At 41.1% G+C, this 72,089-nt stretch overlaps 2 protein-coding genes across 4 annotated transcripts; both read right to left on the reverse strand.

Annotated features, from left to right (window-relative positions):
- Nucleotides 1–8,484: 8,484 nt before the first annotated feature.
- ADHFE1 (alcohol dehydrogenase iron containing 1) lies at nt 8,485–42,322 on the reverse strand. 3 transcript variants are annotated; one of them, XM_072951888.1, is made up of 14 exons: nt 42,250–42,322; nt 37,568–37,605; nt 35,571–35,617; nt 34,142–34,195; nt 33,810–33,964; nt 33,467–33,663; nt 31,852–31,929; nt 30,532–30,637; nt 28,443–28,595; nt 26,598–26,696; nt 23,859–23,937; nt 23,593–23,689; nt 20,873–21,030; nt 8,485–8,604 (listed from the first exon to the last, which is right to left on the reverse strand). In XM_072951888.1, the coding sequence occupies exons 1-14, from the start codon at nt 42,306–42,308 to the stop codon at nt 8,584–8,586; spliced, it is 1,341 nt and encodes a 446-aa protein (XP_072807989.1). In that variant the 5' UTR covers nt 42,309–42,322; the 3' UTR covers nt 8,485–8,583. The 3 variants fall into 3 exon arrangements, with proteins under 3 accessions (XP_072807989.1, XP_072807988.1, XP_072807990.1); XM_072951887.1 differs by lacking the exon at nt 8,485–8,604 and adding an exon at nt 12,239–13,367; XM_072951889.1 differs by lacking the exon at nt 8,485–8,604 and adding an exon at nt 15,023–15,083.
- Nucleotides 42,323–43,825: 1,503 nt separating this feature from the next.
- On the reverse strand, nt 43,826–45,369 carry RRS1 (ribosome biogenesis regulator 1 homolog). Its single transcript, XM_006204697.4, has one exon. The coding sequence runs from the start codon at nt 45,367–45,369 to the stop codon at nt 44,272–44,274; it is 1,098 nt and encodes a 365-aa protein (XP_006204759.1). The 3' UTR covers nt 43,826–44,271.
- Between the last annotated feature and the right edge of the window lie 26,720 nt (nt 45,370–72,089).

The raw sequence follows: 72,089 nt of genomic DNA on the forward strand, positions 1-72,089 counted from the left end.
TTGAATAGAGTGAACAAAGGAGGGTACTAGGAGATAAGGTCCAAGAGGTAGCAGGAGGCTACTTCGTCAAGGGCCTTACAGATGGGTACCATATAGTTTGTAATCCAAACTAGGTACTTAAAATTTTTTTTATTGATGTATAGTTGATTTACAATGTTGTGTTAGTTTCTGGTGTTCAGCATAGTGATTCAGTTATATATATATACACACAACCACATATATATAGTTCATGTTCTTTTTCATTATAGGATATTATAGGATATTGAATATAGTTCCCTGTGCTATACAGTAGGACCTTGGTGTTTATCTATTTTATGAATACTAGTTTGTATCTGCCAATCCCGAACTCCTAATTTATACCTCCCCTATTGCCTTTCTCCTTTGGGAACCAAAGGTCTTTTTTTTCCCCATAGATATGGGAATCTCTTTCTCTTCTGTAAATAAGTTCATTTGTATCATTTTTTAGATTCCACATATAAGTGATATTGTACAATATTTGGCTTTGTCTGACTTACTTCACTTAGCGTGATAATCTCTAGATCCATCTATGTTGCTGCAAATGGCATTATTTCATTATTTAATGCAAACTAGGCTACTTTTAAGACTGAAAGCAATTGCTGTTAAAATTAGGCCAGGACATTAAATATAAACTGGGATTGTCCTAAACACGCTGGATCATAGCAAGGATTTAGCCTTTACTCTGCATAGGACAGGAAGTCCCTAGTGGGCTTCAGGCACGCTGTCCCATGACCTGACTGGAGACCTTCATTCTGGTTATGCTGTGAGAAAGGCTGAAGGATGGCAAGGACAGAAGCAGGGAGAAGAGTCAGGAGCCACTGCAGTACCTTGGGGGAGAGATGATGGGGGCTTGGATCAGGGTGATGGTGAAGGTGTGGTGAGAACTGGTCAAATTCTGGGTATAATTTAAGGTAAAACCAGTCTGATTTCTGATCAGTAGGCTGTGGGTGTGAGAGAAAGAGAGGCGTGAAGGATGGCACCAGGGGAAGAGTGAAAGAGGAAGAGATTTTGCGGGGAGGTCATGTTGTGGGTCAAGTTTCCAGGAAGCCGACCCAGATAAAATTTGCATGCAGGGAGTTTGCTGGTCAGTGCTTGTAGGATTGACACCTGGGGTGGAAGTGAAGGAAGTGAGAAGGGGTAGAGGACATTGCTGAGCTGCCATGTAGACCCCACAGGGAACTCAGCCAACCCCATGAAGGAACTCTGAAGCTGGGCAGTTATCCACACCAGGGCAAGGTGGTTGGTCTGGCTTCCTGACTGACTTCCTACTCAATTGGCACTGGATGGAGGCCACCCTGGGAAGGGATGTGACCTTGGGGAAGGCAATCCTCCTTAGTGGAGGACAAGCTCTGGGGGGAACTTGGCTGTGAGCTGTCAGTCACCAACACTCAGCAGCTGGAGGAGGAGAGCCTTGGTCCTGGAGAATCAGGGTGGCGACTCTAGCATGCACTATGGATCAGGAACTAAGTTTTGGCCCTATGAAGTTTGATATTCAAGGGGAGATGTTAAGTGACTCTTGTTCCCTTTCTGCTGACACCAGGGGCCTGAACAGTCTCTCAATTCCTTCAAGGTGCCTCTCAACCCACACTCTTCACCCAGCTCACAAGGAACCACTAGAGCAGCATCACCCCCCAGAAATGTAATGCTAGCCCCATATCTAATTAAAAATGTTGTCGTAGTCACATCTATAAAGTTCAGAGACAAGTGAAATTAATGATACATTTTATTTAACCTAATAGATCTAAAATACTATATTTTAATATACAATGAATATAAAAATCATAATGAGATATCTGAGTTTTAAAGATGCTAAGTCTTCAAAATCTGGTGCTTTACAATTACAGCATATTTCAGTTTGGACTAGTCACATTTTAAGGGCTCAATAGCCACATGTGGCTAGTGGCCACCATATTGGACTGCATGGTTCTCCAACCTGCCCAATCCCTTCATTGGCTCTTGGACTATGCACTTGACATTCTCAATTTCAATATCTCTTCTACTAGAAGATTCCCAGGGGAGGTCACAGGGCCTGAACTCCATTGCAGCACTACACGGAGTAGTGGTTGCTCATTTGTCTGCCAGGCACTAAAAAGCCACGTGCCCTGTTCAGTATGGTTACCCCACTGCCCAGCATAGTATTGGGCACAGAGTAGGTATTCAGTGATTGTATCTTGAATAAACTGGAGCAACATTCTATTTGTGTATAATTTAGGGCTGGAGAGGCTGATAGGTTTCCTTCCCACCTTCTAACAATATCAGGATTAATGGAGACACACCGAGAGCTTCCTCTGCGGAATCCAGCAGAGACGAGGCATTAAGAGGATTTACTTAACAGAAGTGAACTGAACACGTCCTTTGCACAAGGTGCTGTCACTTTCCTTTGGTTGTTTCCCTTCCCATTGTTCTTTCGTTTTCCATTTCTTTGAAAATTGCCCCCAAATTGGAGCACCTAAGACAGAACATCCATGAAAAGAGGCCACAAAATACAGAAGTGAGGGCGACAGCAGGTAACTCACTGCAGTGGAAAATAAAAAGGGAGAGGGTGGGGGAACTATTTAGCTTTCCCCAGCACAGTGGGCTCCCCGCCTTAGTTAGGGCTTGGGCTGTGGGAGGTGTGGGCTCCTGGAACACCACCGTAGGTGTTGCCTGATCTTCTCCCTGTGAGATGTGCAGCTTTCCTGTTTGGTGGTGATCGCTGATTTGCTTTGTTAAATGCTTGAACTGTTGTGTCAGCATAATTTAAAATTTTTTCTTTAAGAAAAGATTAATTAGGCAAAAATGCTTATGCTAAACAAAGGAAGCTTCCATTTTCCAGTAATCTTCAAGTGTTTTTTTAACTTTACCATTTGAATAATTTAACATTTAGCGTTATGAATAATTTTAAACAAATATTAAAGTGAAGAGTGTAATATAATGAACCTCCAGGTTCCCATCACTCAGCTTTACCAATGATCGATTCATGGCCAATCTTTTGTCACCTCTACTACCCACACCCCCAATCCATTTTATTTTGAAATCCATTCCAGATATCATGTATTTCAACTGCAGATATTTAAGTGTGCATCTGAAAGTTATTGTGTTTTTTAACTTAGAAAAATTATTTTTAGCTTCCCCTCCTACCTCTGGTCTCTTGGTGAGATCAGAATTGCAAATCAGTTATCTAGGCTCAACGTTATGGTAAATTCTTAGGTATTTAAATGGCTGGCGAGTTAATAACAAGAGTAATCAGAGTTGCTATTAGCTCTTGATTTATGAAGCCACATGTTCAGCCTGTGTGACGGATGTCATTAACATCAGGCGTGGCCGGCTCCCTCGTCTGTCTCTGCCCAGCGCTCTCGGGTCCTGAACGCACTCAACAGATGGGGAATTTCATGGCCGCAAATGGAATTGTTTATCCTTTCATTGTTCCCGTGTCAGCAATCAAACTAAATCCATTACCCACCAATAAAAAGATCAGCCGGCTGCCAGTTCAGCCGTGGAAGGAGCTGAAGCTATGTTGAGATTTAGAGTTTTAGAGGGGATCAAAAAGTAATAAGAAGCCACATAAAAATTAAGACCTGAGAGAAGAGTTTGAGTCTCTTATTCTAAAGATGAAGGTTTTAAGGGATTTAAAAGGAAAGGCCTAGTAACTCAATCTTTTCTTTGACATAAAATATACTCTAGAGACACCTGATTATAAATACTGCATCACTTTTATTGTGTGTTGATGGTTTTATTATTTCATTAAAAAAATCAAAAGCACTCAGATTGGGCTTTGAAGAAGAAAGAAATGTCAGATTCATAATGGAAAATCTGCTAAGATGTTAATGGTGTTACTCCCGGCAGGAAGATTTTCTTTTGTGTGGCTAAATAGCTGTTTGTTCTTTATAAAGTTGTTCCTCATTGGCTCAGCTGGGGGTGGTTCTCTGAGCATTTATCTGTAAGAGGAGGACCCTAAGTTCTGTGGACCCCACAAGCCGCTCTCCCAACATTTTCAATGGATCAAGACTTTTAAAAATGGGTCCTAGAACACTTTTTGTTTTTTGCCAGGTTGTTTTTATATCAGAATATGTTGCACAAAAGATTTTAGTTCCAGCACTCATTGGTTACAGCTGAGGATCTGGGACTCACGAGCTTTGCATTAATTCACTTGAAAAGTTTGAGAATTTGGCCAATGAGAAATCAGATTCTGTGAGTAAGAAAAAATTAGACTGGTTGTTTGTTTCTCTCCATTCTACTAGGCAAATACTTACTAGAAATTTCCTGCTGTACATGCACACTATTTTCTAGGTGATAAGGATCTAGAGATCATTAAAACAAGATTTTTACCCTGTGTTACCAGATGAGAGGGACAAGAAAATAAATGATTGCACACAGAATAAGACATTACTACAGCTAATGTCACAGTGAATACGGAAAACTGAATGCTTTCTCCCTAAGATCAGGAACAAGGTGAGGCTGGCTGCTCTCAACACTCTTATTTAACATAGTACTGGAAGTACTGGAAGCAATGCAATAAGGCAAGAAAATGAAATAAAAGTTCAAAACTTTTGCTCTGTGAAAGACCCTGTAAGAAGATGAAAGACCATCAACAGACAGGGAGAAAATATTTGCAAACCACATATCTGACCAGAACTTATATCTAGAATATATAAAGAATTTTCAAAACCCAACAGTAAAAAAATAAACAACCCAATTGGAAAACAGGCAAAAGGCACGAACAGACATTTCACCAAAGAGGATATACAGATGGCAAATCAGTGCAAGAAAGGATGTTCAACATCGTTAGCCATTAGAGAAATGCAAATTAAAATCACAATGAGAGCTCACTACACACTCACAGAATGACTACAATAAAAAATAATGGTAACACCAAATGATGATGAGAATGTGGAGAAACTCCACATTTCTGATGGGAATGTAAAATGGTGCAGTGCCACGCCCCCCTTCCCCTTCACCAGTGAAACAGTTTGTCAATTTTTAACATAACTGAACAAGTCAAATCACATGGCACTCCTGGACACTTATTCCAGAAAAATGAAAACTTATGTTTACACAGAAACCTGTACACAATCATTCGTAGCAGCTTGCTTCCTAATAGCCCAGGATCGGAATCAACCAAAAACTGGAATCAACTCAGCCCTTTCATGAGTGGTTAAACAAACTATGGCCCATCCACACCGGGGAATCCTGCTTAGTCATAAAAAGGAACTACTGGTACATGCAACAACCTGGATGAACCTCCAGAGAATTTTGTGGAGTGGGAAAAAAGCCCACCTCAAAGGTTCCTAGCTTAAATTGTACAAAATTGTAGATATGGGGGGATAGATCAGTCCTCGGGGACTGGGGAGGGAAGGAAGTGGCTATGGCTCAAAAAAGGTAGCCCAGGGTATCCTCGTATTGGAAATGCTTGTATCTGGACTATGATGGTGGTCACATAATCTGCACGAGTGGTAACATTCCGTGGAACCAAGCACCCACCCACACACACATAAGTGCATGTAAAAATGGTGAAATCTGAATAAGGTGAATGGATTGTATCCTCATCAGTTTCCTGGTTGTGCTATTACACTGTAGTTGTTCAAGACATTACTACGAGAGGTAACTGGGTGAAGGGTATACAGGATCTCTGTGTCATTTCTTTCAACTGCATGTGAATCTATAAAGATGGCAAAATAAAAATTTAAAAGATTCAGAGAAAGAAGAAAGAAATACTAGCTTCTGTATTAAGATCTTTTTCATTATTCTGTAATTGTTATCAATCACTACTTAATCTAACTTCTTATCTGAGTGACTAATCTCCAACACAGATCTGTCTGGCACCCCAGCCCGTCCCTCCTGGGTTTTTTTTAGCACCTTACTGGCTATATTCCAAGTTCCACCTGACACCTGGCTCACCCCGTGTTGATTTCTCCGGTCCCAACTTACCACCTCTTGACTTGCTTGTGATGCTCCAGCAATACCAAACTGTTGAAAACTCTGCACACACCAGGTTTTTACTCTGTGTATTTATGCTGTTCATTCCCCCTGGGATATCTTCCCAGCTTCCTTCCTCCCATCTAACTCTGCTTTCCTTCAGAGTTCAACCCAGGAGTCATCTCCTTCATGAAACCTTCCCTGACTTGGTTTTTATCACTATACTTACTGCGTTGTTTTAAAATGATAACTTAACACCCTTTAACTTGGACCTGGTCTTGGTTTGGTGTTGCAACGTAGCAACACCATCACAGGGGAAGTCTGACATGCAGAAATAATTTTAAAACAATTTGTGTCCTTATCATCATCTCTTCCCCGTTTATCTTTCAATGCCCTGAGTGTCAGCTGCCCTTAGTCTCTCTCTCTCCTAACCTCCCCCAAGACTCTCTATGGCTTGGGGCTCTGCTAGCAAACCCTTGTTGTTAGGGTTACCATAACAAAACACCATAGACTGGAGGGGCTTAAACAACAGGAAGTTATTTCCTCATAGCTTTGGAGGCTGGAAGTCCAAGATCAAGGCCTTGGCAGGTTTGGTTTCTGCTGCGGCCTCTCTCCTTGGCCTGCAGATGGTACCTTCTCGCCGTGTCCTCATGTGGCCTTTCCTCTGTGTTGCCTGCATCTCTGGTGTTTCTTTTGTGTCCAGCTTTCCTCCTCTTATAAGGACACCGGTCAGATTGGTAACCGTGTACCTCTTTACAGGCCCTATCTCCAAATACAGTCACATGTGAGGTACCGGGGGCTGGGGTGTCAGCACATGATTTTGGGGAAACACATTTCTGTCCATCATGCTGGGTATCCAGTTTCCACCCAGACTAAGCTAGGGGTCCAAGTTAGCAAAGACAAAATTCCTTGTATGGGCCAGGATGGGGGAGAGGCCGCGAGTGCTCACTCACTCACGGCGTTTCTGCTCTCATGTAACTTTCTGTGTCTGAGCCCGCTGAGTGGGGAGGCTGGGTCTCATTTATGCTGTGGCTCCCATCTCAGTGCATGGGCCAAGCGGGCATTCAGGGAGCATCTGAGCACTGCTCCATTTCCCTCCCTCCACAAACTTAAGGGATATCCCTTTTTTTTCTGTCTGTGAGTCTGTCTTTGTTTTATAAATAGGTTCATTTGTGTCCTTTTTTTTTAGATTCCTCATAAAAGTGATACGATATTTGTCTTTCTCTGACTTACTTCACTTAGTATGATAATTTCTAGGTCCATCTATATTGCTGCAAATGGCATTATTTCATTCTTTTTATGGCTGAGTAGTATTCCATTGTGTATATATACCACAACTTCTTTATCCAGTCATCTGTTCACGGACATTTAAGTTGCTTCCAGGTCTTGGCTCTTGTAAATAGTGCTGCTGTGAGTACTGGGGTGCATGTATCTTTTTGAACTGGAGTTTTCTCCAGATACATGCCCAGGAGTGGAATTGCTGGATCATATAGTAAGTCTGTTTTTATTTTTTTGAGGACTCTCCATACTGTTTTCGATAGCGGCTGCACCAAACTACATTCCCACTGACAGTGTAGGAGGGTGCCCTTTTCTCCACACCCTCTCCAGCATTTATCACTTGTGGACTTTTTAATGATGGCCATTCTGACCGGCGTGAAGTGATACCTCATTGCAGTTTTGATTTGCATTTCTCTGGTAATCAGCGATATTGAGCTCTGTTACTTCTTAACACCCATCTGTGTGGCCACCAGTACAGCCAGCTTGACCTCCCTCTGATGTGTCAAAGGCTTACAGTAGCTTCTTTGTCTCTTCTCTTTTTTCCCTTTTTGATGAAATATAATCCTCTGTTCCACAAATGCTTATGGCATCCCTACTGTGTTCAAGGTGCTGTGTTGTACACAAGTGTATGTAGTATTTAAATGTGACTCAGGGAAGTCTCTGACAACAGAAGGCATTTGACAGGCAGTAAATTCGGTGACTGGGAATGCAGGGTCAGCAGAACCTTGGGATTGAGAGCTGGCCCTGCCACTTACCAGCTATGTGAAGTTGGGCTGTTTTTTTTCTTTTTTTTCAACCTGAGTCTTAATTTCCTCATTTGTGCAAAAATGATCATAGCAGTGCCTCTCATAGTAGGTAGTTCCTTGATAAAGAGCCTGGCACAGGCTAAGGGCTCAATAAATTACTCAATAAATAAACTACTATTATTATCTTTAGTTTATTATTGTTGCCAGCTGTGGAAGATGCCTGAGCAAATAGGCCACTGTTTCATAAGTGTTGATATTTTTGTTTATAAAGTGTTAATAGTTTGGTTAAAAAATACAGTTAAATCATCACATTTTTGTAATCAGCCCCCCCGCCCCCAAAAAACAAAAAAACCTGTCTCTGCCTGCAAAACCCAGTTCTTCTCCTCCCAAATCCATGTTCCCCTTCCTCCTCCTTTGGGAACCTACTTCGTCAAGGTACTGAGCTATGTGCTGAGCATACAGCAGTTAAATGAGACATAAAAAATGAAAGAAAAGTAGCCCGTCCTTACTCAGGTGTTCACTCAGCCTGCTGGTATTATTTTGACATCTCCTCGTTTATGTGTAGGTTGCTTTACACACATTCTTTCCTCTCATGCCATGTTTGGTACAAAGCTCACACTGGTCCCCAGTAATGTTGCCAAAGACATCACAGGACCAATGCGCACACCTGCAAAGCAGAGGAGGAGCACCTTAGACCCTTGGAAGGAATGCTGGTAGGTGGTTCCTTGGTGGTGCTTACCTCCCTCCCTGTTCCGCAGTCTTTTCACTCCTAGGCCCAGATGACTCTAGAACAGCATTATAGAAAAGGACATTTATATGTTGGTCTCTTGGTTTTTTATCTTGGCTCGCAAAACTGAGGCCCATGAATGTAAAAACACAGGCCCATAGGCTTAGAAGGGGAAAAAAAAATGTAAGTGACCAAAAAGTAGCCTTGGTGATTTACAGCTTCACTTAAGGGGTTATAATACAACACTAAAGTAAGTTTCATGATTTTGAGAACTTTAATCTGTTCATGTGAACTGTTAAGATATACTGACATAAAAGAAAAACCACAGTTGATTTTTGCAAGTCTATACAAATACTCTAGTCTGATCCAACCGTGTGAACTTTGTTTCATTTCTTGTTCTGTGCTAGTATTTATTTTGAAGAGAACTAAGATTGAAGGAAAGTGGAATCAATATTGAAAACAATAGTGAGGTATATATAATCTGACAATAAGAGCCAGGAGCCAAGAAAAGGTCCATACGTTAATGTAAAAATTCCATTTGGGGATTAATTAACCTCAGAGGTTAATTTAGAATATGAGAAAGGACAGACGCATTATTCATTTCTTCATTGCTATGGTGTTGGCAGGAGTGAAAATTTGGAAGCAGTTTTGGTGCCCTATAATAAGAATAAGTTATTAAATTCCTACTCAATAAACTATTGTGTAACCTTTTAAAATAATGGTTATGAAGATTATGTGGCAACATAGAAAATACTTAAAATGTCATGCCTCAAGGGAAAAGAGCTGAAGATTTCACCACCCAAAGGAAAAAGATGAAAAGGAAATACAGCAAATGATAACAGCTGTGTTTGGGTAATGGCATGATGATAATTTTTTTCCCTTTTCTCTCATGATTATTTTAATCAGTTTCCAATTTTATAAGTTAGAAAACCAATTAAAAGCTCTCAAATAAAAAAGCCAGTATTTAAAGCCGGAAAGAATGAAATGGAGTTACTTTAAAGTTAGCTGTCCTGCACACAGTTTCATGAGGGATTTCACATGGGACAACATTACAAACAGTTACTGCAGTTTGTAGGGTGGGGTGGGATGGGGTGGGGTACCCATTTATTCTGAGAGTTGTTGGGTGACTGGGAAGACAGTGGAATAATAGTGTGAGAAACTAGACCCTCCCACCCCCAGCTGTCAGTAATTCCACCTAGGGCTTCAGGAACCAATTGCTGCTCATTCAAAGCGTGGCTTGCCCCTGGAGACTGCCTTCCATAGGCCATTGTGACGGTGATGGTGGCGTGTGGCCTGGCCTCCTCACCAGCTCCCGGAGGACCAGGCATTGAACGGAGGAGCCTGGGCAGCTGTTTTGGCTTGGGGTTGCTGGTCATCAGAGACACGGCCGCCTGTGCTGTGTTGACCTGGAGGTGAACAGTCCCCTTTCTCGTTCCCACTCCCCGGAGGCAACAGTCCCTCATTAGGGTACAGTTTCTAATCCAAACAACCATTAATCTTTCTCAGGGTTAAAAGGCCAGGAAAGCAATTTTTTGCACTCCCTATTTGGATACTGTACTTGTCTCTATTTTATGAGAGCAGACTTGCCTCACTGACCACTAGAAAACACCCCACGGCTGTGTCCACAGCTATGCAAACAATGCCAAGCCCAGTACAGCGCTCCCTGTGCACCGGGGACACAGGAGTGCAACACAGCAGCTACTTATTGTGGCGACTGACAAAAACCCGAGAAATGTGGCCAGCTTGAAACCAATTTTGTATCAAGAAATAAAGTAGGGATGATGTATATGAAGTGAAAATGTCACCACATATGATCATTTTATGAAAGTGATATTATACAAACTTTTGAATACTATTCTTTTAATTTTTGTTTCCTTAGCAAGTAAATTAATCCATATAAATGCAGCTATGACCCCCCCTAAGAACTTTTTGATCTTTTAAGGAAATGAATAGATAAATAGAATTTGACTTAGGAAAAATGCACTCAGTGAATCATGAGTGTTTGGTTTACAGAAATGGGCATAATCTCCTATGTCACACTCTTTTAATAGCTGGTGAATCAAGGAATACATCTTTTCCATATTCTTAAATTGTAGGGACCAAAATGAAGAATATTAGGATAAGGAACACGGAGGCTTCCTAAATCTGTTTCTTCATGCCTGACCTTTAAATCCTTCCTTTACAGAGTCATCATCAGTATGAATACCAAACACTCCTGGTGAGTCACACTGAGACAGCTGGTTACTGGTAGAAATGGCATCGAACATTTAAGAGAGACAGAGAATGCATTTTCATATCTCAAATTATTTTACATTGAATTTCCTAAACTCAAAACCTCCCATTAAGGACAAGGTAGCACATAAAATCTAGTCATAGTATTTTCAAGCTAGAAGAGGCCTTGATTGAATAAAATAAGACTTAGACAGACCAAGGGACTGGAGTGGAGCCCAGGGCCCTGGACTTCTAGTCTTTTTTTTTTTTTTTTTTGTCAGAGGAGGTAATTAGGTTTACTTCTTTCTCTATTTTCAGAGGAGTACTGGGGACAGGACAACATACATGGTAAGCACGCACTCTACACTTGCGCTATACCCTCCCCACCTCCTGGACGTCTGCTCTTCTGTTGTCCTAAGGGTGCCACATCATCGTGCAGAACATATTATAAGATGTCTAGAATTTACCTGAACTTTCTTTGGGGAGGGGGTGGGGGACATATGTTTTTGCTGTGCCAAATGTATTTTTGAAACCTTCACTAACAACTTTTACTTAAGTTTCCTGAAGGATCTCAGATGGGCAGAGGGTTTAGCTGTTCTCTGCCTTTTTCACAAAGCTTCTTTCTCAGATTCTCCTAAAAAGCTGGAGGGAATTTTAGCTAGATATAGCCTGCGAGGTATGGCTGAAATTCTTTTGGAACTGTCTCGTGCTTGCCTTTTTGGGCAGTTGGCATAAAAAATTTGAACGTTCTGTAGGAACTAAAACTATACCTTCATGATACCGTTTCTAAGTAAAAAAAAAAAAAGTACACATATAATTATCTATATATATGCATACAAAGTTACTGGGAGAACATATATTTTAAAATTTGGGTTTTTTTTAACAGTGGCTATCTTTGGATGGTATAATATGAACAAATATTTTCTTGTGTTTCTCTTTGTATTACTAGTTTTTGGTACTGAACATATTTTATGTTTGTAATAGGAAACTCCAAATAAACAATATTTAAATGTTATTTTTTAAATCCCAAGGGAATGAAGATGTTTATAGAGATAAAGTGGGCCTGGGAGGGCTGAATGGCATGGTAATGCCCGACTCATCTATTAAAAAAAAACAAAACAACCACCCTGTTGTAATTACATACTTATTTGATTGACACTTTAATCCAATTTAAAATACGAATAAATCTGCAAGTACACGGAGATCCAGACTGCCAAAGCTTGAGCAGGCAAACCCCAGTGTGGTCACCATTGTGAGGAAAACTCAGCCGTGGACAGTTTCTGTAGGCGGGACATGACTGGAGGCAGACGATCAGGCTACTCAGGCTTGACTTGCGTCCTGAAGTCTGTAAACCACAACGTGGCCTGGTTTTGAATTCATTTATTCTGAGCACCAGAACCATTTTCCAAAGAGGGAATTACCATGTAGGATATTTGTGTTTTTCTCAGAAGAACAATTTATTCACCAGAGGGTCCACCTGTAATATTCTAGCCCTTTGGATTTGTTTTTGCCTTTTTAATATTAGTTACTAGTATTTTTATAAAATAAGATGAATCTGCCCTAAAACAGCAAAGTGATATCTTTCTTTTCTCTTCCCCTTTTAAAAATTAGAAAATATGTGCTTATTGTAACAAATCTAAACAATGCAGATGTTTGTAAAATAAAAAGTGAAAGTATATAATATAAAGTGAACATTTTCTTTTCATTATCTAGCCTCCAAATTGTTAATATTTTGATGTGTAACCTTTCTATGTAGATATTGACATATCTTTATATATAATTTGAAAAGTAAAAATGAGAGTACTAATATATAACTGTCCTACAACTTACTTTTTCCCTACTTAGCAGTTTATCATGGACGTATTTCTAATAGGTTTACTTCATTCTTATTAGTAGCTCAATAGAATTCCATTATTTAATACACCATGATTTACTTATCTATATACTATTAATGAATACTTAAATTCTTTCAAATTTTACATTATTAGAAACTGTGCTGCCAGAAATGTCCTTGCCATATTTCTTTACACACTTGTGCTAGTATTCATGCAGGATAAATTTCTAGACAAAGGATTGATTATTGGACATAGGATATATGCATTAACATTTTTGATGGATACTGAGTTTTTGCTCTTTTGATACATGGAACAGGGGCAGTCCACAGGTTTGGGGCAGGTTCTGTGAAGTCAAGCTGAGGGTCCCACATACTGGGCATTTGTCCAGCCTATTTTATGGAAGTAGCTGGACTTGGAGCATCAAGGAATCTTCTGCAGGATAAATTCACGTCACATTCAAACTGGTAACAGGTTAAGTTATATGTGGACATGAAAAGACACATTTCTTGCTAGATCAGCTTCTGTTTTCAGAACTACGATGGCCAATGGTAATTCCTTCCATGAAAATGAAAATTAGTACAGTTTCATTGACGCTTCAAACAGAACAGACAGATCTTCTTCTGACTGAGGGCGTGGTGCAAGCTTGGTGACCCTTTCCTGAAACAGTGAACAGAGAGTTACTCAGGGCTGTCAAGAGACAGTTCGTAAAAGCAACTAGGTGTGTAAATGGACTTGGTCATGAGAAACAGTGACTAGATAATAGTCATATTTTCAAAAATCCTATTTCTTGTTTGCTTCGTACCAAGCTGATCCTCAGCTCAGAAGTTTATCAAGTGATGCCTCTTTCCCGCAAGTTTTCAAAAGGCATTACTCTTGCCTTAGGTCCTGAGAACAGCCTTCTGCTCAAATGTACAGAACCCAGCCAAGCTCGGGAAAGACACCTCCAGCAGTGTCGGTCAGCCACCTCTGCCAGGTTCTCCGTGCACAGAGAGCAGCATGTGCTGCCAAGGAAAACATCTGGTCACCCTTGACTTCAAAGACTGTGTATTTTGTAACTTGGATTTGAGGTATATTCAAAAAGACTTTCACTAGAACATTAGCTTTCAGGCTATGGGCCACAAGTGACTCTTTTTTTTTTTTTAATATTACCTAAGGTTTTATCTCTATCTTCCCAAAAGAATTCAGTGATTTCCTGAATTTCTCTGATGATTACTGAGTGGAGTTGGCAAAGACACCAGCACATCCTACTGCTGTCTACACTCCTGTCAGTGGCTCCTTAATCCCTCTGGGACAGGGGATTAAAAGATACGAAAATGTAGTCCCAAATTTCTGGGCCTAAATGAAATTAAAAAATGCGCCAGTGTTTTGGTCCCATTTTTGTAGGTTTCTTTGTTCTTTTTTTTATGACAAGCCCCTGTGTTCAAGCATTGTGGTAGAAGAGGGAAGCTCGGGGCAGAGCCGCGCCCAGCGCCCAAGAGTGCTTGACACGCAAGATGCAGGTGCTCACCAGTTATTGGCTGGATTAATAAAAATGATGGGAGGGAGATGCTGGCATCTCAAAATTCACACGTACAAGGTAGGACTAGGACTCCCATTTTTCCTTCTCTCAGAAATGACACCCATTCACTCAGGCAAAAACCTAGGAGTCATCCTTGGTTCCTCCTTCCCTTTCCTACAAGTTCAATCCACCTGCAAAATAAATCCCAAATCTGACCACTTCTCACCTCCCGTTCCTACACCACCCGTCTTCGTCACCATCCACCCCTGCCCGACTTGAAAGGCCGCTTCGAGTTTTGTTTCCACTTTTGCTGCACTCTCGCCCCCTAGAGGTCATTCTCCCCACGGCCGCCAGAGCGAGTCTTCCCCTTCACAAACGTGGTCGTACCATCTTCGGCTTAGTGCTCTCTGAAACCTGCCCACTGCAGTTAGAACAAAACCACGTCCTCTCACCCTAGCTGGACCTGGTCCTGCTTCTCACCCAGCGCTGACTCTTCTCCCTTCGATCATGTCAGTTACACCCACCGTCCCCAGTCCCGAGAAGATGCTCATCTTCACCCGGGCCTGCCCCCATGCCTGCAGTGCTGCTCCCAGCTCTTCCCCTGGTTGCTCCACCACCGATCAGAGGCCGCCTGTGACCACCCTCACTGGAGTGCCCACCACACTGTCCCACGTGGAATCACTGTCTCATCACCCAGGTTTCCTCCATACCACTAATCACTAATCACTATCTGAAATAATTTCATTTGTACTGATTTATACATTGGATTAGCTGTCCATTGCCTGTCTTCCTCAGCAGAATGTAAACTCCACAAGGGTGGGGAGGGGCTTTATCTTCTTCACTGTATCCCAGACAATTCATGGTATAGTGTAAGACTTCAATAAGTATTTGTGGGGTAAAAGGAAGAATGAAAAGAAGGAAGGATGTATACAAAAATTAACTTTAAATGCACCTAAATGTAAAGAACTACATGTAAGAGCTAAAGCCTGAAAACTCTTAGAAGAAAATGGGAAAATATTCATGACTGCGGATTTGGCAATGATTTCTTGGATATGACACTAAAACACAGGCAACAAAAGAAAAAAACCCAGATAAATTGGACATCATCACAAGTAAAAACTTTTAAGCATCAAAGGACACTATCAAGAATCTATAAATAATTGCTACAACTAAATAACAAACAACCCAACCAATTCAACTCAAAAGTAGGTAAAGGACTTGAACAGATATTTCTTCAAAGAAGATATGTAAATAGCCAATAAGCACATGAAAAGATGCTCAATATCCTCAGTCATTAGGAAAATGCAAGTTAAAACCACGAGTTACCACTTCACACCTATTACATCGGCTGCCAAAAAAGTGGAAAATAACAAATGTTGGTGAAGATGTGGAGAAACTGGGAGCCTTGTGCATCATTGATGGGAATGTATAAAACGGTGCAGCTACTGTGGAAAATAGTTTCGCACTTCGTGAAAAAGTTAAAGATAGACTTATCCTGTGATCCAGCAATTCTGGTCCCAGGAATATACCCAAATGAATTGAAAGCAGGGGCCAAAAAGAGATACTTGGACACCAGTGTTCATAACAGCACTATTCACAATAGCCAAAGGGTGAAAACAGCCAAGTGTCCATCTGCAGATGAATGGATAAACAAAATGTGGCATACCCGCACGATGAAATGTTACTCAGCCGTATTAAGAAATGAAATTCTGACACACTGAAGACACTATGCTAAGTGAAGACATAATGGAGACACGAAGGGACAAATACTGCATGATTCCACTTACGTGAAGTACCTAGGATAGGCAAATTCATAGAGACAGAAAGTAGAATAGTGGTTACCAGAGGCTGGGAGAGGGGAGAAGAGGGACTTAATGTTTTCCATTTAGCAGCAGAGCAGAGCTTCCGTTTGGGATGATTAAAAAGTTCTGAGAAGGGATAAATTAGGAGCTTGGGATTAACATACACACTATTATATAGAAAATAGATAAATGACAAGGACCTACTGTACAGCACAGGAACTATATCCAATATCTTGTAATAACCTATCATGAAAAAGAATATATATATATACACATATATATTATAAATAACTGAATCATTTTGCTGTACACCAGAAACTAACACAACATTATAAATCAACTATCCTTCAATAAAAATAGATAAATTAGAAAAAAGTTCTGGACATGGATAGTAGTGACGGTTGCACAACATTGTAAATGTACTTAATGGCACTGAATTGGACATTTAAAAATGATTAAAATAGTGAATTTTATGTCAGGTATGTTTTACCATAATTAAAAAAAAAAGAATGAATGGACAGAGGGGAGAAGGATGAGGGGCAATGCTAAAGAGTATGGTTGAAGCCAAGGTAAAATTTCATGTCCCAGCACATCTTTTAGAGACCCTAAAGAATTCTGAAAATCCACCACAAGGCAGAGACATGTTCGTGGTGACTTATGTCTGTATACGTCTATGGCAGAGACCGGAACTGAAGTTCGGTTTTGCCATGGTCTAAGATTGCCACTTTATTCTGTTTACAGTGGGAGAGAGTCTTATCTGATGAGCTCAGAGGCCCTTAAAACAACCCTGCTTATCTTTGGGGAAGTAGTTCAGAACTCTCAGCTCAGGCCAAGCTGAGAGATTCTCTTTCACGTTTCTAACCCCCAACGATGGGTTAAACGGGGGCAGGGATGTAAAGTTTCTGTTATATCCTGGCACATACCAGCTATGCCATATGAAAGCTACCAACTCAGAACTGAGATGTGTTCCAAAATGTGCTATTTATAGACACATGAGACTGAAGGACAGCTGATTAACATGGGCACTGAAATAAATTCAGACTACTACTTTGAGCACATTCATAAAACAACATTTCAGCTGGCCTGTCTGCCAGGGGGTGGAAGTGCTCATTTTGGTAGACAGCTCTCCTCGGTAATGAAATGTTTTGATTTGAAATGTAAATGTTTCTTTCCAGAGGTTTCAGAAGTCCAGCTTGGAAGATTAATTTATTCTTGCCTGCTCCCTCTGCAGCCTGGCCACGGCAGTTGGAAGCCCCTGTACACAGGGCTGCTATTCGCCGCCACCAGTTTGGGCTGTGCTGTTTGGTGGAGAATACTGGCCTGGTTGTTCGTTCCAGAGGAAGCCGATCCCTCCTTGCTGAACATAAAAGAAGCTTTATCAAATGTCGACTACATGCAGTAACCCTACTGGCAATGTTCTCTGCAGGAACCAGTATATCCCTCTCACTACCTTAAATCCTGTCGCTACTAATAAGTGACGATTAATCTGCTGCATCGGTGAAATCCTGAAGTTGCCATAGCATTCCTATAAAATGTCCACTGCTGCCAAACACAAAACAAAACAAGGAAACCGAACACCTAAATAAAAGCCAGTTCTTCAACTGCAAAACAGGCAAGCTTATTTCTAAGATTCCTTTGAATATCCCCCTTCCCCCATACCTCTGTCTCTCTCTCTCTCTCTATATATATATGTATCCCAAATTGACTTCAATGTTGAACTAGTGCCAGTTAATGAAAATTAACTGGTCTTCTCCTAATCATGAAAACATGATCAAAGGGAGAAAAAAAAAAGGCAGCATACACATTGGGGCCGCTTTATGAGTACAGCTTGAGGAAATCCTGGCTTCCTATTTAGACATGACTTGTATTCGAAAGAGTCAATTCACCTTGCATCTTTTGTGAAACTAAGAAATTGGTTTTGTCTAATTAAGGTTCTGTTATGTGTGATTTCCCAGTATGACATGTGCACTGAGGCATTCGGAGTGATACCTAACTAACTTGCTATTTTAGTGGATGGTCTTGAATGTTAGTCTGAATTTCTTGCTGTTGGGAACAGCTTTTGAAAGTGGAAGTCTGAGCACAGTAGAATTAAAACCGTCAGCACCTACCAGTCTGTGCTGATGGCTGGAAGATCCATTGCCACCAGCAACTAAATGGCCAAGAATGTCATCCAGTTTCATCTGAAAATCATGAATACCATTCTTGGAGGCTGATCAACACAAAGCCCTGAATAGTTTTCTGGGCTAAACAAGAAGAACTTTTCAGAAAACCCCTTGAAGAATGGACACTTTTGCTGGAACAATGCTATAAGAGCCAGAGGCTACATCAAAATTGTGGTGACCACTTGGTCTCTGGTGTCCCTGGACAGGCTTTCATGACTCCTTATCATTGGCTGAGTCCTACTGAGTCTAAGGAAATTGCTCAAAAAGTGGCCATATTCAGCTATTAAGCTCAAATGGACAGAAGATTTAGGAGGAGAGGGTTACAGGTAGTGCCTATTTAAGACGTTGGCTAGCCCACGCTAGGTGCTGTAGAAAATGGATGAGCAAAACAGACAGGCTCCTGCCTTCATGGAACTTTAAATCTAGTAGGCTTAGATAAAATAACTGTGATGGTCATGTTTTTATTTAGTCCCTTGGACTTACGGGTTAGGACTATGGGTTAGAACTTTGAGACTCCCCTTTTTCTCATTCACTTGTATTTTTGAATGCAACTGAGTTCACTGGGCCTGACTCTGAGTCAGGGAAACTGGTGGGTCATGGGGAATGTTTGGTTTGTACATAGAAAAACCAGGGGGTTCAACACACACATCCGGTTGCTGTTTTTTCTTTAAAAATCTCAAGTTCTGCCAACACTGGGACCTGAATTTATGCTTGGTGGTAATAAACTGTAGCTAACAAGCTGCTCACCCAATGAGATGGGTCATGTGCTTTCCAGTTCATCACAGTCCCCACCACTCCCTGTTGCCTTAAATTACTTTATTCATTGCTAGGATCCACCTGGTAGATATGGACAGATAAGGCTGTGAAACCAATCCATACAAATATTTTCTAAAGTGAGTGGTGAGATCTTCAGCACTCAAGCACTTGTTCGCTGGAGAAGAAGCCAGTTTGAGGCTTGTGCTTAACTGGAGTGGACTGAGGGAAAAGCACTGCCATGGGTGGTGAGCAAGATGCTGTGTGAGTGGATGTTCTCGCTGTCAACTCTGCTCCAGGGTCAGGGATGGATACAGGAACTTTGGGCAGAAGTGCCTTATCCTCATATCCTCATAGTGTTTTTTTTTAATTGAAGTATAGTTGAATACAATATTGTGTTAGTTTCCAGTGTAGAGCAAAGTGATTCAGTTTTAAAGATACGTATTTTTACAGATAATTTTCCATTATAGGTTATTACAAGATATTGAATATAGTTCCCTGTGCTTTACAGTAAACCCTTATTGCTTGTCTGTTTTATGGATAGTAGTTTGTACCTGTTAATCCCATACTCCTAATTTATCCCTCCCCCTTTCTTCCCCCTTTTGTACGATAGGTTTATTTTCTGTGTCTCTGAGTCTATTGCTGGTTTATATATAGATTCATTTATATTATTTTCTTAGATTCCACTATAAGTGATATCAAGTGATAATTGTCTTTCCCTGACTTACTTCACTTTGTATGATAATCTCTAGTTCCATCCATGTTGCTGCAAATGGCATTATTTCATTCTTTTTTATGGCTGAGTAATATTCGTGTGTGTGTGTGTGTGTGTGTGTGTGTGTGTGTGTGTACACACCACATTTTCTTAACCAATCATCTGTTGATGGGCAGTTGGGTTCTTTCTGTATCTTGGCTATTGTTAATAGTGCAGCTATGAACATTGAGGTGCATGTATCTTTTTGAATTAGAGTTTTCATCTTTTCCGTATATCCTTACAATGTTTAAGTGATCCTTGCCTTTCCCATTTTGAACAGAGGACTAAGTGAGCACTCTAGGCCTAGTGAGCATGGTGTCATCTCATGACTCTGAACTCTGTGATTTATGGTGAATTACAATGAACAGGGTCAGCCCATTAGGTTCTGGAACTGTAACATAAGGGTATCGGGTCCTAAAAGGAAGAGAGGTCCAATGTCGAATAAACTCTTTTCATGAGAACCTTGAGAGGGGAAACTTTACGTCTATTATGATTCTCCCATATAAAGGATAGTTGCTCAGTTTAAATTCTTTAGGAACATATAAATAAATGAAATAGGACTCGAAGTGATAGACTTATGTAAAGATGTCTATGCATAAAACACAGTCTCCCAAATATGTTAAAAAGTGATTTTGTAATCATCTTAATTTAAAGGCAAGGGGTGGATATAGCTCAGTGGTAGAGTGCATGCTTAGCATGAACAAGGTCCTGGGTTCAATCCCCATTACCTCCATTAAAAAGGTAATAATAAAATTTAAAGGCCATGTCTATTCTTTAAAAAAATAGTAGAATGTGTAACTTTTTATAATGGAAAATAATAATAGTGGCCTTTTTGGAATAGCTTTACATAGCTTTGTAGCATTCTCTTAAAAGAGCAGAAATGGAGAAAAGGGAAATTCTGCTATACTCAAGATAAATTTAGTTGCTTCTGCCTTAAAGTTTTGTAAAGGATCCTTTTGTTACAGCGACAAAGTGTCACACATGCCACAGTGTAATGGAAGAATGTAAAGGTGAGGGGGCCTTGGCCCCTTTCCACTGGGGAAGGGGAGAGCCGCTGCCTGGTGTGGAGACCTCAGAGCTTCTGGAGGGCCCCGAGGTTTTCATCTCCTCTCCTAAGATGCCCCGCATGGACTGTCTCTCTCCCATAGCTTTGTGCTCCCTACAGGGGAGCGAGGATGAGCCGCATCTCTTACCTGGGGCAGCGTTCCTTTCACTAACGCGGGGATATCAGCCTTGGAGTAACCAATGGCAGCTAAGCCATCGTCAACATCCAGATCGAATAAGAATTTCCTCAGTGTATCTGCCAGAATGGGCCCGGCATCTGGGATCCTGGCAGTGCGGGTGTCAGCCCCTGGAAGACACAAAGCACTGACTGTCGACAGAGAGGAGGAAGCTGGCGCTGTGTGTGATTCAGTCACAAGATAGCTGAATACATAACCTCTGCCGGCTCCCTCACTGGAGGACAAGGCACCGCTGGGCCTCCACGTGGAGGCAGGCCCAGAGGTCAGCCTTGCAGGAGACAGATGGGCCAGGCCAGCCCAGAGCCCCAAGAACCTCCACAGAGAAGTCGGCTGGGGGCCTGACTTGGCTCTCACATTTCCAATGGGCTGCTCGCCCCGTGTGTGGTGGGAAGAAGAGAAACAAAGCCAGGAACAGAGGCACTGGAAGGGGACCAAGAAAGATGGCTTGTGTTTGGATGAGGAGGAATGAGCATCCGTGGGAGGAAGCACAGCTTATGTAACTTTCAAGGCTTAGAATTTGCTGACATCTAGAGGTCTCCATGTTCAGTGCCCTTCCTCACAACAACATCTTAGGAAACGAAGACAAACCCTTTGCAAACACCTTGTGAGACAAGGACCTACAGAAGTGCAAAAACGTTAACTGCCAAAAAGGAGGAAAATGAGAGAAATGTGTAGGTGTGGCCAGGGAAGGAAATATTTCCTCTCTGTAGCTATAAAACTTCTTTTTTGTACTCTGTTGCCAAAGGGCAGGTTCTTCTAATATATTTTACAGAACCTGTCAGGCAGAGTTAAGAATATGGAGACTCTCAGAAAGCAGTATTTAACATGTAGATAATAATGATATTGTGAACAAGGGAGAGGGTTGCCAAGGGTGGGCGATTTGTAAGGGCAGAATTTGGACATAATTACTAATTAATACATGAAATCATAGAGGCATCAACTTGGAGGAGCCAGGGGGCTCTGCCCTCTGGGTGGCAGTGAAAAGTTCCCAGAGGAAAGGAACTGATTCCAAACCCTTAGCACCCCTGCCTCCATCCATTCTGATGGGACACGTTCATTGCTAGGAAGTTAAACACTCTGTAAATGGACTGGCACATTTTTGACTTATTATCCAAAATGGCTCATGATCGTAGCCCAAGTCTGTATGGGTCAAAAAGAGACTGGAATGCTCAGTTCACCTCCATACCGACTTCACCATTCTGAAGTCAGTCCTAACCTTTCTGTTCTGCCACAGAGAGAACTGTGTAAGTTATCCAGGAAAAGGTGTAAGTAGAACCAGTTACAGAGGTAGCTGGGAGAGCAGCTGGGCAGAAGGTGAACCTCGCCTGACAAGAGCAGCCCGCGTTACACGGCAGCGGCTCGAATATGGGTTAAGTGGTGAGGAGACACACGGTGGGGTGTACGAGGGTTTTACGTTCCCGGGATTGCTGCCATAAGACACACTGTCAAACCCTCCAGGCCTTCCTATGAAGTGTTTTAGAGAAAAAGAGAGGATAGGAAAGAGAATACATTGGTCTAAAGCTAAGAAAAATCCAGGATTACATAGGGAATCAAAACACTGAATGGTTAAATAGGACCAGAATTTCCTATGCAAGGAGAAGGAACCGGGCATCCGTCCGGCCTGGGCTTTGTCTAACAGAGGACTTGCTTTCTCAGTGATTCTGTGGGTGGCCTGGAATGTCAGGTTTAGGTTCTCCCAGATTTCCCCCCTTACCCTACCTCTAGCCTACTGTTTGGGCTCCTGCCTATTTAAACTGTTTGTGTAGTTACACAGGACCTGGATCCCCACACAGGGCTCAGCAGCGGCCCTGGTCTGAAAGGGAAAAGGGACACAAGGTCCTCGGAAAAGTCGGCACCACGTTTCCAGCAGCACGTGCTGGGAACCCGAGCCCGGGGCTTCTTTCAGGAACACTCCCGAATGTGAGAAGTGGGGGTGCAGCGGCCCCTCGGGAAGGATGTCTGTGGTCGTTCCCACCGTCTCGCAAATAATCTCTCCAGAGGCTGCTGCTAGAAGAGCAGAACGCAGTTTTCTTTTTAGCTTTTCTCTTTCCTCCCTAAACGCAAGTAGGGGACTAGATGTTTTAAAAGTTAGTCAAATACTTAAGTTTCCTTAAAAGAGCTCCTGTATTAGAAAAATACCAATATTTTACATAGCATGGAAGTGATCCTAGATAAAATTGTATTTCTTGTAAGATTCAAAAGACACTGTGAGTATCTTATTATAGACATTATTTATTCTACAGAACAGCAAACGAATTCTTCTTTGGGGATCTTTTTATAGTTTCTAGTTTTTTAATTTCTCTATAATTGGGAATTGACTGTTACTTCCTGATTTAGATTCATTTTATTTCCTATTAACCAAAGCAAACATCACTTATAATATTTATGGTATATAAACAGTTTCACTTTCCTTGGGGATAAAAATAGTGGAAATATTATTACTATAAACTTAAGCAATATTTGGTTCCATTTCACTGTTAATAGACTCTTAGAAACATAAAATTAAAGAATTTTAGTGCTAGGTAGGAATTTGGGCAGGTCACTGACATTTTATTATTAAATTATCTCAAAGCAATATTTTTTGGAATTATCCTTTATGGTTTATCTTCAGGAGCAATCCTAGGAAATGCTCCACGTATGTGGATCACAGACTTACGAGTGATGGTTCATACCCAGTATTTCTGCTGTCTCCAGGTGCCGCTCAGGAGACATCTGTGCTGTGAATGTGAACACCGCCGGGGAGGTGAGTACCACAGAAAGGCCATGAGGCTGGAGAGAAACAAAACATGGTGACCGATAGGGCAAAGCTGGTCTTCCACCTGCGTATTCTAAATATTAAATATTTACCCTGTAGTCCAAGCAATCAAGAATTGACAAATACATGTATGGCAACTGCGAGGAGTTTAAGACTTAATTAAAGAATTTATTATGATTTTACCACCAGTGGGTGATCCACTTTATAGTCCTTGGCTTTATATTTCTTCACTAAGCCCGAAATTGGGTAAGACATTCCATGGCTAGGAAAGAAAGAAATTCCTTATGTTGACATATAGATATCAGAAATCCAAGTTAACAGCACAAAGATACTCCTACGGGAGAGCCCTTCACAGTCTCCTGACAATATTATTAACCCACAAAGTTAAACATTCTGTTTTCCTTGATTCCTATGAGGATATATTATTACTCAATTGGTATTTGGTGTATTCATGGACAAAACCTCCAAGATGTTCAAATTCAAATGCTCACAGAATTGTATGCCATTAAAAAATATTGATGCAGAAGTTGCTCCCCAAGCAGACTGGTTAACCTCATTACCTTGAAGAAATCAAGAATTCACCTTAAAGTTTCTATAATAAGCTTCAGGGTATGCATTTTCTGTCTTGCTCTGCACTGCCTTCGCAGTGTGTTCCTTCACAAACTGAAGATATCGGTGGGTGTTTTATGAGCCAAGACATACTGTAAGCTAGATCTGCCAGTGATCTGTCTTGCCAATGATTGATACGTCCTTTTAAATGCTACGTACTAATGGGAGGTGAATCATACATGATTATTCCAGCCTGCAAGGCTGTCAAGAAAAGGCACCTTGTAATTTTTTATTTGTGGGTTTTTTTTTTTGGTTTGTTTTAATGGAAAAACTCTTTATATCCTCTGAAGTTCTTAGTGAACACACAGGACAATATAACAGTTTACTAGATGACCCAGAGGATACACGCTGTGAGAAGTTAATATGTTTACAATTAATATATTGAAAATGAAGTACTTTATAATAATAAAATGGTCTGTAAGTCTATTCATGTGGGTTATTGGATGACTTTGTTTTTTATTTTCTAAAAGATTTACATTTCATAGAAAGATGAAGTATTTTGGTGGACTGTATGATTAACGTATCCAAAAAAGGTGCCTGGTGTGTGTCATCTTTCTCGAGCCAGATCAGAAGCCATTGGTTCCCTGAGTTGTTGTTGGATACTTAGGAAAGTGCTTTACCTTTTTTGGCTCCACAGTATTCAGAAAATTATTGCTCAGTGTGCTTTCTCTTCTTTTTTTTTTTTTTCAGTGTGCTTTCATGACGTGAAAGCATTCATGTAGCTTTCAAAGTACCTTCTAACGATATCCAATATTTTAGTTTGATTTATTTTAATGTTATATATATTCTTTATAGAAAAGAAAAATGATATATAATCCTATTTCCTCAAGATAAACATTATAGAGTATTTCCTTCTAGGCTTCTTATACGTATCTTTAACTGATGATCATATTGTACATTCAGTTTCAAACATTGCTTGTATTACTTAATATTCTTTATAAACATTTTCCATTCTTCTAGAACATTACTTTTAATGGACTTATTTTATTCTTTGAGTATTGCACTTCAGCTAACCACTCCCAAACTGTTGGGAATTTAGGTTGTTCTTAAATTTTTCAATTATAAATAACATTTAGGTGATATCCTTATAAGGAAATTCTTTGGTCATATCATGATTGTTTAATTAGGCTATATTCCTAGAAGTAAGATCAGTGGGTCAAGGGGTATAAACATTTTCCAAGCTCTGGGTAGATTTTGCTCAGTTGCCTATTAGAAAGGTGGTGCCCGTCTGTGCTCCTGTCAGCAGTAGAGCTTGAATGTGACCATTTCATTGTATTCGCCCTAGCAAAGACCAAGTCTTAATTCTTCGGGCTCACTAGTTTTCAGTTTTGAGGCAACACACGAATAAAGTTATGCTCAAACAGATTAATTCTGGGCTATTGACAAATATTCCAACCCCCCTCTTTTTGAGAGATTGGGAGAAAAAAATTCTGTTTGAGGTTTTAAAAATCCATGACACATGGTGAGGATGTGGAAAAATCAAAACCCTCATCCACTGTTGGTAGGAATGTACAGCTGTGCAGCCACTGTGGAAAACAGCTTGGCAGTTCCTCAAAATTTAAATATAGAGTTACCATATGACCCGGCCATTCCACTCCTAGGTATATACTCAATAGAAATGAAGACATATGTCTACACAAAAACTTATAGATGATTATTCATAGCAGCATTATTCATAATAGCCAAAAAAGTTGAAACAACCAAAATGTCCATTATCTGGTGAATGAATAAATAAAAGGTGGTATATCCATGCAATGGAATATTACTTGGCAATAAAAGGGAAGAAGTACTGATCATGCATGGATGAACCACGAAGCATTATGCTAAGCTAAAGAAATCAGACCAAAAAAAAAAAAATCACATCTTATATGATTCCATTTATGTGAAATGTCTGGAATAGGCAAATCAAAGAGACAAAATATAGATTGGTAGTTGTTTAAGACTCGAGGGTATAGGAGGATTGGTGGGTGACAGCTAAGGGGTATGGAATTTCTTTTTAGGATGATAAAATGTTCTAAATTTATTGTGGTCATGGTAGCACAACTCTGCGAATATATGAAAACCCACTGAATTGTAAATTTTAAATGGGTGAATGATATATAGTGTGTGAATAATATCTCAATAAACTGGTTACCAAAAAGGAAAAAAAATCTATGACCCAATAAACTGGATCTGAATTAGGAAAATGTTCTGGGACCAAAAGTTAAATTTCTTCTTGCTGTAGCATATTTAAATCTTACCACATGTCCCAAAATATACACATTTTAAAAATTTAAGCTTAGGTGAAGTAATAAAAATCTCAAGTTGGCTCACCACAGATGAACACCAGCATTTCCAAAGCCAATGCCAGCAAAAGCACTTGCCAAGTGCATATTAGACCTTGCTTCAAGATCATCAGGATTTCTGACAGCCCTGTGGATGACATAAATACCTAACAATAACACATCAGCACTGGCATTTCCTACTGAATAAAGAGCCGCCTTAGGGAAAGATCTGGAAAAAAAGAAATGCTACTCAACAGGAAGAAAAATTAGGCAAGTTATTCCAATGACACCTTGTCTTCTAGACAAAATCCAAAGGGAAACATATTTTCTCATCAACGGTTTGAGCAAAGGCATAATAAATATGCTGTCAGGCTGCTCATGTGATAAAAGTGCCAGGGGAAGAAAGCAGTGACCCTTGGACTGTGAAAGCTGCTCTAGAAAAGTGCCCTGAGACTCATTCTTCTTTTTCATTTGTCAATGACCTTGACTATGGCTGGGAGTGGACTTAGAGTAAACACACAGAATGCACAGGGCCCAGACTGATTCGTGGAAGTGAGTCCCTGTCGCCTGGGGCTACCTGCAGGCCAAATGAGCCGCCCAGCCATCTTTCTGAATGTGACACCTCCTCAAGCTGGACCCACTGGAGACCTCTCTTGGTATCCGTGGAAACTGCACATGTTATTTTATATTTATTACCGTGGAAGTTGGATGTTACTATAGGACGAGCTTGCTCAGTCGGACCCTAACGCCCCTTCGGAAAAGCAAATTCTCAAAGGCCCCTTTCAGATACAGCTCAGCCCTGCTGCTCACCATCCGCTTGGAAACCCTGCCCCAGGGAGGATGCCTAAGATGGCCAAGAGAGCCACTGCTCACTCGTTTCTTTGTGATTCTGCCTGGACTAAGGGTTCCTGCTATGTAATAAAAGTGCCACAGCCTTTTTCCTCTTTTCATCTGGAATAGGTAGGCGTTTGTGTCTTTTTCCAAAACCCAGCATTAGTTCCTTATTCAGCCAGATGAAATAGCAGATGATAAAGCTTCAGCCTTTCCTCTGTCCATTTTGCCCCTCACCTCCCATGGCTGCTCTGCCTTCTTTGCCCGTCTAACACACTGGCTGACCATTATCTATATCCGCTTCTACCCAGTCAAATGTTCCCTGATGGGCTCTGCGAGCCTGAGGTGGTTCCAAGCCCCTTCCCTGCAGCGCTACTACAAAGTGTGGTCCAAGCTGCCCTTCCCAGGGCAGCTTCCTGCTTCGGGCCGGCACCGTGTGCCCATCTAGCCTAACCCGCCATGTTCCTTCCCTCCCTCCCGTATGACTTCCACTCTGCATCAGTCTTAATGTCTCAGGGTTCAGCTTTCATCTCTAGTTCTGTCTTTGCTCTCTCAGGAGCCTCTTGTGGCTATGTCATGCATAAATCTTTCAAAACCTTTTAGGGACAGACAACTCTACACATTTATGTCTTAAATTTAGTTGATGTCCATTTGCTCACAGGTGGATCCCGAGTGCCTCTGCAGAGCCTGATGGGAACGGCCAACATCTGTCCCATAGTTCTCATTTCTGCCCTTGGTAGCCAAACCTCAGAGGACATCTCCCTGTGCCCTAGCTTTGGTTTTGAGGCTTTGAAGACTAAACCTTCTACCTGCATCCTTTGTAGATTAGGCGCTCTTATGTTGTCTCTCGTGGCTTTTACCTTTTCAGATCGAAGGATCCGACTTTCATCTGTCCCCACAGGGCTCCCTCCAGAGGCTGCTGGTCTCTGGTGCTTCTCTATGTACAGTGAATGATTTTGTAGGTGAACAGGCTCAGGACATTTTAGGATGTAGTGTGCCACATTTTACACAAGGGCAAAAAGTGGTTTTTCTGTTCTGTTTCTGTCCCCTCTGGGTGACGTACCTCTTCAGATACTTGGCAACGATCTGCAGCGCGTGGACTGCCCAAATGTCACTGATTGGGTTGCTGCCCTGGTAGGCCGGCCGAGTGATGGGATTTGAAGGGCAGGGGCTCCGCATGTGGTAGGGGAGGGCAGTGTAGGACTCCAGGGCATGGCTAACAAAGAATATTTAAAACACACAAGTTGAAAGCATTCTCTTCCTCCTTCCCTCCATTCAGATCACAAACTGTCTCAGAAAACTTGGACTCACTCCACTGTGGATTTGCTGTGTAACACTGCTAATCACAATACGTTCCAGGAATCCACCTCTTGTCCATGACAATCATCGCTTATTACAGAAATCAACACAGTGAAGTTGGTGTTAACAGCACTACAGCATTTTTGACCATTATGCATGAAGTTACATACGGTCCCTTTGTAGTGCCAATGCGTCTTTATGATATTGAGTTTTTAAACATTTAAGTCATGAAGAAAAGCACTGAATCTAAACAATGACTTCCTTGTAAAGCATATTTACCATTTTATACCTTGCATTGATCAAACACTGTATTACCCATCCAAAAAGGGTCACAGTTACACTAACCTCCTATAAGAGGACAGTGCAGGGATTCGCCCCCCAGCTGTAAATTCTGGCACCAGACTTTCCCACTGTGGGTCTAGGGGGGAGCCACCATCCTCCCTGTGATTCTAAGATGCGGGTAACTAATAGTCATCTTCATGGTGCTGCTGTGAAAATGAAGTTGACATATGTAACGTACTTAGCGTGGTACCAGCATTTTGTAAGACTTACTATTCACCATTATTATTAATTCTTAGTCTGAAAAAAATCTAATTACTTTTTCTTACATGCCCTAATTTCAAGGTGGGCTATTTCAAGAAGCTTCAGACTTTCCTCCACCTGCTGGCCTGCCATGAATTCTAGCTATTCAACTGCAGGAAGTGAGGATGAACACAACCATCTAGATGAACGATTTACTGGGAACACAATATAACATGAACTATTTTGTGGATGAGATACAGTTAACAGTCTTAGAAAGGAGAATTTACTCTCTTTTACATATAAGAAGCAGATAACACCTTTTGAACAAAGCATTACAACTTCAAGAATTAGTTGGTGGACGAAAGCTATGGGTTTGTGTTCTAAACAGGAAACCTGGGCAAGGCAAGAAGGAGGTGTCCACGTGGGGCATACGGGGTGGTGATGAGTTGTCTGAGGTGCAGAGGTGAAGCTCTGTCCTGCTGTGCATCTTGATTCTGGGCCCAAGAGCAGATTTGTCTTTCAGGGGCAGAGTCACCGAGCTGAACACAATGAATCTGTGTAAAACCTGGAAATCTGATGATATTGATTAACAACCAGAAATAAAACTGCTGAGGGGGACAGACACCTGAGTCTTCTATAGACTGCATCTCTTCTCCCCATTGGCAAGTCCACTGGATGCCAATTTACGATCAGAAGGACCCCAGAGCCCTAACAAGGGGAACTGCTTCTAAGGTTTAATATGTGAGTGTGTCCATCTTCAGAGCAGGCCACTGGGCCTCAGGCCAGGCTCCTCAGGCAAGGTGTTCTCTCCCGTGGTCAGTCCTTGGCGGGGCCACTGCCATCACTCTCCTTTCTTCTGAGCCCACTCCTCCGTCACTGACAGCAAAGTCTTTGGGTCTGGGAGTCATTCACTTTGCTTTGGTCTATTATATATTTATTATGCAGTGAGCCTATCCAGCTCAGGAAGGGCTGGCTCCCTCCCCTGCCCTCTTCGTGTGGCTGCAGCCCTGAGCGTTCCCTGGTGAGGGCAGTAGAGGCAGGGCTGTGGGTCTGAGACACTGCATGCCAGCTTCCACTGCTCCTCACGACATCTCTGTGGGCGCAGCTGTGGCTGGGCCGGTCCATCCTGAACAGCAGGTCTGTGGCTCACCCAGGACCTCACCTCACCTCGACAGCTTCAGCATTATCATCCGGCAACGGGGATAATGACAAACAAAGCTGGGGTTGCTGTGCAGTGCTAATCATGACCGACTAGCAAGTGCATTCAGCAGTAAGATACTGTCCATCGGCCTGGGTGCTGAAAAAGCCCTCCAGATGGCAGTGGTACCTACCAAAGCACATCGAAGCCGCTGTTGGCGACCACCCGCTCGGGCATGTGCAGGGTGTGCAGAGGATCAATCAGGCCCAGTGTGGGTTTGATGGCTCGCGAGGCAATGCCTAAGACAGGGATTTTCAACAGAGGCTAGAGGTAGGGGTACAGTTTTGTCAAAAATTAAATAACTTTAGGGTAACAAATTATCCTAAAAAAGTAAAAATATGAGATAAGATCATTCTCATGTAGGGAGGCAGCAAGGAGCAGTGGAAAGAGATCTGGAGTCAGAGACCTGGGTTTTTCAAGAACCTGGGTTCTTGCAGTTACAGGAGCCTGTCTCTTCCCAGTTCCAGGCGGAGTGATGTCACTGACTATGGCGGAGTATTTACCCCACACAAATGCTACAAATCAGGGCTTATTTACTCACTAAAGCCCAGAGATCTGGTTTACTAGCACACCAGTGGTCTGGGTCCTTGCCCTGTGACTTACTGCATGTCTCTGAGCCTGTCTGGGTTCTATGATTAGACTAGAACACAGGGCCTCCATCCCTACCAGAGCTGTTGTAAGGATCACAATGGATAACATGATGGGAAAGTCTCTAAAAAAATGTAAGGTAGAATTTAAGTGTTGGTTACTATTTTTATCATCTTTAACAATGTCAAAGGGTCAAGTAATTTAATTTAAAAAGAGAAGTTACTATGAATGTGCAGTTTGGTGTCAATTTATTGTGCTACAAAGGCCTGGAAGAAGGAGACTCAAGAGGAGGGACGTTTCTCACCACAGCTGAGAGTCAGACAAGAAGACGGAGTAAAGGTGACAAAGAAGGGAGAAAGCAGAATAGTGCTTCCTTGCCAACGGGGCTGGAGGGGTTGACTGGGAAGGGCCATGAGGGAACGTTCGGGAGCTGTGGGAATGTTCTGTATCTTGACTGGGGTGGTGGGTACATGGGTGTGTGTATCTGTCAAAACTCATCAAACCAGACTCTCAATGTGTATGCGCTTTATTGTGTAAAAACCCATTTCAATAAAATTGAGTTAAAATGTTAACAAGATGTCTGAGAAAGGGACTAACCGTTCATCATTGATATACAGTCACTGACCCAGGCAGAAAAATGGCCAATCAAGATTCATGGCATTTCAGTTTGCTTTTGTAGGTAATTCTTGAAAAGAAGTATATTGGACTGCTTTATATTTTTGTATGTATTTGGGAAAAGAAAGTGTGTCTACCCTTTCCTTAACTCTGTAACTCATTGAATTTTAAACATTCGGATTAAAGAAAAGGGGGTGGAGTTGAATGGTAAGAGAGAGAATTAAAAAAAAATTATGGACAGAGTTCTTACCAGTTTTTACTTTCAAGTGTTCATAGTCAAAAATGGCAACTCCGGTAGTTTCACTCCCCGTTCCTGAGGTAGTTGGGACTTGAACAAAAAAATATTAATTTTAACAAAGCATCTAAATAAAAGTCAGTGGAGATACTTAATCAGCCTCAGGAAATAAGGAGCAGAGTTAGAGCAGAAAGCTTTGCTGCCCCATTTGCTCACCTGATGTCTGTGTTTGTATGAACATGCATGTATGCTTAACATGTATGGCTGTGTCTGCATTAACATGTGTGTACCAGGTCTGATGCCTGTGTCTGCATTTAACGTGCTGGCATCCGTGTTTAATGTGAGTGTGTGATGGTAGCGGCTGCATTAATACGCATGCATGTTTAGCATGTATGATGTCCCTAGCTACATTAACATGCATATATACCTAACATGTATGTGTGCTTGGTGTGTATGTAGGTCTGTATCTGTGTTACCATGTATGTAAAGTCCATAGCAGCACTAACATGCATGGATACTTAACATGTATGTATGACACCCGTTATCTGTATTCCACATATGTGTTTAACATGCATGCGTGATGTCTACTTCTGTATTAACAGGAGGAGCTCTGGGAGCCTTGGGTTCCTCCAGCGCCAGAACTTAAGCAGCTGCAGCTGGGTATGCAAACGCAGTCCTTTCGGCATCTCTGGTAAGAAAACTCATATTCGCCATCTCTAAAAGACATCTTTATTCCCTCTTGGCAGCAATCACAGTAACGCCTTGCCTTTGCTGGGCTCTGCGGTTTTGTGGTTCTGTCAAGTTTCTAAACTTTACTAATCACCCCTCTGTGTGATGCTGACACGGTTTCACCAGAGGGTCCCATTTGCCAGACATCAATTATGCTGCTCCCTGCTGATTACTCATTCACGTCAAAGCAGTTCATCTCCCATCCACTTACTCCTGTCCCAGCACAAGGCCCATTCACAGTGGGGGCAGGAGCGGGAAGGAAAGAGAGGACACGACTTCAATCTGAGATTTTTCAGTTAGTGCATTTTAGCTGCAGGACTTTAAACAGTAGTATGCTGACAGCCATGAAATGGGAGGGAAGAAAAGACCGAAAGATCCCAGGGTCGGTGTGGAAGAGACAAGCTGCCCTGACTTGGATTTGCGTGTCTGTGTCCTGGGCGGCCGCAGAGCAGATGTCACCCAGAGTGAGGAGGCCGTGCTAGCCACATGTCCCTGGGCAGAGACAAAGCCCCAGGTCAGCTGAAGAGCCATTATGAGGAAGAAAGGGTTGAGTCAGCACCGGAAAAATCATAGCGAATGTCCCTCTTAAACTTCTGGCAAAATGGGACAAAACAGAGGGGCTCAGAAGACAGACCTGCTGACAGAGGGACCTAATAAATGGAAACGGTAACCTCTGCGAACTTTCCTACCAGTGACTCGAAGTGTCTCTGTCTGTGCAATAATGAAGATCAGGATTTTAAACACGAGCGATCTGCTCTCTCTTCTGATCTCTAACTAAGGCATTATACTGAAATGAAGAACTCAGAAAGCTTTGCAAACGTACACCCTAAAATAACTGGCATGCATTTTCCTAAGGCTTTTTGCCCACTGCAAAATAAAACAGAGAGATCAAAGTCTTTACCTGCAATCAGAGGCTTAAGAGGCACAGTCACAGGCTTTCCCTTCCCAATGGGGGCATTGACATAATCTAGGAAATGGGAGTGCGGGCTGGATGCATACAGATTAGCGGCTTTACAGGTGTCCATGGTGGAGCCACCACCCACAGCAACATAGGCATCAAAAGCTCCCTTTTTGGCAAATTCAATAGCTTCCATGAAGCTTGGAGAAGGGAAAAGAAAAGCTGTTAACGTCAGGTTTTTCAGGATTAAATTGCCACGCCATTCAATAAGGCCTGGGGCAAGTTTTAAGCAATCCTGAAATGTTTTGGTTTCCACTTGAAGTAAAGAACAGCCATAAAAGAATACCTTCTGTCGGTTGGTTCCACCCTCACACTATCATACACCTTAAAGTTGATGCCATTCTTCACGAGGGAATCCATAACTGTCTTCACAGGAGGGAGCTGGGAGAGGTTCTTGTCTGTCATCAGACAAACATTTTTAGCACCCATGTTCTGTAGGTCCTACAATAACAAAAAGAGTTTATAAGTTGGGTTTGATTGCGCTAAAAATGTCATAGACACTTCTGGCAAACTTAACATTGAGTCCAAAACAAAGGACTCAACTGTTGTCCATTTGTGCTTGTTTTTAAATATATGTAACATTTATAGTAGAAGACTGTAGAAATCTTAAACACTTGCCATGCCCACTTCCTTTGTAACTCCCGCTCCGTATCTAATATTTGAAACAGCCATCTGAAAAAAAAAATGATTTAGGTGAGGGGTGTTTATAGAGAGTTGGTCATTTCATTTCTAAAACCCTCAAAATAGTTCCCATTGTCTAGAAATTGAAGTGCATATTCCCCAGCATGGCCTTCACGTCACCACCACCTGGCCTCACACTCATCATACTTCTTTAAGCAAATGCTGGCTCCAGTCACACTGGAATTTTCCCAAATACATCATAATCTCTCAATTGTTCTCTAGGCTTGAAATGCCTGTCTCTTCTTGCCTCCACATCCAAATTAACTTTCAAATATCTTCTTAGTTTCCAATTTAATTGTTGTTGTCTTTATTTTTATTTTTTTTCCCCCTTCATTCACTCATCCAAATGTTCATCTATCCAGCCACCCTTGCATGTAGGTATGCATCCAACCATTCAACCATCCATCCATCCTCCTGTCCAACCTACACTACTGAGTGTCTGCTGTGTGCCAGGCACTGTGCGAAGCTCTGGTAATACAACTATGAACAAGAGAAACATGGCCTCATAAAGTTTACAGCTGAGAGAGAGCTTTTACACTGATGGATGTTGGGTTGATTTTGGCGTGAAGACAAGTTTTGCTTGGTCCATGTTATGTTTAAGTTTCTTTTCTTCCTTTTTTTTCCTTTGGTTTGGATAATAACTCTTATTATCCAAATAAAAAAAAAAGCCAGTGTGACCATCTGGATTTCTCTCTCTTGCATAATTGGGCAGCACAGAGCCTGTGTTCTGGCGTGGCAGCAGCCACGTGGGGCTGGGTGCAGGCTGCACCCTTCACATAGGCCTGTGCTCACAGTGAACTCAGCACTGCCCTCACCTGGACTGCTCCTGGAATGATTAACTCAGGCTTCTGGTCACATTTTAATTTATGACTCTTGAACTAGAAGGAGACGGGGATTTAAACAAATGGTTATGTAATTACACTATGATAAAAATTCATCAGAATTAATTGTTCCCTTATACTGGCTTCAACAGATTTCTTGGATGTCTTTGGGGATTGTTATAATTATAAAACTAAAGAAGATACATCATACAACTTATAAATTATAGAGTTTGTAGAACTGGGAATTTGCCCTATTTTAATGGCTTATTTGCTTTATTTTAAATAGAGGACAGGATTCTAGACATTACTCATTACTGATAACATACCAGAAAATTTACATTCCATTATTCTATTAGGTACTATTATCCTAACAACCTATTAAATCCTAACAAGGTACTTTGTTTAACAGGTGCTGATCAAATACTGAGACTAGGGAACATCAATTAGTAGCAGATTTCAAGTGAGATAATAATGCATTAGCAAAATACTCTGGTTGTATTTTTTCAGGTCATTCGTAAAACAAAGAATGAATTGAGTCAACCTACCTCAAAGGCATAATCTGTTGTTTTCCCAGAAGGTGAAAGTCCAGGAGCTGGAAATGTAAAAATAAGCATCAGAGTAGACCTCAAAAACAAAGCAAAAATATTGTTATTTGAGAGTAAACTGGTATTTCAGCAGTGAACATAAAGATTTCCCCTGAAGCCTTACCTGAAATTCATTTTTCAGGTTTCCTTGTTGCCTACCAGATTAAAATTAAAACCTGCATTTTAAGAGAATGTAATGCTAACTTGATGCAGATTGTGTGAAAATAGTTACTTAAAACTTTTTTGCCGTTGAAATTAAACTATACTTTTGAAAACATGATGTGTAAAAATACACTAGAAAAAAATCTAGACTTGAGTTCAGTTATTGTTAGAGAAGAGTTATTAGTAAACCCATAAATTACAGTCCTGCTTACACTTCTTATAGCAACTGTGATAATTTGTTTAAATTAAGATTTTTTTCCATGGAGGTTAATTATCACAGTAAGATATTTGTATTTCTCAAGCTTACATATCAACTAATTAGTTTTCTTTGGGTAATTTAATACAAATTTTTATAAACTGATGTTTCTTTGCAAAATATCAGGTTTAGTTATGGCAGAAATGAATTTATCATATTGGGACAACGCAAGAAGGCTGTACTTAATGGATTTTAATCTTTGTTTTCATCCACTTATTTTTATCAGTCTTGGTCAGTCATAAGATTGAAAAAAGTCTACAGAACAATTTTCACGACCTTTTTTTTTTTTTTAAAGAAGAAGAGATCACAACTATCAGACAAAAATCTACCTTCAGTAGAAGTATCCTTAATCATAATTTGAATTTCTTTGATATCTATAGGCTTTAAAGAAATAATCTATTACTCCTGTTACTGAAGTTTAGGAAAAGACATAAATTGGATACTGGAAAACACTGAGATTATCTGTCTCTAAATGATGAATTTTATTGCCCCAAATAGGAAAATTATGGATCTTTGTTGAAACCAATTAAGAATTGCAGACAATCTGCTGAAGACAAAATTCTGCACGTGTCCCTGAGGGCCTAAGAGGCAGGGCATGCTTCTGCTTAGTGATGGCTGTCAAGGACCAGGAATTCCCCTGGCTGGTCCTGATGGATGAGTCACTCTCTGGGCAGGAAAAAGCCCTCAGTTAGTTATTCTATCTGTTCTACTCCCCAGCAGGCTTCTTTATGGGTTTCTGCTTAGGATCCTGTCTGTGCAGGCCCCTCCTTTCCATCCCTTACTACTCTGTTTAGATTTGACCTTTTCTCCTAAGAGGTGAAATCAGTTTTTGTGTCAGTATAATTCATGTGACATTCTGAGGACATGCTGAAGCTACAATGAGCTTCCTGCTGCTCTGTGGACAATAGAGTTGGTAAGGATTAAGACATTTGTAGGAACTGAAAACTTTGTCATTTAAAAATACATATCTTATTCATGGGGGTGCTAGGGATTGAACCCAGGACCTCATGCATGTTAAGCCTGTGCTCTACCACTGAGCTATACACACCCCCTTATTTACAATTATTAAGAAATAGAATGTTGTTTTAAAAATTGATACAAGCAAATTTTTTCCTTCTGGGAACCACATTGTTCTTTAGCTTCTTTTCTGTGATGTATTAGGACTTTCCAAAGATCTCATCTTGATTAATTCTGCTTGAATTCAGACAATCCTAAAATCCTATTTGTATCACCATTTTTAGCTTTGGTAAGTAATTCTGTTTAAAATAGAAAGGCATTATAAATAGCATTAAATATACATTTGAGCCAAACACATAATCAGTAACATACATTCATAATTATACATAATATAAATATAGTATAATAAATATAATTATGCATAATATAATTAGAACTACATATTAACCATTTCAAGTAAAAAGGCAACTATTTTCATCCATCTTCCTCTCACGTGCCTTGATTTTCTTGCTTTACACTTTGCCCAAATTTACTGACAACAGTGGGAACTGAAATTGTGGCTAAACACAAAATGTATTATTACCTTGGGAGTAAGTATGAGAATGACCTGGGCATTGGCACCTAGGGAAAGCAAAGAGGGAAAAAAAAATAAGAAAGAAAGAAAGAAAAAAATGTATATTGAAACCAGAAAACCAAACGATAAGAAACCTTAAAGGAACTCACATTGCATCCTAGTCTTAAGATGCTACCAAATTAGTAGCTACTGGTAAACACTGCACCATAGAAAAAGCCAGAAATCACCATGGACAGTAAGTTGACTCAGTCTCTCCAGCGTTGTAGGCTCATTCTTTTACACTTAAGCAATAGTCGATGCCTGCGGGGAGCTGAGGTGAGCACTCTGGGGCTGCAAGTAAGTTTGATGGGGACTCAGCTCTTACCAGGCTTGGGGTTTGACCCAATGTTAACTACTCGCACCTCATCCCCCTCACCCCTTTCTCCTGGAACTTTCCTTGTAGTTTCCGATTGTCTTCAGGGTGTTTGGCTTTTCTTCAAACGGGCTCTGGGCCGGGTCACTGCCCGCATCAGCGGGCTTGCCAGGTCACTGCCTCGCGCCCCCGTCCTTCCTCGGCTCCGCCGTGTCCCCTCCGCGGCCCCACCCTCGGTGTCCGCCCTCACCAGCCGCCCGAATTGCCATCACATCCGTATCTTCAGATTTTCCACGTCCTCCTGTTTCTAGGCGGTCCCTCCCTTGGCTTCTGCATCCCTTCCCTGTCCTGGCGTCCTCCTATTTATTAAACAGTCCCTTCTCCGGCTTCTCTTTCTGCGGCTCGCTATCCATTGGAGCCTCGCAATAGGTTTACACGTTTCTCTCTATTGCTCGGGGGACCCTGTCGTAGTGGGGTCCAGCAGGTACGTGCGTGCATACCACCCCCTCCCTCCCCAGCCCTGCCTTCAAATCTGGAATGAAAACATCTGAGAGGGAAAAGGGAGAAGGAAGGAAGGAAGGGCGTTAACTCAATGATGGTCAAGATCTCAAAAATGGTGAATTAAGTCAAAACCGGCGTGGGCCGGTGTGAGCGCCACCGTGAGTCGAGGCTGCCATCTCGTGGGCACAGCTGGAAACGCCGCGTGGAAGAGTTCCCGGGAGCATCCCGGAGGGTCTGAGCACCCGTAGCTTCCGCAGGGAAAGAGTAGCGAGGCCCCGGCGCCGTCCTTCACAAGGCATTACTTTCGAGGTCTTTCCCAGCCCTCCAAGAACAAGAAAAGAGACCCAAAGGGAAGGATAAATCCAAACTCGAAGCTTTCCAATGAAGGACCATGGGAGCACACACTTCCTTCCACTCATCACCCCTTCTCTTTTTACATTTTTCAAGCTCTTGCTACCTTAGTCCATCATTTATACTTCTTCTTTGTGGTTTGAATCCCACCCACTCTTGCCTTCCTGGGACCTCCATCTGTCCTAGCCTCTCCCTACTTGATCCTTGTCATCATATTTAAGCAAGACTTTAATGCTTAAAACTCACAACCTTCTGTCCCCTCCCATTTGCCCACCCTCTAGTTCTCCCCTCCTGGCCTGCATCTGCTGACTCCATTTCCTTGCCTCCCACACATTCTTTTACCCCCTGAAATCTGGCACCTGTCTCTACAAGTCCCTGCTCTCCAGCTGTCCCCTCTCTTCCCAGACCTCCTAGCTCCTTGCTCAAACAGCACTGAACTGGGCACCCTCTCCTTGGGTAGGTGAAACACTCTTCTGGCTCCCAAGACTCCCTACTCACCTGGGTGTCCTCTGATTGTTCTTTCTCCAGCTCCTTTTCTACTTTGCCCATTCCTTAAATGTTGGGTTCTGTCCTGGGCTGCTGTCAGTCATTCTGACCCTCCATCACTCTTCATAGTCGACTATGCATCAATGCCCCAATCTGGTTCTGTGGATTACTATGGAGTTCTTAATCGACTTCTCTCGGCTCCACCTTTGCCACCTCTTTCCCCACACTGTGGTCAGGGGCATATTTCCAGTGATGCCACTTGCTAGTTTGAAAGTACTTCGATGACTCCCCATAAAAGTTCAGACTTGGCCCTGTCTCCCTGGCCCTGCTCACTTCTCCAGCTTGGCCCTCTTCTCGCTCCATCTCTAACGTTGAGCTCCTAGAAAATTAACTTTGTTCTTTTCATTGCATGGGCCACAAACTCTCTCTCTTGCCTCCAGAAATTTGTCCTTGTTATTTCCTCTGCTTGGAACATACTTTCCCCTCTCTTCTCCCAGGGAACTAGTGTTCTTTCTCATGTCAGTCAGATGCCATTTCCCCTGGGCAGTCCTCCCTAAGGCCTGAGGCCCTGGGGGACACCCTTTCTCTGTAGTCCATTGTACCCAAGGCTCCCTCCACATTAAAACTGTGATCACACTGTATTGCTGGTGCTCTGTTTCTATCCGCCTCTGGATTATAAATTTTGTGACGACAAAGCAAGATCTGTCCTTTTTCACAACTTTATTGGCAGTGGCTGGCATAGTGCCAGGCAGGCACAAAATAAATCCTTAATACTAAATGAATGAATGAGTAAATGAACAAATGTAGACATTTAAAATCCCTTGACCTTCCCTCTTTTTCTGGTGTGCCAAGACTCAGAGCCTGACCTGGGGCCGGGAGAATGTGCTGTGGGCTCCCCCACCTTCTTAGGATGGTCGGAAACCACTGACAGGCTTCTCGTGCTCCCCCCCCCGAGAAGCAGAGCAAACCATGGTTAGTGCAAGCCTCTCATCTACCCGCTTCTGGCTCTGGCTCATTTATTCTGGCTTCCCTCCTGGTGTCACTGATAACCTGGCCATGCTCTCCGCAAAGGCCAAACCTCTCCCTTGTGCACTAAACCTCAGCCTTGCTCAGCTCCGCCAAACATCATAACAATACTTCTTCCTTTTCTCTCGTGCATCTTCAAAATTCCCTCCCCAAAGATCTTCATCAGCATGAAAATGTTATTTCCCCCAGGTTATATCAACAAACAGTTCAGCAACAACTTTCTATTGTCCCTCTACCCTCTCCCACTGCCGCCCCCACGCCTCTCCTTCCCTCCAGCTGCCTACACCTGCTCTAATTTCTCTTCTCTCATCCTCTCCAGAACCTTTTCCAATGAGCTTTGTCCTGTGACTCCACTGACAAACTTACATGGTCACTCATGCCCTCCACCCAGTGCTAATACACCACTCAGGTCTCAGTTCAGACCTGTCAGTGGCATCTTCCTGTTCACTCCCTCCTCCCTGGAAATACTTTCTTCTCTTGGTTTTCAGGAGACAACTCTCTGGTTTTCTTCTTACTGCACTGGCTTTCTTTTCATGCTCTTGACTCTAAATGCTGGAGGGTCCCAGTGTTCAGCCTGTGGACGCGTCTCTTCGCTCCGCGCTCACTCCCTTAGTGACCTCACCTGGTCCCATGCTGATGACTTCTACTTTAATCTTCCTGTTTAGACCTCTCTGCTGAACTGCAGAATCAACTGCCTTCTCTCAAGCTTCTTCCCTATCCCATCTCTGACCTCTCTCCCTCCTTAATTGGCCAAGGCATTCTTTTTCCCACGAGGCATCTTAAAGTATGTGTTTCACAGTGAGGACTACTGCTTCAATAGCTTTCGAATATCTATAGGACACAATTAAAATTCCTTAGTATAACAAGGACTATGAAGCCGGAGTATCTGAGTTCAAATGATGGATGTGCCATTTGCTTAGTGTATGACACTGGGCAAATTATTTTTCTCCATGGCTTTATTTCTTTACCTGTAATATGATGATAATACAGTATTGCATAGGGTTGTTGTAAGGATTAGAACATGTCAAGTGTGTAGGACAGTGCCTGGCACATGGTAAGTGCACGGTAAATGTTAGCTGTTTTCTAATTCATGGCCTTTCACCATCTCTCTTTTCTATCTTCACCTCCTGTGAAGGTAAGTCCAGACTTTAACTACTTTTAGATCCTGGAACTGCGACTTTTGCCTCTGGTGCTGCTCTTCCTTTTTGCCTAAAATTCCTCTCTAGTCTCCCTCTTTTCTCCCTCTTTAGCTCCACCTTGTAGTACATTCCCACCCCCACCCCCACCCCCATGTTTTCCCAGGCCGACTCGTGCACCTGCACATTCAACAAGCATTTAACAGGCAGCTACTACGTACCTGGCATTTTTGGAGGGGAAGTCAGACATGTCATAATGTTTATTTTAATACTGTGACTCCCGTACGTGCCAGGGGGGTCAAGCTCTTGGTGATTTCTCACATCCATCTCTCTTCTACACCCTCTGTCCGTTCTGTTCTGTACAGGCCCATTTTGCCCTGTCCCCTCATGCAATTCCCGCTAGACTGTAAACTGCTCCAGTCTTTCGTCTTTGTATCCCCAGCACCAAGAATAGTTTTTGTCACATTACATACAGCCAATAGGTATATGCTGATCGGATACATGCATTTGTTTTGGTCACTGTGCCAAGCTCTCCACTGCCTGCTTCGATCTGGGACTAGGCAGCCTCCTCTCTGGGCCTTAGTTTTCTCAACCGGAGAACATGCAGAGTAAAAGCGGCCTCACCGCGCCGCGCTTGGCTGCTTGGCACACGGACAGCGCCGGCCCGGCTCGCGCGCAGCGGACGCGCCCTGCGGCACCCCGTCCCCGAGATCTTGAAAGTGACCGGAGGAAGAATGCGCAGGGCCTGGGCGGGTCGCTCCCCGGGGGCTGCGTGGGCACGGCGGCACCCTCCGGTCCCCTGCCTGCCCGCCCGCCCGCCCGGCCGACCCCGCACTCACGCTGCGCGCTGCAGTTGCTTCAGCAAGTGCGCTACCCGGGCGCGAGCGGCGGCGGCCATGGCTGCGCGTGGTGTCCTCCTCGCGGCCCCGCCCCCGCCGCCGGCCAATCCCGTCCGCCGCCTCCCGCCCCGCCCCCCAGGCCGTGCCCGCCCCCCGGCTCCGCGGGGTCACCAGCCCCAGCCTCGATCCCCCGGCTCCGGACCGTTTCCCTACGGTCAAAACTACGACTGCCCCGCTGCAAAGTCTCACCGTCCACCTTCGAAATTGCCGTGAAGGAAACTGCTCCGTAGGGTTTTGAGTGCAGGTCTCTGTTTAAAACCCTCTACTTCTCATGTCGGGGACGTGGGGAAAGGGAGAAACTGGGGCATTCTTTTTCCACTCTAACTTCTTTAAAATGCTATTTTGCCTTTTCAGAGTATTTTCAGAATAAATTAAGACAGTGTATTTAACTTTATGTTAACAGTAAACAAGAACCTTGCAAAAAGCCCGAGGATACTTTTTTTTTTTAACAAGGCCAGTGCTGTGTCCAATGCTAAATCAAGTCACAAAACCAAAGGCAGAAAAATTCCCAAACAAAATGACAACAACACCACCACCACCACCACCCTGGACAGCTGAGAACTTAAAAGGTGTTAAATGCTTTACGAATGGCTTGGCTTTTAATGAATTTGTTCACGATACTATTAAATGGTTTCATCAGTAGTTAATACTTTCCTTGGTTACAAGGGGACCCGGGGGACTGGCGTCAAGTGCCCCATGTCCCATGGAAACGCTGATCAATGATGGCAAAATTCAACTTTATCAGAAAGTATTTTCAGACAGTAACAAATGAACATTTGCGTTTTTAGTAACCTATTATGAAATCTGAATTAATCTTCTTTCATAGCAGTTTCTAAAAGTATCATAAAAATGAGACAATACTGAAAAAAAAGGAAGACAAAATGAACTACCAATTTTAATTTCCTATCAATTGTCAGACCAAAAAGCAAGACTAGAGTGGCTTCCCAGAGTATAACAGCAGCAAACCCTCACCCCCTCCATGTACTATGAACCCTCTTCAGGAGACAGTTATTTTAACAAAGATGAGTTACTGAAATCAATTAGGGAAGGAGACTCAGGATAGTTGTAGACATTTCACCTCCTAATCAAACTAGCTCAGGTCAATTTGACAAATGTATCATGTGGGTTTCTTTCTTCCCCAAACAGACCCTACTTGAAGCTTTAAAAAACTGGGGACGTAAGTGTTGATAAAGATTTAAGTATAAAAATTAGGATTAATGAGAGATGATTACCATTATTTAGCAAAGCCCCAAATCACCATTTACAGTAAATTAATGTTTTCAGTGTTGAAAAGCATTAAATCTTTTTTGAAAGAGACACCAGTTGTACTACGCTTCCGGTATTTTATCTGATACCCAAACAAGTATGAGTTTGTCTAATAAAAGTGGTCTTGCTGAGAACATAATTTAGCTGCTACATGTTTTTTAGAAAGTAAATGAAAATAATCTGTACCAGATATCCAGGTCACCGGCTTTACTTAAGATTTGTACCAAGAGCCAAAAAGTTAAAAGCAACATTAGATACAGACAAACTTTTATTAAATAACCTTTACAACAGTTCTGCAAATGTAATCTTTCTGTTCCCCTCTTTGATACAGAAGTTTACCAAAATAATGCAGAAATCAATCTAAGTCTCTGAAATATGACCAGCTTCCTCTCACACCACTCCAAAGTTTAAAAGAAAAAATTGGTTGTTTAAAAAACAACTCACTCCAGCTTCCACCTAATTCTTATGCCCTTAAATACAGCCTTTAATTTCCAGCCCAAGTTTGGTTGTGGGAAATACATTAATGTGTCGAGTTCAGTATTTACATACTATCTTGAGAGGAAGGCAGTCCTGTCCCTTCAATCTCAAGCCAATGAAGGCAGCAGCCACATCTTCCGCATCCCCTTACAGTACCTAGAGCTTAGTAACAGTTCTTAGTACAGTTCTCGGTTTTACAAGCGGGTCCAAGGGTGAAATTTACTTCCTCCTCTTTCCTCCGTGGTGTTGCCCTCCTTTTCTCCTGCCACCCAAAGCAGGCGGCGCGGAATTCATCTTGCCTCCCAAGCCACCTTTCCTCTTCCCTCCCTGGCTGGGCGGGCCCCCTTTCCTCTTACTCCCAGGACCCTGTCGGCCTCCCTTTCTCTTGCCCTTCTGACTCATTTTCCGCCTTTTCGCCGCCTCTTCCTGGTCCTCCTCCCTCATCTGCTTATTGGTGGCCCTCGTCACGTCCATTTGAGGCTTTTTGCTGTTCATCACTCGCAGCATTTCCAGCTGGCTCTTTTTCTCGGCAGCAAAGTCCCCGAAAAGGGGCTGAAACTTCCTCTTCTTGCCGGAGCCCCGGGGCGCCTTCTCCTTGGGCAGGCGCTCCTGGAAGCGTCCCACAGAGGCGGTGGAGACCCTGGCCACCTGCATGGCGCGGCCCAGCTCCTCCTTACTCTGGTGTCCGGTGGGGTGCATGCCGGTCGCGCTGGGCAGCTGTATCTTGTGTGCGCGGGCCAGGTTACGCAGCCGGTTCAGCTCGTTCTTGGCCACCCGTTCCTTCTTGGCCTGAATCCGCTTGGCGAACTGGTCCTCCATGGGGTCAGCATTGCCGGGCACCTCGATCAACCATTCCTTGGTGTCGTCGCGGGCGCGCTGGTAGCCCCAGCGGCGGCGCCACTGGCCGCTCACCTCGTCCCACACCAGATTGGTCTTCTTCTTGGGACGGATGCCCTTAAGGCGCGCAAACTGCTGCCAGCGTGTGAGCGGCCGCGGCCGGGGCACCGGCTTCTCGCGCGGCAGACGAGTGGTGGGCTCCGGCAGCCGCGCCACCAGCGCCTCCTCCACGCGCTCGGTGGGCAGCTGCCACAGCTGGTTGATGAGCAGCTGCGTGTTGTCCCGCGCCAGGGCCCGCAGCTCGGCCTCCTGCGTGGGTCCCGCGTGCCGCAGCCCTGTCGGGGGGTTCCGGTCCAAGGCCAGCAGGTTACCCAGGTCGAACTCCAGCTCCAGCTCCTTGTGCACCGTGATGCGCTGCAGCTTCTCTGCTTCGTCTCGCTCCGCCTTTGCCAGCAGCTCCTCCACGTTCTGGCCCTCCATGGCTCCGGCCCGGCTCACTCGCTCCGGGAGACACTTTAAATTACTTCTCCGCCAGCGCCAGCTCAAACCCAGCAATACAACCACGTGCGGCCGCCCAGACGCTCGTCCCGGAAGAGAAAGCTTCCCTTCCGGAGCACCCGGAAGGGGCTCACAATGCGGGCGACCCGAGGAGAGGCCGGCAGAGGGCGGTGTTGGAGAGCAGATGGGATTAGAGGCGGCCCGCTTTGGCCCCGGCCTCGGTGTAGGCGGAGCAGGAAAGGAGCCCCGACTACAAATTCCAGGATGCAGCAGCGTAAGGAAGCGGCCCGAGCTTTTGGGGGCCGCAAATTCAGGGTGAGGGTCCCACTGTGACTGTTACAGTTTTAGTGTAAGTCGGTTCCCACGATGTTTAGCTAATCAGCTCGTCTTGGGACTAGACACTATTTCACCAGAGCCCTGACCCGTTCATGGGGGTCCTTGGTGTGGCCCGAGAAGGACCCTTCCCACGGATAGGCCTAAAGCCGAGTGTGGAGGAAGACCTGGTTTGCTTCGAAGCGAGCGGGCCTGGCAGTTAGAACGCCCCGAATGGGCGCGGCGGTGGGCGCATCCCAGCAAGCTGCTGTCTGGTGGCTCAGAGCCCCGCGGCCTCACCCTCTCAGGGCTTGTGGCGGAAGAGCGCGGGGCTCTGCAGTTAGACTGCCTGGGTTCCAACCTTGACTGCGCTAGTGTGTGACCTTCCTCTGTTTAATTTGTTTGGGCCTATTTTAAAACCTATAAGATGAGGATACTAATAGTATCTATCTCTTGGGGCTGTTATAAAGGTAAATGAGTTAATATGCTCCCAAGGGAGCTTATCCTGGTGTCTGGAGCATATCGTGTTCAATAAATGTGAGCTAAATACCAATTATTATTTAATCTTCATAATGTCTCTGCTGAAGAGATACTCTTATACAGTGGTTAAACACCAGGTTCTTGAATCAAAGTACCTAGAATAAGGTCTAGGTTTGTTGTACCTACGTTGGACAGGTTGTTTAACCTAAGTCCTATTCATAAGTTGATAAATGTGAAGCATTAGTTTCTGGTAAATAGTAAGCATTCAGTAAGTGTAAGCTGTTGTTTTTCTCCATGTTCCACTGATGACAAAGGAAGGCTCAGAGGGGTAAAGTGGCTTGTCCAAGTTTATACAACTAGGAAATACGGGAGCAGGAGGTATCTTAACTCTGGCTTTAAGACAGCACACATATTCTCTGCAGTGTGTCCAGGCTCTTGATACTTGAAAAGTGTGGTTTGTTGACCAGCCGCATAGCATCACCTGGGGGCTCGTTAGAAATGCAGAATCACTGGCCTCACCCCAGATGTCATGATTCAGAACCTTCATTTTAACTAAGTGATAAGTGTGTACATTCAAGTTTGGGAGGCACTGCTGATTGTGTGGTTTACAGGTTTTGTTTTCCTTTAATGGGATGTTGGGAGGAGTGAAGAAGGGGTAGCTGGAGATTTCACCCATAGAAATGGACATAGTAGAATTTGACACAACATTGTAAAATCATTACAAATCAATAATAAAAAAAAAAAGAAATGGACATAGTAGCCGTAAGGAAATAGATTTGAGTTTCAGCCAGAGAGGGCTTTAGATACAGCCCCATCTATCACACCTGCCCCAAGTTTGTTCTCTTTTGGAGCTGCTACCTTTCCTCAGCTCTGCATTTGTTCATTCACTCATCAGACATATAGTGAGCACATTTTATGGGTCAGGCATTGTGCTATAATATTCTTTCTTCATTTTAAAAAAAAGCGTTTTAGGATTTGCTGGTTTTTTTCTGAGCCTTTGCCTTAACACTCAGCAGTAAGTCTTTAATACCAGTTATCCCATGGGGCCAAGGCTAGGTCAAAGGTCATATTAGGTAACTGCTTAGAACCTTAACTGCTTTTGGGATTTGCTGTAGGAGACCCTTAAGTTCATTGATAAGGCTGCTCTGGGCTTGGCTTAGCTTCTGATTTATTCATTCATTTAATGAACATTTGAATCACTACTATGTCCCAGACATTATTGAGACCTTATGGAACAGTGGAGAAGAAAGAAAGGCTAAGAGAAATTTACGATTTGTCAATCCATGTGGTACACAACATTAACAAATTAAAGAATAAAGACCATATGATCACAGTTGGGCCTTAAATAGGAAGTACAACAAGGTAGGATTTAGCTCCTCTCTCAGTCTTCTGAGTTAGGGGGAAAAAAGCAGATGTTGCTAGGTGTTGAGTAGTATGAATTTTCACTGGATGAAATGCTGTTTGGTTTGATTCATATAGGTCAGCTCTTAACTTTGTTTTATGTTCAACTTTTTTAATAATCTAAGTCGATTTTAATTTCCTTGATGACTGGAGGCTGACTTATTTCCACTTTGCTGCGCATAGGGCTGAATACATAATAGGTGTTCAATACATGATTGCTTTAAAGAATAAGCCTAATACATAGACTTTTCTAAATTAAAAAGGGATTAGTGTTGGCTGTTAGATTCAAGGTGAGCAAAACTGGTAAGACTGGGATTTGGGGCTTTAAAAAATATCTTATTGAGGCAAGTAGGTATGTGGTGATCTCCAGCTTGCATTTGCATCATCGTTATGTTAGACAAGACTGTGCAGTGTTAAGTAAAAGAAAGCATAGCAGGGATGTGCAGGTATATGTGAATATACTTTCATGGTATAGGAAAGGGTCGTACATAGTCTTTTCTGATGGATCCTGCATTCACTTAGATTTACTTTCTAAACACTTCTCAGTTGTCCCTTTTTGGTAGCGGAAATTGTTAGGTATGATTCAACCATTCTTTATGTTCCTGCTGTGAACATAGTTATTTTGAGTATTTTTGTCTAGAAAATTCAATGTTCCAGTAATTTGATAAAATAGCAGAGAAGGGCCCTTAAAATGCTTAAATTATTTCCACATGGTTAATTTTTACTGATTTATAATTTAACTTGGAAGTACTTGAAGGGAAAATTTAATTTTGAAAATTTCTTGATCATGGACAAAACGCTTGTGTAATCACGTGCTTCAGCTTTAGTCAGAAACTGATACACAAAATCTATTTTGTTGTTTTTAAAAGAAAGAAGACATAGCTTAAGGTTTTGTGTAGTTAGTGTAGAAGCAGATAGAATAACTACCAAACATTCTACATTTGCCTAAAAGGAACTTTGGAGTTTAGGATAGGAAAAATGATGGTAGCATTTTAGAGTTGATTTAAGTTGTTTTGTTCTCTGTAAAATATACAACAGCTTTTGTTTTAGAAAACTGCATTTGCCAAAATCTTATCACCACCTGTAAGACGTGTAAGCACCACTGGCTGATGGTTTTCATTCATAGGATTTCATCACCACAGCCCAAGGGAATGAGATTGGTGTTAGGCTTTAAATTTTACGTCTATAAGGAGTGCAATATAAGAATGAAAGTTTGATATAAAAAGGAAAACTGAAGTTCCAGAATTTTAGGGATATTTGCACTTAAATAATCCAATAACAGAACATTTAGATACATTTATTATTTATATAATAATTCTATTAATTTTCACTTATGAAAATAAAATTGCAATCAGTAAGGAATCTTTCTGTTCTTAAATCAATAAAATTTGAACGTTTTCTGTAAATAATGAGAGTAGATTTATTCCAGATTAGGCAGCTGAGCTCTAAATTCCTTTCCCCTGAAGAAAGCACTTGCATTGCCAATTTGTCTTTCTAGTCCTAGACCCTGTGTGAACACATATTGATCCGCCCATCAAATTTTTCTTCTAAACTTCCTGCATGAGCAGTATCAAGAATGCACAGGGAAGTTATTCCTATGCCAAGCAGACATTAATTCTTGGCTCCTCTTAACCAAAAAATTGTTCCTCAACATTATTAACCCATTATTTTTAGAACATATCTGTGAAAAATGAAAACAGATAGAAAAACTAAAAAGTATGACCAAATACATGATAAATTCTGTAGCCTACACTTCTCTTTTTCTAGGTGTCTTTGTTTGCCAAAGGAAGACAGCAAAGGAAAGAGCCTCTTAGTGGCAAGTAAGTGTGTCACTGCATCCTTGTCAGTATCCCAAGAGTGCACCGCGGTCTCACCTGGCTCCCTGAGCACTTGGTAATGCAGAAGATCCAGTTGCTTGTGGTGTGTGTACTCTTCCCCAAGGCCTAACTAGGACTTACTATTTAGAATGTATAAATAACGTTCCTGGCATTTTCCAGTATTTATTTCAATTGTCTTATTATCCAAGACAGTTTGGATTTCAGATGGGGAAGCTGCCTTATTGTGGTGGGTCCCGGGTTCCCTTCTCTGGAAAGCCTGTGGCTTTCAAAGGAGATATAGTTTAGGTTTCAGGCTTCAGTTTATTCATCTGGAAAATGAAGAGTTTTAACTGGGTGGCCTTTACGATTCAGCTCTGTGATCCTATTGTTAAAAAGCTATGCTCTTCTTCAGATGTTCCAATATTAACTTCTTATAAAGTACTTTCTCTCCTGATTGTTGATTAAAGTTTTTGACTGATACATCCACTTTACAAACCTCCCCCTCTTCCTGAGTCATTTATCTCATTTCCTAGGCTGTTGTATGACTCCACGTAGTGAGACAGCTTCCTGTGTTCGCAAGGAGACCGTGACTACTCAAGTGCTAATCAGGTTTTAATAACGTGGAGGATGATTGTTGTTTCCTAAGTTATTCATGATGCTTTTCTTTTTTCTTTTCTTTTTTTTCCTTACTGTTAAAATTCTTTGAGAATTGAAAGGTAGGGTAGAGAATGAGCAGAGTATAGTCCATTTTACTATTTGTTGGTTATTCTGGAAAAATGTCCCATAGGGAAGAAGATAGAAGATATATTCTAAAGATATTTGTAAAAATATTTATATTTATATAGTCAAGTCTGGGAATGAAAGATGAGGGTGGACTGGCTTTATCTGTATCTTTCCCGTCCCAAGATCTAGGACTGATGATGTTCTTTGATTATTACAATTATAGAAAAGTTTTAAAGAAAGCTTCAGAGTTAACTCAGATAACAAAATTGGGGCAGTTTTGTTTCATAGTTTGGTGTTGCTTCAGAGAAAGCTAGTCAGAGAATTTCAATATAAGGAGGGTAAAGTACAGGCATACCTTAGAGAGATTGCAGGTTCAATTCCAGACACCCTAGTAAAGTGAATATTGCAATGAAACAAGTCACATGAATCTTTTGGTATCCCAGTGCATATAAAAGTTATGTTTACACGATACTGTAGTCTGTTAAGTGTGCAAATAGCATTGTGTCTAAAAAGACAATGTACATACCTTAATTAAGAACACTTTATTGGTAAAAATTGCTAGCCATCATCTGACAGTGCAGGGTTGCCACAAACCTTCCAATTGGTTAAAAAAAAAAGCAGTATCTGTAAAGCACAATAAAACAAGGTATTCCTGTAGAATAAAGTGCAACAACATTGCTGGTTTGTTTAGTAATTATCATTCTGAGCATGAGTCTTGGCGATTTCTGGCCCGATCGCTTGAGGACAAATTCCTCAAGGGATCACCATCCCATGTGAAAAATGGGATAACATTATTTCTTGGTTTTAGAGTTCTCTGAGTGGGAGTTGTTATTCAAACATACTTTTGCAAAGAACCCTTGAAGGGTAGTCCGGGGACAGGTTCTGGCTCCATCTCTGCCACTCCATAGTTGTGGGTGCTTTAGTAAGTCACTTCATCCCTCCCTGTCAGTTTCCTTGTCTATGAAGTGAGCTTCACTAGTTTCTGTCCACGCTGCTTCTAGCTCTGTGTAGCGTTCTACTTTTGTTAAGAGACCTCAAGAGAAAAGAGCAGGTGATGGGGAGACATGGACTGGAAGACAGACGTTCTTAACTGGGGTTCCATGAGTGAATTTCAGAGGGACATGAATCCCCGGTGTTTTATGCAAACGTGTATGCACGCATGTGCATTTTGATGAATAGAAGATCTCTTTTCCCCAGCAGACTTTCTAAGGCCTCTGTGACTCTCTACCCCTCCACTACAAGGTTGACAACTAGTGTACAATAGAAGAGGGAGATAAATTAAGGCTAGAGGGAATAATTGGTGAAGGTTTCATGGAAGAAGAAAAACTTGAGTTGGCCTTTGAGCCTGGATAGAGTTTGAATCGATGGGCATTCCAATAGATGGTAGCAATATGAATGAACACATGGAGCCAGTGTTTATGGAGCAAGTACAATGTATCCAGCAATGCTTATCTTTATAAATGTTAACAATGGGCCTAGAAGGTAGATACTATCGGTATCCTCATTTTATAGATGAGAAGACTGAGGATCATAAGGGTTAAGTAACTTGCCGAAGTCAACCAATTCTTAAGTGGTGGAACCAGGATCTGAATCTTTGCAGTTTAATTTCAACCCAGGTACATAAGCACTGCACTATAGAGCTTCCTCTCTGTGGTCCATTAGCAGTTTGTTTGCCTAGAATAGATGACAGGTAAGAAATAAGCGTGGCTAGATAAGTAGGGCAGTACCAAACACGGAGCACCTTTAGGATCAAGAGGAAGAATTTGGATTTTTTTAAATTTATTTTTTTAGTTGTGATATAGTTGATGTACAGTATGAGTTACAGGTGTACAACATAGTGGTTCACAATTTTTAAAGGTTATACTACATTTACAGTTATTCTTAAATATTGGCTATCTTCCCTGTGTTGTACAATATATCCTTATTGCTTATTTATTTTGTACATAATAGTTTGTACCTTTTAATCCCATACTCCTATCTTGTCCCTCCCCTGGTCATTCTTCCTACTAGTAACCAACCACTAGTGTGTTCTCTCTATCTGTGAGTCTGTTTTCTTTTTGTTATATTCACTAATTTGTTTTACTTTTTAGATTCCATATATATGTGATATTATGCATTATTTATCTTTCTCTGACTTATTTCACTTAGCATAATACCCTCCAAGTCCATCCATATTGTTCCAAATGGCGAAATTTCATTTTTTATAGCTGAGTAGTATTCCATTGTATATAGATACACCACATCTTCTTTATTCATCCACCTGTTGGTGAACACTTAGGTTGCTTCATATCTTGGTGATTGTAAATAATGCTGTTATAAACAGTGGGGTGCATGTACCTATTTTTTTTCTTTTCCTTTTTTCATGTACCTTTTTGAATTGTTGTTTTCATTTTTTTGGATATATACCCAGGAGTAAGATTACTGAGTCATATGGTAGTTCTATTTTTAGTGTTTTGAGAAACCAGCATACTGTTTTCCACATTGGCTGCAACAATTTACATTCCCACCAACAGTGTACAAGTGTTCCCTTTTCTTCACATCCCCGCCAACGTTTGTTATTTGTGGTCTTTTCGATGATAGCCATTTTGACAGGTGTGAGGTGATACCTCATTCAGTTTTAATTTCCATTTCTATGATGATTAACAGTGTTGAGCATCTTTTCATGTGCCTTTTTGCTTTCTATATGTCTTCTTTGGAAAAATACCTATTCAGGTCTGCTGCCCATTTTTTAATTGAGATTTTTTTTTGATGTTGAGTTGTATGACTTATGGTAATCCAGTTAGAAATTGTGCTCCTTTGTGTTAGTCTACCACCTAAGAAAACCACCCACCTTCATCACATTATCCTGTTTCATTGTCTTTGTAGCACTTATTTATTTACTTATCTAAAAATTTTTTGTTGTCTGGCCTCTTTCACTTTCCCAGAGTAAACTTTGAGAACAAGATACTTTGTCATGTTCACTGCTGTAGCTGTGGTGCCAAGAACAGTGCCTTGAACATTCTAGAATAGTGACAAATATTTGTTGACTAATGCTCAATAAATACCTGTTGAAGGAATAAGATATAGTGCTTGCTCTCAAGAACTTGATGGTCTAGTAAGGAAAGGAAAATAAAAATATTTCAGACTGTAAACATATGAGGAATCAAGCCATCACAAGATAGTAAAATAGAATGAATTTAGGCTTTGAAGTCACAGACCTTGGTTCAAGTCCTTGTCCTGCCACTGAGTGTCATGGCCTGAATTGTGCCCTGACTCCCCATTTATACAATGAGCACTAACCTCCAGTACCTCACAATGTGATCTTATTTGGAGATAGGCTTTCTATAAATGTAATTAAGTTAAAATGAGAACATTTGGGGTTGCCCTCATCCAATATGACTGGTGTCCTTATAATAAGAGGAAATTAGGACACAAGACACACAGAGAGAAAATGACATGAAGACATGGAGATGGCGGCCATCTCCAAGCCAGAGAGAGAGGCGAGGGCAGGTCCTTCCCGCACAGCCCTCAGAAGGAGCCTGCCCACAGGCGCCTTGGTCTCTGGGCTCCAGCCTCCACAACTGCGAGATGTGTGTCTGTTGTTGGAGCCACAGGCCACGGTGCTTTGTTAGGGCAGGCTTGGAAAACAAATCACGCTGACCAACTTAAGTATTGACTTCATTTTTTTCATCTGTAAAATGAAGAAAAATTACAGTATCTCTCTCCTACTATTGTGAGGTTTGTGTGTTATTGCATGCACAGTGTCTGAAACATAAAAAGTGCATGTTAGCTTTTATTACTGGTACTGAAAGCAGTATTCAGTGTGGTTGTTACATCCTTTAAGTAGCAGATTGGTTTATCTCTTACTATTTTGGAGGTGTCTGTAGGCATTCACATTTCCATTCATTTTGAGTTATCAAAATCTCAGCTTAATAGAATTGGAAATTAAAATTTATGGTCCGAACTATCCTCTAAAAATACCTCATATGCAAATTATCACAACCAAAGTGTGATATTTAAAAATAGTTAAGACCATTAGCTTAAAGCTACAGAAGTCTGTGTACAGAAAAACACCTCAAATAGAATGTGTTTTTTTTTTTTTTTGGTTTTACAGGAGGAACTTAAAAAGAGATAAAGAAGTTATAGGTGATTTGCATCAAATACATCAGTAAATTACAAACCCCACAATAAAATATACTATATACCTGTGTAGGCAAAATAATAAACCTGCTTAGTGAGATGTATTTTTGAAGATAAAAGGGCTCTGTTTACTTTGCCCAGAGCTTTTTTTTTTTGTAATAGTTGGTAATGTCACAGACCTCTTGATCTTTGAAAAAGGTAGCAAAAAAAAAGGTACATTAGAAAAGTGTTAAAAGGATCAGTGGGGAGGATCAGCATCTCTAGAAATGAATGCTTTAGGGAAGAATCACACTTGCTTTCTCCCAATTTGTTCTGGTTGTACAAGGCATCCTTCAGTAAAGGCTCATTGGAATTTTCTTTAATCATGAATGTTGGAAGTTGGCCTAGAAGAATCTTTTTTGGTAGTGGGATTAATTTTGTTTTTAACAAGGAATCTTGAATATTATTGTGGATTCTAAATCTCAGTCTAATTAATTTGCCCATCTCAGGCATTATCAGAAAAGTGATAGAAATAGTAAACTTGCTGCAGGTAAAGGTACTAGCGTGTTGATCCCCACACAGCACTTTTGGAAAGGCTGCCCGTAGAGGTTCTCAGGTCATTTGTAAGGGTCATCCTCTTCATGTGGAGCCTTTCCGCTCATGCAGGTGGTGGTGTGAGGGAGGAGACTGGGAAGGAAGTGCTAACGGGAGTGGTACATGTCAAATGTTGGAAGATTTAGAAGCAATCCTAGATTATATTTAAGAAACGGCTTTATTTTTCAAGAAAATATTTACACAAAGTAATACATGAATATATGCTTTTGAAAAATTCAGGCAATGTAGAGGCATAGAATCCTTTGTCATCCTCTCTCTTCTTTCTGAAATTCTTACTTTCTCTCTACAGAGAGAAATTGTTAACCTTTGATAAGTTTACATTCATGTATAAGTAAATACACACATCTATAATTTAAAAACCACATATAGGATAATACTCTTTAAGTTTTGTCCTGTGATTTGCCTTTTTTCCCTCTTAACAGTAAATATTGATTAGAGCTGGCTAGGTTGTCTTGCAGGAACAAATTAAGGCTGAAATTTTAGTAGTTTAACTCCTCAAAATCTATTTTTCATTCATATTTGTGGATTGGTAGGGGGGCTATTTCAATATCGTTATGCCATATGTAGTATATATATTTTAAATAACTTCATAGCAATCCATAGTGTGACTGTATTATAATTCAGTTAACCATCCCTAGGGATGGACGCTGAAGTCATTCTCATCCTTACACTGTTGCAATGGACATATTTGCACATTTATCTTTATACATAATTGGGACAGATTCTGAATAATAGATCACTTGGATCTGGATCAAAGGGTAATTAAATATTTGGTTTTGATGCATACTCCAAAATTACTATCCAAAAGGACTGTATCAATTTATATTCTCACCAGCTTTGGATGGTATCAATATTTTTATCTTTTGCTAGTGTTGTGGATAAACTATAATAACATTTGTTTTTAATTTGCGTTTTTGATCAGTAATGAGATTAACATCTTGTGATCTATCTCTCTGTATCCTTTGACTATCTTTCTATGGTTTTTTTTCTTTTTTCCTATTAATTTATAGGGACTTTTAGTAAATATGTATGTGTTTATATGTACATGTATATATGTATATATGTGTGTGTATATTTCCAGTTTGTGGATTGTGTCTTAACTTTTCTATAGTAAACTTTTATGGACAGCCATTCTTAATTATAATATAGTCACATTTATCATTCTTTATGTTTTTGTTAGTGATTTTTATGTCTTGTACAATAAATCTGCTCTGAGGTTATAGAATATTATCCCATGTTTCTTTGAAACTGTTTATAAAGTTTTGGCTTTTACATTTGAGTATATCTAGAAGTGATTTTTATGTTGATGTAAGCTAAGAATCCAATTTTATTATTTCCTTATAATCAGGGATTCTAGCACTGCTTATTTAAAATTCCATCTTTCCCCCAATAACCTGCAATGCCATCTGCTATGTATCATTTTAATGTATACAAAGTTATGTTCCTTTGTTTTCTACTGTTTAATTATTTATTTGTTCCATCCCTATGTCTTGATTACTATCACTTCCAAAAAATTTTGCTATTCAATACAGAAGGTTCCCTGTTTCAGTCTTCCTATTAGAAATGCCTTGTTTAGTCTTGAGTTTTTGCTCTCTGATATGTGTTTTAGAATTGGTGTAAGTTCCTGAAAAAGCACTGTTGAGATTTTTCTTTGAATATCTGCTTCACTTTGGAGAGAAGTCATGACATCTCAACAGTATTGCATCTTTTTATATATTGACATGATACAACTCTCATTTACTTAGGCTTTCTTTAATGTCTCAGTAATTCTCCATGAATGTCTTGCACAGCTTTTCTCAGATTTATTTCTTGGTACCATATATATTTGTTTCTATTATGAAATATATTAATCAAATATGTTTTTAATTGTTGCTGCTGTATAGTAATACAATTGATTTTTGAATATTGATTTTACATCTGGCCACCTTGCTGAACTTTTTATTAATTCTAATAATTTATTTTTATTTATTATGTATAGAATAATTTTTTTTCTTCCTTTCAAGACCCTAAACTTTTAATTTTTTCTTATCTTACTGCATTTGTTAGAACTTCCAGTAAAATTTTGAGCAGATGGGTAATTGTAGATATCCTTGTCTTATTCCTAATTTTCAGAAGAATCCTTTGATAACGTTTTATCATAAGAATGATGCCCTATATAGGGTGATGAAACTCTACTCAACTCCTAAATTGCAGATACCTTTTCTAATGAGTTAGTGCTGAATATTATTAGAACTTTTCTGTATCAGTTAAAATTATCATGAAATTTTTTCTCTTTTAGTATGTAAATATGGTAAATTATATTTATAAATTTCATACATTTTACATTTTGGGATAAACCTGCTTGGTTGTAATGTGTTATCTTTTTTTATAATGCTGGATTTGGTTTGCTAACATTTCGTTTACATTCCTGCATCATGTTCATGGGTGGGTGGGCCTGTAATTTTCCTCTTTGTACTATCCTTATCTGGTTTGGATATTAATGTTATAGTAACATCATTGGCTAAATTGGGGAGTATTCCTCTTTTTGTCATTTCTGGTAGAGTTTGTGTAGGATTGGAACATCTGATTACTTGAGAGTTTTGTAGAATTCGTGTGCACAGTCATCTAGGCTTAGTATTTTCTTAGTGAGGAGATTTTAAAGTTCTAATTCCATTTTATGAGATGGAGTCATATGACTTCTCAAAACAATAAGATATATTGGTAAGATATATATTTCTAGAAATTTGTCTGTTTTTTCTAATTTTTCAAATTTATTGGCATAGAATTTCAGAATAGTCTCTTTAAAAAATTCTCCTCTTTATCTGAAGTTATGTCCCTCACTTCAGTCCTAGTATTATTTTGTCTACTCACTTTTTTTTCTTGATCAGTCTTGCCAGAGGATTTTCTCTTTAATTAATTTTTGCACAGATTTATTTCTTGACTTGGTTAATACTCTCCATTGTATCTTTATTTTCCATCTTATTAATTTCTGCTTTTTTATTCATCTTCCTTCAACTTAGACATTATCATTCTTTTTTTTAAATTTTTTTCTATAGTTCAACCTTGGTTCACTAATTTTCAGATTTTGTTTTTTAATATGTAAGTATTTAAAGCTAAGCCTTTCCCTTCAAGTAATATTTTGACCACTTCTCACAAAACTTAAAGTACTTTGATTTTCACTCAGTTCTCTGTGTTCTCCTGGAATAAATATATTTTTCCTTCTAAATTTAACTTTTCTGTGTCTTCATGATTTAGGTATGTTTCTTGTGAATAGTATATAGCTGGGTTTTAAAAAATCCACCTGACAGTATCTATCTTGTACTGGGAAGCTTAATCCATTAATAGTCAATGGAATTTAGAATGTAGTTGAATTTGTTTTAACTGTCTTCATGCTTTTTATTTGTCCTGTTCTCCTTTCTTTTCTTTCTCTCTCTCTCTCTTTGAAGGGTAGTTTGTTTTTATTCTTTCATTCTTTTTTTCTCTCAAATTGTTTAGAGGTTCAACACTGTTTTTCTTTCCTTTTCAAAGTTTCATCTGGATTTTTTCCATTTATATTTAACTTAATGAAGTCCAAGGTTAATCAGTATCTTTACACTCCCTGCTGAATAGTAGAAGGTTGTGAACTTTGATCCTCCTCCATTAAATTATTACTATTCTTGGCCAATATTTTATTTGTATCTTTTTAAAACTCCTAAATTAGACATTATTATAGTTAAAGGTAATATATTTAAATTGACCAATTTGTGTTGCTGTCTGCCAATATTTTTGTTCGTTTTCCCTTCTTGTCTCTTAATATTCTTTTCGGGTCATTTTCTCTCTTCCTGAAGCATATTCTTATAAAATTCCTTCATTAAGTTTTCCTGGAGGCAAACTCTTGCAGATTTTGTTTATCTGCAAATGTCCTAGTTAATGAAAGATAGTTTAGTTGAACATGCAGGTCTAGATTGATAGCCACTCTCTCTCTGCACTTTGAAGGTACTAGACACCCTTTCGGTTTGTGTTCCTGCTCTTCAGAAGTGTGCTGTCTTTCTCATAGAAGCATACTACTACCATGTGTTTTGATAGAACTGTATATTTTACTAAACTCATGGATCACCATCGTTTCTTATACTTTATCTTCTCCTACAATGAGTTTATTATTTAGGTTTAATTTTCTTTTGATTGAAATGTTCTGCCTTGAATGATTTACTTAGAAAAGTGCACGGGTAATATAAATTTTGAGTCCTTGTTATGTTTGAAAATGCTCTTCTTTGGCCCCTTTTGTGGTCTGACCCTGCTTACTGCTGGGCCTGCTCTTCCCTCCTTTAAAGATATTCATGTCAAGACATACCACGCCAGAGCCATGAGGGCAAGGAATTCACAGGCTTATTACTCACTCAGGTATAAGCAAAGTCAAGGAAGTCTCAGAGGGAGGGAACCCAGCAATGAGAGGACTCCCCAACTTCCTTATAAATGATGTTCTAGCCAGGCATAGAATTTTTGGGTCACAATCCTCTTCTTTCAAAAGTCACTAACTAATAAACCCCTCTTTTTTTTTTTTTCGGATTCTACTAGCATCAGTGAGAAATGTGACACCAGTTCTGATTCTCTTTCCTTTTTAAATAGCCGTATCTCTCTCTGGAGATTTGTATGAATTTCTCTTTATCTTTGGAGTTCGGAAATGTCATGAGAATGTGCGTAAATATGTGTCGTGTTCATTAATCCTGTCTAGTACTTAGTGTGCCCTGCTGTTTGAAATATTGAGTCTTTTTTTTTTCAACTCAGGAAAACTTAAAAAATTTTTTTCCTTTTTATTTGATTGTGATTCTCCTCTGTTGCTTTTCTTCCTTCTGGGATGCCTTTATTTTCATTTGCTTTCATTTCTTTTCACTGATGATATCCTTTCATTTGTATTTTCCTTTCCACCATACGATATTTTCTCCGTTTGATCTTACAGATCTTCTGGCTTGCTCCTGATTGCTGCTCTGTTTTTCAGCAGTAGTAGTTTTTCATTTTCTCTTAGCTTTTAAATTCAGAAATAATGTTTATCTTTTAATTTGCCAAAACATATTTCTTCCTTTTAAATAAATCTTTAAACAATTCTTGACGTTACATTTTTAAGTTCTCCTTAGGTTTTCTTCCCCATTAGATATGCCTCAGTAGGAGCTGCCTGTTCAGTTCTGGCCTGCTCATGTCATCTGGTGGGGTTGGATCCCAAATGGAGCAGGATTTAAGGTCTCTTTAAGCAGCCTGGTCCTCAGTTCTGGGAGGTTCAGGGTCTCTAGGTCTGGTTCTCCCTCAGGCAATCTCAATGTTGTCCCAGGGTTGGTCAGCGAAGCCGGTTTGCTCTGCGGTGGCTGAGTCTTCCTGGTGATATAAACAAAATTCCAGAGGTATGTGTCCTCCACTGGTGGCTCTGCTCCATTTCCTTGAGAACTAAATGTCTCAGATAGGTGTGGGACTGCCTCTGTCTTTAACAGTGGGTCACCCACCACACACACACGCACACACACACACACACCCCTCTTGCCACATTAGCTGTTTCTTTTGCTTGTTAAATGATAGTGAATGAAGTATGACTCATGTACATGTTCATAATCCAGCCCCAACCTACCTTTCTGGCCTCTACCGGCTACTTCTCCATACACAAAGTGTTTCGTAAGTGCTGAATTTTTCTTTTGTTTCCTGAACACATGAAATACTTTCTCATTTCCAGATCTTCTATCAGAAAGTGGGAAAAACAAGAGTGAAAGTATTAGAAACATAGACCAGGCTGACATCACGCCAGAGCCATCTCCCAACCACATTCTTAAAAACACAAATAAGGAAACAGAATCTTGCTTGGGATCACATAGCTTGCTTTAGTTAATATTAGGATATGGTGGGATATGACTCTTGACAGGAAGGAGTGAGACGGGGAGAACATGATGACAGGAAGGTCCTGCCAGTGAGGAGTGGGAGGAGAGGCAAGGTACTTCAGAGAGCTGTGAGTTCATTTGCTCATTTAATACGTCAGCAGTCTGAACGTCACCAGATGAATTAGGAGGTGACAGATTAGAAATGAGAAAGAATATTTTAAATAGAGAGCAGCTTTATCAATGATCAGAAATGTGACAGTGCGTGATGTGCTTGGGAGAACAGAACAATTCAGAACTGCTGGAACATTTGGAGGGAGAGCAGGAAATGAGGCTGGGAAGATCAGGTGGGGCCGGGTTGTGAAGGAGTTTGCATATCGCACTTTGTTCTATACCCAGCCATCATTTACTGAAGACCCACTGTGTGCCAGCACAGGGGATAGAGGAGTGAGAGAGACAGTGTTCCTGTTCTCCAGAAGCTACAGGCATTAAGGAGCTAATAGAATGAAGTAGTTTAAGCCTGTGGATTGATGGAAAGTTCAGAATCGTGAAGCAGGGGGTCCAGATAGATAGGAAACAGGTGCCTTAGTTCAAGGGAGAAATGATGTGAGCCTGGACTTTGGAGAATGGTGGCAGTTGGTAGAGTAGATGTAACAGAAAGACATGCGGGGGACAGGGAGAAGGTCATGGAGGCAGGACTGGAGAAAGATGCGTGCCAGTAGCCTCCCGCTGCATCTGTCCTTCTCTGGCCTAAAGGTGGTGGAGATGTTGCTGCATCTCAGCTCTTGTTTCTTCTTCTCAAGGGTTCTTGAAGAGAGGAGGAGTCTAACTGCCCATCTTGCTCCCCATGGCTTAAAACATTGTATATGTATTTCCAGTAAACACAGGATGATGTTAGCCAGGTTAGAGTTTACACTCAACTGGTTCATTATAATTGACTTATTGGAAATGCTCCTGTGGAGAAATTCAATTATTTTCTTAGTTTTCACTAGAGCAGTTAGAGATCCCTTTGAGGCAATTCTGTGAATTATCTTACATAGCTGTTATAATAATAGCTAAGTAAGGCAATATTGTATAATTATATGTATAAATATATATAGTTTGAAATATTTAGAGACCATTAGTTTTTGTTTTCTTTATTGTCTTTTAACAAAATATTGTCTTTTATAAAAATAAAGGGGACATGGCAATTGCCATTTTAACAAGGGATGTTTTACCAAACATCCTTTTCTTTTTCTTTCCTTACCCTTGGCACTTTGTTTAAAGCTGTTTTCTCATAATATGCAACAAGAAAGATTTATCCCCTTGACAGCATATTTAATAACAGACAATTTAGCAGACACTATGGATACCTTCTAAATCATAATTTCTTCTAAGCAAATAAGTGCTGAGAACATTTTATTACATTATATTTTTTCTCTCTGTTTACAGCTCCCAGGTCAGCCATGTATGTAAGCTGCACACTGCAGTTCTTCTCCCTAGCCTCCTGGACGGCATCTCGTGCTACTTGCAGGCTTGGAAAAGGACACACGATAGGATATCTTTATTTTTATCCTTTTCTAGTTTGCATAGATCATGAATCAACAAATACTTAATGAATGCCTAATGCAACAGAACACCGAGTGCCATAGAAAGACAACAGGATGCCTGCATGGTAGGGACTGTTACTCTAGCAGAAAAGACAAAACGCCATCATGGAAGACATAAAGAGGTTTGGCAGGATTTCCCAGACATTGTAATGTGCCCTGGCCCAGGTGTTTGCTCCCTTCCCATCATACTCCATACTGGTCCCAGTGCTTTTCATGACCATGTGCTTCCTGCTTATCATGTGTAGAAAAGAATGGAAATCATCTACCTCAGAAGTTTGAGAATAAGATCCAGGGCCTCCCAGGAGGAAACAAGACCTGAATGAAGTACCATCTAAATAAAGTGAAGGATAAAAATTTGAAAGGGTAGCTCAATATTTATGAAGTCCTCGTTGACCTGTTTAGTAGTAACCAGTGGAAAATTAAAAAGATATAACTTACAAACTTGCTGCCTGCCAAGAGTCATAGCTCATGAGTTTAATTAGGAAAAATGAGTATTTCCTTATTTGCTGCTGCTGCTGCTTCTCATTTACACGCAGAGAAGAGAAGTGACTTGTCCGGGGAACCCTGTTCCCCAAGTGCTGTCTCTTACTGGGGCCCCCACTGTGCTCTCCTCCCACCAGCACCAGAGCACAGGCCAGGGTGGCTGCATAGGCCGGGCCAGTGAGTCATCAGTGTCAGCACTTTCTGACTCTGAACCATTTGCCTTTCCCCCTGCTGGGTCCTGTCCAGCAGGGTTACAAATGTTAGGCCTGTGCCCATTTTGGAGATGCTGAGGGCCAGTGACCTTGGACCCAGGCTCTCACGTAAGGTGGTTCCTTGTGATCTCTAACTTTTGTTCTAGACTCACAGTCTCTGTGCACTATTGCTGAATTTAGGTGCAACCTATCAATTAAGCTTAATAGACCTACTGGACAGTGCAGGAAACTATATTCAATTTCTTGTAATAACATAGCAGAAACAAATCTGGAAAGAAAAATATTTGTGTGTGTGTGTGTGTGTAACTGAGTCATTTTGCTATACACCTGAAACTAACATTGTAAATCATCTACACTTCAATAAAAAATAAAATTAAAAAAATAAACTTACTCTAGGAGCTCCTAGTTCCTTTTGTTGGTTGGTACCTGAGGGAGCGGTTTGCCCCCTCTGCCTTCTACTTCCCACCAGATCTCAAGGCAGAGAGCTCCTCTCTGCTTCCTGTCCTGGGGGAAAGAGGGCAGAGTTGTGTTAACTGGAGTGAATTGTTCCTCAGTTATTGCCTTTTTATATACCAGTTTTTGAGTCAATCTTTGACCTTTAAACTACTAATAAATGTTTACTGAGTGAAAAAAAACTTAAATAGTATTTTGTATAACAAAATTGTAAGGATAAATACTTTAGAATTAAGACAAATGAAAGTGACAACTATAATTTGAAACGTAAACCTTTTGTCAAGCAGAGCTGAAGTCAGAAATACATAGAATTTTGGAAAACAAAACCTAGAGATATCATAAATTTAGATTTTATAATTTTAAAGTGGCCTAAATATTTTCTAAAGAGGCTCTAATACCAGATTCTCCTTAGCATAATGGGTCAGGTGGCTTTTTCCTTTTCTTTTTGATATAGGAGATTGAAAGTGTAGCTCCAGGATCTTGGACCTATGAGAACAATTGATCTAGGTTACGTATTGGTAACTCCAGTACCCCTTTTCGGTATTGGAGTTACGTGTACATGAGTGAAGCCCATAGCTGTCACACGTTCTGACAGACTGTTTGAAGAGATCTTTGGGTTTATGGCTCCCCTGGTCCAGACATTTCAAATATATTAGTTACTATAGGTTAATCTGGGCTCCAAAAGGATTACTCAAGAAACCTGTTAAGTGTGTTTGCACAAGCTCTTGAAACTAACATTTCCCTGAAAGGTCCCTGGATAATCCTTTCAAGTGTCTGCCATGTTTGTTTCTCTTTGTAAGGACTTTCCAGTTCATCAGACTACAGTATAATCTCATATGCTCACCATTTATTTATTTATCTATTGAAGTATAGTCAGTTTACAGTGCATCGGTTATTTCTGGTGTACAGCATAATGTTTCAGTCATACATATACATATACTTTTTTTTTAGGGGGAGATAATTAGGTTTATTTATTTATTTTTAACTAAGGTACTGGGAATTGAACCCAGGACCTCATGCCTGCTAAGCATGCACTCTACCACTGAGCTATACCCTCCACCCTCATATGCTCTGAAACTTCATCAGCAAGTGAAAAATAGTAAAGGAAAAAAAAATTGAGACTCCAAAGAGCTGAAAAACTGTTGCGGGAATACAGAATTCTAAACGTTGACACCAGAGAATCAGATATGGCTGAGAAACAGTGGCGTCTGTCCTGAAACATCATGCTTATCTGATCCAAAGTTGTTACAGCTCATAGCAAGAGAGATCCGTCATAAAGGTGGATGATCGAGGTTGCTATGGAGATGGTGTAGGAGATGATTCAGAATATTGCCCAGGTATATATTTCCTTGAATATTGGTAAGTCATATGCAACATGGGTCAGGCTATGATAAAGTGACTTGAATGGCAGAAATTCCTAGTGACTCTGTCCTTAAGCTGTGCCCATCACGTGTAACCCACACTTAGTTGTTGTTATAGGTATAAAAGTGGAAATTTCCAAATGACACTCTGTACCGCAAAGTTACACACACAGAGTGGATGGTTTTCAGTTTTGAGCGTGCATGAGAATCACTAAGTACGCTAAATACAAAAGTCAGTTTTATTCTGATTCAGGGAATCTGCTGACATGTTTTGAGATGCATTGGTTTCAAATGAAAGAATGGGAAGCATTATAGAGGTTTTGACTTGTTTTCTTGGTGAATGCTCCTGTTCATACTCTTTGGAAGCAGTTCCTTCAGCTACAAAATGTTAAGCATCGTTGAAGAAAGGAAAATATGTTTTATCATTGTTCAGAGCCCTTTTCTCGTGTGGTCATGATGACTCCAAAACTTATACTCCTAACCTAGAACTTTTTTCAACCCCAAGTGTGCACATCCAGCTGTCTGTTGGATGCGTCTGCTTGGATGCAAGTAATTATACTTCTCCCGCTTCACAGAGCCACTAAACTCCTCCCCCTGAGTCTGGTCTACCTACAGCTTTCCTTGTTTCAATTAATGGCAACACGATTCTTTCAGCTGCTCAGGCCAAAAGACTAAAAAAACTTGGAGTCATCTAGGAAATTATTTTCCTTTTTCCACATCCCATATCCAGTTGGCTCACAAATCCCTTTGCCTCTGCCTTCAAAATGTATCTAGAATCTGATCATTCTTCCCCACCCCTTGCTACCTCCTGGTCCGAGCTTTGAAGCTTCTCTTCCCTGAATTATTGCAGGTTTCCTTACTGGTCTCCTTGCTTCCATTCTTGTTGCCTTATGATCTGTTCTCAACACAGCAGTCAGAGTGTTCTTCTAAAATAAAAACCGCATCCTGTCCTTCTTCAGCCCCGAGCCCCATGTCATTCAGTGTAACAGCCGGAAAACTGAGATTGACCTGTAAGGTTTGAGATCTCTCTGATCTCTTCTTGCGCCTCTCTCCCAACTGGGAATCTTTGTAAAGAGGATCAGGAGTCATTCGTTTTAGAATTTATTTTAATACTAGTATTTTCAAAGAAAAAAGGAATAAATGTACAAGATAAAAAAGGAATAAATGTATAGTGAAAAGTAAGTCATTTCCTATCCCTAACCCTCCAGACTCCCACTGCCTGTCCCCAGAAGTAATCGCTCTTACCACCTTCTCGTGTAAGAAGGAGCCATATAAACCTGGGGAAACCATAAATGCTTGCTTCTTATTGTTAACAGTGAAAACTTTGATTCATAGGCATTAAAAGGAAGAGCAAGCTCAAATGATACCGCCTCTAGGAACCCTCTTCTTGATGAAGCCAGGCAGACGTTGTCACTGCCTCCCAGACTCCTTCATGTCTTTTTATAACTATCATTATTTTTTGGTGGCAAAATAAAATAATATAAAATTTGCCATTTAAATTGTTTTTAAGTGAACAGATCAGTGGCATTAAGTGCATTCACATTATTATATAACCATCACCACTGTCCATTTCCAGAACTTTCTCTTCATCCCAAACAGAAGCTCTCTGCCCATTCAACACTATTCCTCATTCCTTCTCCCCCTAGTCCCCTGGCAGCCACCGCTCTACCTTCTGTCTCTATGAATTTGCCTATTCTAGGTACCTCATATTGGGGCAGTCATACAATACTTGTCCTTTTGTGTCTGGCTTATTTCATGTAACATAATTTCTTCAAGGTTCATCCATGTTGTATCATGTGTCAGAATTTCTTTCCTTTTTAAGGCTGAATAATATTCAGTTGTATGGATATACCACATTTGTTTATCCATTCATTTTCAGTAAACATTTGGTTTGTTTGCACCTTTGGCTATTGTGAATAATGTGAACATTGGTGTACAAGTATCTGTTTGAGTTCATCCTTTTAGTTCTTTTGTACCCTTTTTATAATATACTGTGATTTTCTGTAGTTGATGCACATATACTTTCAAGTCCCTATTAGATTCTAATTCCTTGAGAGTAGGGCTTATGATTTTTTTTTTTCACTCACAAGCTCACTCATTTGATCGTTCAACAATTATATATTGAGCACCTGCTGAGTTCTGGGCACTGTGCTAGACTTTGGGGACACAGCACACAATGGCATGACTTCTCTCCTCTTGCTGCAATAGGTCTAGTGAGGGACACTTTTTTTTTTCTCTCATTTCATCTAGAACAATGCTTTGCATATTGTCAGTATTCCACAAGTATTTGTTGACTTGGTTGACTTAGTGACTTCATGTGTCCTCAGTGGTTCCTGAAAGTATCATATCAGTGATTGGATGGCAGTAAAAATATCTGGAACAAATGTAAGCTCTGTGAGGTTAGGACTCATGCCTTTCTTATTCACTGTTCTGTTTCTAGCCAATAGGATGGTGTCTAGCACACAGTTTGGGTTTGATAACTTCATGAATGCTGGTGACATAATTTTTTGTAATGAACTCTGACAAGTTCTAATGAACTCTCCCCATGTATTATGGTTGGAAAAACTGGGGCATTTAAGAAAAGTCAGAAAATTAGTGACCAAGTCAGAAATAGAACCTGGGTCTCCTGACCTGCAATCTAATGCATTATGCTCTTGATCACACTAGTACATAAAATTAGAACTGATGTTCCACCTTTCTGCGAAAGATGTGAACTTTAATTAAGTGTAATCACACACAGTATGGAGGTTTAAGGCCTTTAAATTTCCTAAAAATGATAATGAATCAGATTCTAAAATAAGCTTGTTAAATGCTATTCTTAAATAACAAAGTTAGTAGCATATGGTGATGAATTGCTATTTCTGCTGTGAGGGGTGAGGTGTTACTGTGCTGCCCACTTGGGAAGGCCTCAAACCCTGTGTCTAACTTTATATATTATTTCTCTGCTCATTCGGCTTAACATCATTCTTGGGGCTTGGAAATGATTTTCAGTTCTTGACTGTCAATAGATTATTTAGGCCTTTTGGATCTTTTCAAGCAACCTGGTTTGGAAACATTTAATCTTATGTTGTGAGTTAAAGTTCTAATCACTTAATTTCATTAGGAATTCTGGCTAAATTTTTCATGAAGTAGAAGGTTGAAGCCTTTAATTATTAGAACATTTTTGAATTTCTTATGGATCTGAAAGCCAAGCTGTCCTAAAAATTTTAGATATTTCAGTTTCAAAAGATCCTCAAATATTTGAAATATGTAAATCCACTTTTTAATTAAACCTAAGAAGAGCACAGATTGGAAACCCAAGGAGAGCATAGACTATATTCATATCCAGTCTCAGCTGATCACACCCTGAAACCATCACTGGTCCACTGATGGTACAGGGAATAGATGGCCTTAACTCACAAGGCAAACCATTTTGTGTGTATACATATATAGCATTTGATATTTTAAGAACAGTGAAGTGAACAGCTTGAAGAGAACAGAATGCCACAGTGCTGGCCCCAAGTTGAGAGGGGCCTGGATACTGTTTGAAAAAGTGTGCCTAAAGTTCAGACTCATTGCCCTTGTTAATGCTCAGACTTTTTAGGCAATGAAATATGTTTTTGCCTTTATGTCAGTAGGAAATGCTCAGATGTTTGCAGACTTACTGTAATTTGTCATAAGAATGCAGCTGTTCCATCATTTTGTTGTTGCTATTGTTTGTGCATTTCCCACAGCATACTTTCCTAGAGTCAGGAGAAGGAAGATAAAACGGCCGAGTGGTGGCCCATGACGTTTGGTCCTTCACTACGAACCTTATGTTTTAGGGTGAAATATGTACAAAGGTGTGTTGTGATAGGAAAGGTCAGAGTGATAACCAGAATGCATATGGTGAAATCAAAGAAATGAAAATGGAGTTCTATCAAAAGTGATTGTCTTGGTGACTGACTCAGTTTTGATGTGTTGGTTTCCTTGGTGCTGCCCTGTGTGTGTCCCAGAGAATGATGGGGGCTCTTTCTCCAGCAGGCTACCTTGGCTCCCTACCCAATGTGTGTAATAAAAGAGCAGGAGCTGACATGAGAGAGCCTCCTTGTCATTAAGCTCCTCCCCTGATCTTGCCAACTGTCTGGGCCCAGGAGAGGAGTGATCCGTTGTTCCTGTCCTTTTGGTCACTTACATGTACCTTTCAGAAGAGAGTGATTCAGGTGGAGAGAGGCAGTCAGGATAGGGAGAACTGAGGTAGGAGGAAAATATAGGAAGACAAATTTCGGGTTGAATATTCTCTCCAACATCTGTGACAGTGAACAGAAAGTTAACGCCTTGGCAGTTCTAGCCACTAATAACATATACAGCTTATCGAGGGCCCATGTGCTGCGCTAAGTGCTTGGCAGGTAGTACCTCATTAAATTCTTACAACACCCCATGAAGTAGGCATTATCCTTTATCAACACTTTGCACATAAGAAAGCCAAGAGCCACAGAGAAAGTAGTTTTTCTAAGATTATGCAGCAAGAAGGAACAGAAATGAGAATTCAAACTCAGGTATGGTCTGACCCTAAAACCGCTGTGCCATTCTGCATCTCCGGAATAAAGCAGGCCCCTTTCCCAATCCTGGACAGCTCCACAGAAAGTCCACAAATGGTCTGAAGATGCCTCCCTAAGATTAATCAACTGGCCAACTGGAGCCCTGGCCCCTCTTGTGCCTCCAAAGGAGTTTCCAGAATTAATGTCTAGGTATGGATCCTCATCATCTGAATTTTCTTCTTGTCATGAGACTATTTAGGCTCCTTTTGTCCAGCAGAGATTGTACCACTATTAGAAGAGAGATATTTTCCAGACCTCTTTTTCTTTTCACAGCTCTGCATATTCTTATGCAGTTGTTCAAGTTGTTACTTTAACACCGCAGTCAATCATATATAACATTACAGCAAAACACACCTGACGTGCTCATTAAAACAAATACCACATTTGCATAATCACTGTCAATAGAGAGATACACACACAAAGGCAGGTGGAAAACTAATGAGGTTTGTTCAAACAGCGGCCACCCTCCTCATGCATGTGTTCCAGGAACTTTTATGGGGCTCCCCAGCCTCCTCTCACCTTCCTACCCTCACTTCTCTTAGAAGAGTCTAGACTAGTAATGTTAACCGGAAAGTTGTAGAGGAGGATGGAAGGGAGGAATCTGACGAAAACTAAAGATGATAGTAAGAGAGAGTGACATTAAGGGAATAAGGGTTATTTCAGAGTGGGTGTTACCAAATAGGAGTGAGGACAAAGGAGGACTTTCAGGTGGAGCCATCATCTGATATGATGACATGATGGTTACATTTATTTGAAGAAGAGGATGGTCCACAGTGGAACAGGCTTTTGAAGGTCCAGGGCCTGTAGTATGACTGATGCCGGGTAATCTCATTTGATCATCTTGATCCCACCACGAGACAGGGTTATTACCCTACTTTTTGCAGATGGGGACCCCAAGGCTGTAAATGGTAATCAACTTGCCTGAGCTCACATAGCCAAGAAGTGTCAAAATGGGGACTGGGACTCAAGAATCCTGACTCCATGACCAAACAGGTAGACATTCTAATGGGTGTGCAGACGATTGTCCTGCTTTGTGGGGAGGGAGACGCTCTAGCAGCAGGAAGCAGAGGCCCAGCTATGGAACTAGGATTTGGCGATAGGTCTGGAGTCTGTAGAAGGACCCCTGGTAGCGAGTAAGCATCCCAGGATCTCATAATCAGAAGATCCTGGAGCCAAGGCAGAGAAAATGGGGAATAAGACAGCAGTCAGTTTGATAAAGCACTATGCTGGACACTTTAACAGTCCATTGAAGGTGGGATTATATCTTTTTTAAAAGGATTGTAGTAACTTACTGTGAAAAATAATATGAAAATGAATATATGTATATTCATGTATGGCTGAAGCATTGTACAGTACACCAGAAATTGACACAACGTTATAAACTGACTGTACTTCAATAAAAAAAATGAAAGGGTTGGTTCTGCATCGGGGCTCATATTGAGAAGGAGAATCGTGCAGTCATGCCTATGATAGGCCCCTCAGGGTAGTCCCTCCAGAGGTTTAAACTGACCTCCAGACTTTTCTTTGTGCTCTAGCATGTGTCATGGTCCTTTGGACATAGAACGTGTTCTGCAAATGTTCATGATGGTGACTAATCACCAAAAGTCCTGGCAGTAAGACAGTTTCATGCAGCTAGTGGTTTCCTTGCCTAGACTCTGAGGAATAATAAGGCTCCGGTGGTTTGTTGGGATTGTGAATCATGAAAGCTTGTCCTGTTCTCCAACGGAATATACATTCTTCACCAAGGGGCTCTGTGCCTGGGTGTGGAGGGTGGGCAGACAGGCACTGAAGCTTTATTTGAAAAGTAGTTTGGGTCTTTAACAGAACCCTGCCAGTTTTTTTTTTCTTTTTAAACATGGTTCATTCAAGTATTCTTTTGTGCTTCTTCTTTAACATTCTTTTGGGGTAAATTGTTATGTGTAAATAAAGTTTTAAAGACTTAGACTCCTCATTCTAACCTTGCTTTTGAGCTCATAACAGTTTCATAAAATCATCAGTGACCACTAATCACTAAATTCAGTTTTGAACTCTCCCTGCAAGAAATAAATACTTTAAGGCAAAATGAGGTTTCGCCAGGGAGGCAGGGACCAGGTAGGCAGGGGCCAGGTTTCCTCAAAGATTCTGACATTTACCTTAAGAGCAATAGGATGTAATTCACTAGCCTATTTAAGCAAGGAGGTGATGTGATCAGAAATGGATTTTGGAAAACTGATTGTGGAATTTAGATTGGAGATCACAGCAGAGACACGGAAACCAGTCAGTAAACTGCTTCAGAAGTCCAGGTGACAGATGGTAAGTGATGGCAATGAAGATGGACGTAAGGGGATGGATTTGAGAGATACTTAGGAGGTCAAATCAACAGGATTTGGTGGTAGAGGGTACAGAAAAGTACTTGTTAAGAATATATTTCACTTCTCCCTTTGTGTTTCAGCTACACTGACTGGAGCCACATGCTATCCAATTTAGTTCAATCCTCATCTACACAGATGAGGCAACAAAGGGATATTAAATGGTTTGCTTAAGGTCAAAGCAGACTCTTGTCTTCCAGGTCAGGGCTCCTTCTGCCATGTAGCCTGCCCTTTCGTTCATGCGTGTTATTCTATTCTAATGTGACCAAGAGAGCCCCGCAGAAAAGAAGGAAACAAATAGTGTGTGACTGCTTATTCAGCTCTAGTGAAACCATTAATTTTACTTAATTAAGTTCTTTTCAGAAAAATCCAAGGTAGAGTCAGAGTCTGGGAAAGCTAATAATAGTGTCTTTCTTGGGACAAAAAGTCTTTAGAACA

The sequence above is a fragment of the Vicugna pacos genome, chromosome 29 (assembly GCF_048564905.1).
Source record: "Vicugna pacos chromosome 29, VicPac4, whole genome shotgun sequence".
NCBI lineage: Eukaryota > Metazoa > Chordata > Mammalia > Artiodactyla > Camelidae > Vicugna > Vicugna pacos.

Excerpts from the sequence above, each read along its gene's own strand:
- ADHFE1 (XM_072951887.1), bottom strand. The coding sequence starts at position 42,308 with ATGGCCGCCGCCGCTCGCGCCCGGGTAGCGCACTTGCTGAAGCAACTG. Across the intron at positions 30,638-31,851 it reads ACACTTGAAAGTAAAAACTG|GCATTGCCTCGCGAGCCATC; the intron begins GTAAGAACTCTG and ends TCCCTGTCTTAG. Across the intron at positions 23,938-26,597 it reads AATGCTGGTGTTCATCTGTG|CCATGGAATGTCTTACCCAA; the intron begins GTGAGCCAACTT and ends TTTCTTTCCTAG.
- RRS1 (XM_006204697.4), bottom strand. The coding sequence starts at position 45,369 with ATGGAGGGCCAGAACGTGGAGGAGCTGCTGGCAAAGGCGGAGCGAGAC.